Raw genomic sequence first — 60,948 nt, forward strand, 5'->3', positions numbered from 1 at the left:
CCAGGGTCCAACATCACCTACCAGCTTGTCTACAGCAGTTGGCCCTGCTATAAGAGAAAGGCGTGTGCAGCCCACACAGGGGACACCCCTGGAGCATGTGGCTCTGTGACCAGAGGACAATGTGCTGCTGGGCCCTATCAGTCATCTCCTATATAAGGCCACTTCTCTGAGACCCAGGAATGTAACAACCTGAACCTAATGAATAGAAATGCACAGAGAATTAGGAAACATAGGGAAATAGAGGAATATGTTACAAATGAAGTAACAAGACACAACATCAGAAAAAGAAGTGAATAAAACAGGGATAAGCATTCTACCTGATAAAAAAAAGTGTTCACAGTAATGATTATAAAGATGCTCACCCAAGTCAGGAGAAGAATAGATGGACATAGTGAGAATTTCAACAAAGAGTAATAACATGTCAAAAAGAACCAAACAGTGAACAATACAATAAAAGAGTTTAAAACACACACACACACACACGACAGAAGCCACATTATATTATATGATACAGAAGAACAGATGAGTGAAATGGAAAACAGAGTAGTGAAAATCACCCAAACTGAATAGCACAAAGAAAAAACAATTAAGACTATAGGTAAAGGGACCTCTGAGACAACATCAAGAATATTAACATGAGCATTACAGGGGCCCCAGAACAAGGAGAAGAAAGAAACGGGCAGAGAAATTATTAGAGGATATACTAACTGCTAACTTTCCTAACCTGGGGAAGGAAACACACATCCAGGTCCAGGAAACACAGAGTCCCAAACAAGATGAAGACAAACAGGTCCACAACAAGACAAACAAAGTGCCCAAAATTTAAAACTTTAAAAAATTAAAGAGGGATCACAGAAGCAGTGAAATAAAAGGGTCTAGTTATGTTCAAGGTACTCCCATAAGACTGTCAGATGACTTCTCAGCAGAATTTGCAGACTAGGAAGGAATGATAGGATATATTCAATGGGCTAAAAAGAAAAAGTCTACAACAGGAATACTCTACCAGCAAGATTATGATTCAGAATTGAAGAAGAGGGCTTCCCTGATGGCACAGTGGTTGAGAATCTGCCTGCCAATGCAGGGGACACGGGTTCGAGCCCTGATCCAGGAAGATCCCACATGCCAAAGAGCAACTAAGCCTGTGTGCCACAACTACGGAGCCTGTGCTCTAGAGCCCATGAGCCACAACTACTGAGCCTGTGAGCCACAACTACTGAAGCCTGAGCACCTAGAACCCATGTTTCACAACAAGAAGAGCCACCGCAATGAGAAGCCCGTGCACCACAACGAAGAGAAGCCTCCACTTGCCACAACTAGAGAAAAGCCCACGCACTGCAATAAAGACCTAACGCAGCCAAAAATAAATAAATAAATAAATAAATAAATAAATAAATAAATAAATTTATGGGGGAAAAAAACGAATTGAAGGAGAGATCAAGAGTTTCCCAGAGAGCCGGAGGAAGATGGCGGAAGAGTAAGACGCGGAGATCACCTTCCTCCCCACAGATACATCAGAAATTCATCTACACGTGGAACAACTCCAACAGAACACCTACTGAACGCTGACAGAAGACCTCAGACCCCCCAAAAGGCAAGAAACTCCCCACATACCTGGGTAGGTCAAAAGAAAAAAAGAATAAACAGAGACAATAGGATATGGACGGGACCTGCACCAGTGGGAGGGAGCCGTGAAGGAGGGAAGGTTTCTACACACTACAAGCCCCTTCGAGGGCGGAGACTGCAGGTGGCGGAGGGGGAAAGCTTCGGAGTAGCGGAGGAGAGCACAGCAACAGGGGTGTGGAGGGCAAAGCAGAGAGATTTTGGCACAGAGGATCGGTGCCCTCAGGCACACACCAGCCCGAGAGACTTGTCTGCTCGGCCGCCAGGGCGGGCGGGGCTGGGAGCTGAGGCTCGGGTATCGGCTTTCAGTCGGAGCGCAGGGAGAGGTCTGGGGCTGGCGGCAGGAAGAGACCCTGAAGGGGTTAGTGCTAGCCCGGAGGGAGTCCGGGGAAAGGGTCTGGAGCTACCGGAGAGGCAAGAGACTTTTTTCCCTTTTGTTGCCTGGTGCGCGAGGAGAGGGCATTCCCCTCCCTCCCCTCTGCCTGAGTGAGCCAGAGCCCCCGAATCAGCGGCTCCTTTAAACCCGTCCTGTCTGAGCGAAGAACGGACGCCCTCCGGCGACCTACGCGCAGAGGCGGGGCCAGGTCCAAGGCTGAGACCCGGGAGCTGTGAGAGCAGAGACAGGGAAATCTCTCTGTGCAGCCTCCGAGGCAGCGGATTAAAGCTCCACGGTCCATTTGATGTGCCCTGCGTCTGTGGAGTGCATGAATGGACAGCGAATCATCCCAAATTGAGGAAGTGGACCTTGAGGACAAGATTTAAGACTTTCCCCCCCTTTTTTTCCCTCTTTTTACAACGAATTATCCCAAATTAAGGAGGTGGACTTAGCAAGATTTCAGACTTTTCGCCCTTTTCCTCTTTTTACAACGAATTATCCCAAATCGAGGAGGTGGACTTGGAGAGCAAGATTTTTGATTTTTCCCCCTGCTCTCTTTTTGTGAATGTGTATGTGTAATCTTCTGTGTAAGATTCTCTCTGTATAGCTTTGCTTCCACCATATGTCCCAGGGTTCTTTCGGTCCGTGTTTTTTTTCAATAATTACTTTTTAATTTTAATAACGCTACTATATTTCATACTTTATTCTATTTTACTTTACCTGCTCTTTCTTTTTTTCCTCCCCTCCCTTCCTCCCTCCCTCCCTCCGCTCCTCCTTTCTTTTTCTTTCCTCCATCCCTCCCTCCCTCCCACCCTTCTTCTTTCCACTTTCTTTTTCTTTCCTTCCTCCCTCCCTCCCTCCCTCCTGTCTTTCTTTCTTTCTTTCCTTCGTCCCTCCCTCCCTCTCTTCTTCCATTCACTCTTCCTTTTGCTTTCATTCCTCCCTCCCTCCCTCCTTTCTTTCCTTTCTTTCCATCCTTCCTCCCTCCCTCCTTTCTTTCTTTCTTCCTTCCTTCCTTCCTTACTTCCCTTCTTCCTTTCTTTCAATCTCTCTTTCTTTCTTCTACTAATTATTTCTTTCTACTTTTTCTCACTGTTATTCTGAGCCGGGTGGATGAAAGGCTCTTGGTGCTGCAGCAAGGAGTTAGTGCTGTGCCTCTGAAGTGGGAGAGCCAACTTCAGGACACGGGTCCACAAGAGACCTCCCAGCTCCACATAATATCAAGCAGCGAAAATCTCCCAGGGATCTCCATCTCAACACCAGCACCCAGCTTCAGTCAACGAACAGCAAGCTACAGTGCTGGTCACCCTATGCCAAGCAACTAGCAAGGCAGGAACACAACCCCACCCATTAGCAGAGAGGATACCTAAAAACATAATAAGGCCACAGGCACCCCAAAACACACCACCAGACATGGACCTGTCCACCAGAAAGACAAGATCGAGCTTCAACCACCAGAACACAGGCATTAGTCCCCCCCACCAGGAAGCCTACACAACCTACTGAAACAACCTTAGCCACGGGGGACAGACACCAAAAACAACGGGAACTACGAATCTGCAGCCTGCAAAAAGGAGACCCCAAACACAGTAACATAAGCAAAATGAGAAAGCAGAAAAACACACAGCAGGTGAAGGAGCAAGATAAAAACCTACCAGACCTAACAAATGAAGAGGTAATAGGCAGTCTACCTGAAAAAGAATTCAGAATAATGATAGTAAAGCTGATCCAAGATTCTATTTCCCAGATCCAAAATCTTGGAAATAGAATAGACAATATGCAAGAAACAGTTAACAAGGACCTAGAAGAACTAAAGATGAATCAAGCATCGATTAAAAACACAATAAATGAAATGAAAAATACTCTAGATGGGATCAATAGCAGAATAACTGAGGCAGAAGAACGGATAAGTGAGGTGGAAGATAAAATAGTGGAAATAACTGATGCAGAGAAAAATAAAGAAAAAAGAATGAAAAGAACAGAGGACAGTCTCAGAGACCTCTGGGACAACATTAAACGCACCAACATTCGAATTATAGGGGTTCCAGAAGAAGAAGAGAAAAAGAAAGGGACTGAGAAAATATTTGAAGAGATTATAGTTGAAAACTTCCCTAATATGGGAAAGGAAATAGTTAATCAAGTCCAGGAGGCACAGAGAGTCCCATACAGAATAAATCCAAGAAGAAATACGCCAAGACACATATTAATCAAACTGTCAAAATTTAAACACAAAGAAATCATATTAAAAGCAGCAAGGGAAAAACAACAAATAACACACAAGGGAATCCCCATCAGGTTAACAGCTGATCTCTCAGCAGAAACTCTACAAGCCAGAAGGGAGTGGCAGGACATAATGAAAGTGATGAAGGAGAGAAACCTGCAACCAAGATTACTCTACCCAGCAAGGATCTCATTCAGATTTGATGGAGAAATTAAAACGTTTACAGACAAGCAAAAGCTGAGAGAGTTCAGCACCACCAAACCAGCTTTACAACAAATGCTAAAGGAACTTCTCTAGGCAAGAAACACAACAGAAGGACTATACCTACAATAACGAACCCAAAGCCATTAAGGAAATGGGAATAGGAACATACATATCAATAATTACCTTAAATGTAAATGGACTAAATGCTCCTACCAAAAGACACAGAGTGGCTGAATGGATACAAAAACAAGACCCATATATATGCTGTCTACAAGAGACCCACTTCAGACCTAGAGACACATACAGATTGAAAGTAAGGGGATGGAAAAAGATATTCCATGCAAATGGAAATCAAAAGAAAGCTGGAGTAGCAATTCTTATATCAGACAAAATAGACTTTAAAATAAAGACTATTAGAAGAGACAAAGAAGGACACTACATAACGATAAAGGGATCGATCCAAGAAGAAGATATAACAATTGTAAATATTTATGCACCCAACATAGGAGCACCTCAATACATAAGGCAAATACTAACAGCCATAAAAGGGGAAATCGACAGTAACACAATCATAGTAGGGGACTTTAACACCCCACTTTCACCAATGGACAGATCATCCAAAATGAAAATAAATAAGGAAACACAAGCTTTAAATGATACATTAAACAAGATGGACTTAATTGATATTTATAGGACATTCCACCCAAAAACAACAGAATACACATTTTTCTCAAGTGCTCATGGAACATTCTCCAGGATAGATCATATCTTGGGTCACAAATCAAGCCTTGGTAAATTTAAGAAAATTGAAATTGTATCAAGTATCTTTTCCGACCACAATGCTATGAGACTAGACATCAATTACAGGAAAAGAGCTGTAAAAAATACAAACACATGGAGGCTAAACAATACACTACTCAATAACGAAGTGATCACTGAAGAAATCAAAGAGGAAATTAAGAAATACTTAGGAACAAATGACAATGGAGACACGACGACCCAAAACCTATGGGACGCAGCAAAAGCAGTTCTAAGGGGGAAGTTTATAGCAATACAATCCCACCTTAAGAAACAGGAAACATTTCGAGTAAACAACCTGACCCTGCACCTAAAGCAATTAGAGAAAGAAGAACAAAAAACCCCCAAAGTTAGCAGAAGGAAAGAAATCATAAAGATCAGATCAGAAATAAATGAAAAAGAAATGAAGGAAACGATAGCAAAGATCAACCAAACTAAAAGCTGGTTCTTTGAGAAGATAAACAAAATTGACAAACCATTAGCCAGACTCATCAAGAAAAGAAGGGAGAAGACTCAAATCAGTAGAATTAGAAATGAAGAAGGAGAAGTAACAACTGACACTGCAGAAATACAAAAGATCATGAGAGATTACTATAAGCAACTCTATGCCAATAAAATGGACAACCTGGAAGAAATGGACAAATTCATGCACAACCTACCAAGACTGACTCAGGAAGAAATAGAAAATATGAATAGACCAATCACAAGCACTGAAATTGAAACTGTGATTAAAAATCTTCCATCAAACAAAAGCCCAGGACCAGATGGCTTCACAGGCGAATTCTATCAAACATTTAGAGAAGAGCTAACACCCATCCTTCTCAAACTCTTCCAAACAATATCAGAGGAAGGAACACTCCCAAACTCATTCTACGAGGCCACCATCACCTTGATACCAAAACCAGGCAAGGATGTCACAAAGAAAGAAAACTACAGGCCAATATCACTGATGAACATAGATGCAAAAATCCTCAACAAAATACTAGCAAACAGAATCCAACAGCACATTACAAGGATCATACACCATGATCAAGTGGGGTTTATTCCAGGAATGCAAGGATTCTTCAATATACGCAAATCAATCAATGTGATACACCATATTAACAAGTTGAAGGAGAAAAACCATATGATCATCTCAATAGATGCAGAGAAAGCTTTCGACAAAATTCAACACCCATTTATGATAAAAACCCTGCAGAAAGTAGGCATAGAGGGAACTTTCCTCAACATAATAAAGGCCATATATGACAAACCCACAGCCAACATTGTCCTCAATGGTGAAAAACTGAAACCATTTCCACTAAGATCAGGAACAAGACAAGGCTGCCCACTCTCACCACTCTTATTCAACATAGTTTTGGAAGTTTTAGCCACAGCAATCAGAGAAGAAAAGGAAATAAAAGGAATCCAAATTGGAAAAGAAGAAGTAAAGCTGTCACTGTTTGCAGATGACATGATACTATACATAGAGAATCCTAAAGATGCTACCGAAAAACTACTAGAGCTAATCAATGAATTTGGTAAAGTAGCAGGATACAAAATTAATGCACAGAAATCTCTGGCATTCCTGTACACTAATGATGAAAAATCTGAAAATGAAATCAAGAAAACACTCCCATTTACCATTGCAACAAAAAGAATAAAATATCTAGGAATAAACCTACCTAAGGAGACAAAAGACCTGTATGCAGAAAATTATAAGACACTGATGAAAGAAATTAAAGATGATACAAATAGATGGAGAGATATACCATGCTCCTGGATTGGAAGAATCAATATTGTGAAAATGACTCTACTACCCAAAGCAATCTACAGATTCAATGCAATCCGTATCAAACTACCACTGGCATTTTTCACAGAACTAGAACAAAAAATTTCAAAATTTGTTTGGAAAAACAAAAGACCCCGAATAGCCAAAGCAATCTTGAGAACGAAAAACGGAGCTGGAGGAATCAGGCTCCCTGACTTCAGACTATACTACAAAGCTACAGTAATTAAGACAGTGTGGTACTGGCATAAAAACAGAAAGATAGATCAGTGGATCAGGATAGAAAGCCCAGAGATAAACCCACGCACATATGGCCAACTTATCTTTGATAAAGGAGGCAGGAATGTACAGTGGAGAAAGGACAGCCTCTTCAATAAGTGGTGCTGGGAAAACTGGACAGGGACATGTAAAAGTATGAGATTAGATCATTCCCTAACACCATACACAAAAATAAGCTCAAAATGGATTAAAGACCTAAATGTAAGGCCAGAAACTATCAAACTCTTAGAGGAAAACATAGGTAGAACACTCTATGACATAAATCACAGCAAGATCCTTTTGGACCCACCTCCTAGAGAAATGGAAATAAAAACAAAGATAAACAAATGGGACCTAATGAAACTTCAAAGCTTTTGCACAGCAAAGGAAACCATAAACAAGACCAAAAGACAACCCTCAGAAAGGGAGAAAATATTTGCAAATGAAGCAACTGACAAAGGATTAATCTCCAAAATTTATAAACAGCTCATGCAGCTCAATAGCAAAAAAACAAACAACCCAATCCAAAAATGGGCAGAAGACTTAAATAGGCATTTCTCCAAAGAAGATATACAGACTGCCAACAAACACATGAAAGAATGCTCAACATCATTAATCATTAGAGAAATGCAAATCAAAACTACAATGAGATATCATCTCACACCAGTCAGAATGGCCATCATCAAGAAATCTAGAAACAATAAATGCTGGAGAGGGTGTGGAGAAAAGGGAACACTCTTGCACTGCTGGTGGGAATGTGAATTGGTACAGCCACTATGGAGAACAGTATGGAGGTTCCTTAAAAAACTAAAAATAGAACTACCATATGACCCAGCAATCCCACTACTAGGCATATACCCTGAGAAAACCATAATTCAAAAAGAGACATGTACCAAAATGTTCATTGCAGCTCTATTCACAATAGCCCGGAGCTGGAAACAACCTAAGTGTCCATCATCGGATGAATGGATAAAGAAGATGTGGCACATATATACAATGGAATATTACTCAGCCATAAAAAGAAACGAAACTGAGCTATTTGTAATGAGGTGGATAGACCTAGAGTCTGTCATACAGAGTGAAGTAAGTCAGAAAGAGAAAGACAAATACCGTATGCTAACACATATATATGGAATTAAAAAAAAAATGTCATGAAGAACCTAGGGGTAAAATGGGAATAAAGACACAGACCTATTTGAGAATGGACTTGAGGATATGGGGAAGGGGAAGGGTAAGCTGTGACAAAGGGAAAGAGAGGCATGGACATATATACACTACCAAACGTAAGGTAGATAGATAGTGGGAAGCAGCCGCAGAGCACAGGGAGATCAGCTCGGTGCTTTGTGACCGTCTGGAGGGGTGGGATGGGGAGGGTGGGAGGGAGGGAGATGCATGAGGGAGGGGATGTGGGAACAGATGTATATGTATGACTGATTCACTTTGTTATAAAGCAGAAACTAATAAAAAAAAAAAGAACAAAAAAAAAAAGTTTCCCAGACTAGCAAAAGCTAAAAGAGCTCATCACTAATAAACCAGCCTTATACGCAATGTTGAAGGAATTTACTTAAGCTTAAAAGTCTCACTAATTATTGATAGTAACAAGAAAACAAACAAAAGTAAAAATCTCACGGCAAAAATTATACACAGAGTAAGGGTAGTAGATCAAACATTTATTAAGCTTCTGTAAAGAATAAAAGACAATAGTAGTATGTTTTTTAAAAAAGAGAGGGCCCAAATAAATCAGAAATGAAATGGATGATGTTACAACAGACACCACAGAAATACAAAGTATCCTAACATACACACAGGGTAACTCAGGGCTCAGACTGGACAGAGCCCACTCTCCATTCCCCTGTACATGAGTTACAGGAGCCTCAGGAACTGAGGAGGGGATCCCTGAGAGGAGGCACAAGATAGAAGATGTTAGGCATTAACCTGACTGTATTTATGTTAAACGTGCCTGAACTACATTCACATGAGATGGTTTTGTCCTGTATGTACATCGGCACCTCTCGTCGGAACTGCAGATCTTTGGCTTCACCACCTCCACTTACAACATTAGCTTCACCTGCTGTGGACGGTCTCCTATAGGATTTCCAGAACCACAAAGCATCAAAGCTTCACAGGACCCAGAGTCTGTGAGACTCCACTCAGAGTCTCAGAGTCTCTACTCCACTCAGAGACGTAGAGTCACAACAGAGACTCCACTCGTGGAGGGCACACAACAGTAGTGTGCATATCAGGACCCAAGGGAAGGAGCAGTGACCCCATAGGAGACTGACCAGACCTACCTGCTAGTTTTAGTGGGTCTCCTGCAGAGGCGGGGGGTGACTGTGTCTCACTGTGGGGAGAAGGACACTGGCAGCAGAAGTTCTGGGAAGTCCTCCTTGGCATGAGCCCTCCCAGAGTCCACCATTAGCCCCACCAAAGAGCCAGGTAGGCTCCAGTGCTGGGTTGCCTCAGGCCGAACAACCAACAGAGAGGGAACTCAGCCCCATGCATCAGCAGACAAGCGGATTAAAGTTTTACTGAGCTCTGCCCACCAGAGCAACACCCAGCTCTACCCACCACCAGTCCCTCACGTCAGGAAGGTTGCACAAGCCTCTAAGATAGCCTCATCCACCAGAGGGCAGACAGAAGAAGCAAGAACTACAATTGTGCAGCCTATGGAAGGAAAACCACATTCAGAAAGACAGACAAAATGAAAAGGCAGAGGAATTTGTACCAGATGAAGGAACAAGATAAAACCCCAGAAAAACAACTAAATGAGGTGGAGATAGGCAACCTTCAAGAAAAAGAATTCAGAATAATGATAGTAAAGATGATCCAAGACCTTGGAAAAAGAATGGAGGCAAAGATCAAGAAGATGCAAGAAATGCTTAACAAAGACCTAGAAGAATTAAAGAATAAACAAACAGAGATGAACAACACAATAACTGAAATGAAAAATACACTAGAAGGAATCAATAGCAGAATAACTGAGGCAGAAGAACGAATAAGTGACCCAGAAGACAGAAAAGTGGAATTCACTGCTGCAGAACAGAATAAAGAAAAAAGAATGAAAAGAAATGAAGACAGCCTAAGAGACCTCTGGAATAACATTAAACACAACAACATTCGCATTATAGGGGTCCCAGAAGGAGAAGAGAGAGAGAAAGGACCCAAGAAAATATCTGAAGAGATTATAGTCGAAAACTTCCCTAGCATGGGAAAGGAAATAGCCACCCAAGTTCAGGAAGCCCAGAGAGTCTCAGGCAGGATAAACCCAAGGAGAAAAATGCCAAGACACATAGTAATCAAATTGACAAAAATTAAACACAAAGAAAAAATAATAAAAAGCAACAAGGGAAAAATGACAAATAACATACAAGGGAACTCCCATAAGGTTAACAGCTGATTTCTCAGCAGAAACTCTACAAACCAGAAGGGAATGGCATGATATATTTAAAGTGATGAAAGGGAAGAACCTACAACCAAGAGAACTGTAGCCAGCAAGGATCTCATTCAGATTCGATGGAGAAATCAAAAACTTTACAGACAAGTAAAAGCTAAGAGAACTCAGCACCACCAAACCAGCTCTACAACAAATGCTAAAGGAACCTCTCTAAGTGGGAAACACAAGAGAAGAAAAGGATCTACAAAACCAAACCCATAACAATTAAGAAAATAGTAATAGGAACATACATATCAATATTTACCTTAAAAGTGAATGGATTAAATGCTCCAACCAAAAGACACAGACTTGCTGAATGGATACAAAAACAAGATCCATATATATGCTGTCTACAAGAGACCCATTTCAGACCTAGGGACACATACAGACTGAAAGTGAGGGGATGGAAAAAGATATTCCATGCAAATGAAAATCAAAAGAAAGCTGGAGTAGCAATACTCATATCAGATAAAATAGACTTTAAAATAAAGAATTTTACAAAAGACAAGGAAGGACACTACATAATGATCAAGGGATCAATCCAAGAAGAAGATATAACAATTATAAATAGATATGTACCCAACATAGGAGCACCTCAATACATAAGGCAACTGCTAACAGCTGTAAAAGAGGAAATAGACAGTAACACAATAATAGCAGGGGACTTTAACACTTTACTTACACTAATGGAGATCATCCAGACAGAAAATTAATAAGGAAACACAAGCTTTAAATGACATAATAGACCAAATAGATTTAATTGATATTTATAGGACATTCCATCCAAAAACAGCAGATTATACATTCTTCTCAACTGCACACAGAACATTCTCCAGGATAGATCACATCTTGGGTCACAAATAAAGCCTCAGTAAATTTAAGAGAACTGACATCATATCAAGCAGCTGTTCCGACGACAAGGGTCTGAGATTAGAAATCAATTACAGTGAAAAAAACGTAAAAAACACAAACATATGGAGGCTTAACAATACGTTACTAAATAACCAAGAGATCACTGAAGAAATAAAGAGGAAATCAAAAACTACCTAGAGACAAATGACAACAAAAACGTGATGATCCAAAACCTATGGGATGCAGCAAAAGCAGTTCTAAGAGGGAAGTTTATAGCAATACAAGCCTACCTCAAGAAACAAGAAAAATCTCAATTAAACAATATAACCTTACACCTAAAGGAACTAGATAAAGAAGAACAAAACCCAAAGTTAGTAGATGGAAAGAAATCAAAAAGATCACAGCAGAAATAAATGAAATAGAAACAAAGAAAACAATAGCAAATATCAATAAAACTAAAAGCTGGTTCTTTGAGAAGATAAACAAAAATGATAAACCTTTAGCCAGACTCAAGAAAAAGAGGGAGAGGACTCAAATCCATAAAATTAGAAATGAAAAAGGAGAAGTTGCAACAGACACCACAGAAATACAAAGCACCCTAAGAGACTACTACAAGCAACTCTATGCCAATAAAATGGACAACCTGGAAGAAATGGACAAATTGTTAGAAAGGTATAACCTTCCAAGACTGAACCAGGAAGAAACAGAAAATATAAAAAGACCAATCACAAGTAATGAAATTGAAACTGTGATTTAAAATCTTCCAACAAACAAAAGTCTAGAACCAGATGGCATCAGAGGTGAATTCTATCAAACATTTAGACAAGAGCTAACACCAAACCTTCTCAAATTCTTCAAAAATTTTCAGGGGGAAGAACACTCCCAAATTCATTCTATGAGGCCACCATCACCCTGATACCAAAACCAAACAATGATACTACAAAAAAAGAAAATTATAGACCAATATCACTGATGAATATAGATGTAAAAATCCTCAACAAAATACCAGCAAACAGAATTGAACAACACATTAAAAGGATCATACAACATGATCAGGTGGGGTTTATCTCAGGGATGCAAGGATTCTTCAATATACACAAATCAATCAATGTGATACACCATATTAACAAGTTGTAGAATAAAAATATCATCTCAACAGATGCAGGAAAAGCTTTTGACAAAATTCAACACCCATTTATGATAAAAAGTCTCCAGAAAGTGGGCATAGAAGGAATCTACCTCAACATAATAAAAGGCATTTATGACAAACCCACAGCAAACATCATTCTCAATTGTGAAAAACTAAAAGCATTTCCTCTAAGATCAGGAAGAAGAGAAGGAAGTCCACTCTCACCACTATTATTCAACATAGTTTTGGAAGTCCTAGACACAGCAATCAGAGAAGAAAAAGAAAAGGAATACAAATTGGAAAAGAAGAAGTAAAACTGTCACTGTTTGCAAATGACACGATACTATACATAGTGAATCCAAAAGATGACACCAAAAAACTACTAGAGCTAATCAATGAATTTGGTAAAGTTGCAGGATACAAAATTAATGCACAGAAATCTCTTGCATTCCTATACACTAACAATGAAAGATCAGAAAGAGAAATTAAGGAAACAATCCCATTCACCATTGCAACAAAAAGAATAAAATATGTAGGAATGAACCTACCTAAGGAGGTAAAAGACCTGTACTCAGAAAACTATAAGACACTGCTGAAAGAAATCAAAGATGATATAAACAGATGGAGGTACAAACCATGTTCTTGGGTTAGAAGAATCAATATTGTGAAAATGACTATACTACCCAAAGCAATCTACAGATTCAATGCAATCCCTATCAAATTACCAGTGTCATTTTCTACAGAACTAGAACAAAAAAATCTTAAAATTTGTATGGAGACACAAAAGACCCCAAATAGCCAAAGCAGTCTTGAGGGAAATTAAAAGAGCTGGAGGAATCAGACTTCCTGACTTCAGACTATACTACAAAGCTACAGTAATCAAGACTATATGGTACTGGCACAAAAACAGAAATATAGATCAATGGAAGAGGATAGAAAGCCCAGAGATAAACCTACATACGTATGGCTACCTCATCTATGATAAAGGAGGCAAGGATATACAATGGACAAAAGACAGTCTCTTCAGTAAGTGGTGCTGGGAAAACTGGACAGCTACATGTAAAAGAATGAAATTAGAACACTCCATAACACCATACACAAAAATAAGCTCAAAATGGATTAGAGACCTAAATGTAAGACCAGACACTATAAAACTCTTAGAGGAGAACATAGGCAGAACACTCTATGACACAAATAACAGCAAGATCCTTTTTGACCCCCTCCTAGAGAAATGGAAATAAAAACAAAAATAAACAAATGGGACCTAATGAAACTTAAAAGCTTTTGCACAGCAAAGGAAAACATAAGCAAGACGAAAAGACAACCCACAGAATGGGAGAAAATATTTTTAAATGACAAAGGATTAATCTCCAAAATTTACAAGCAGCTCATGTAGCTCAATATCACAAAAACAAACAACCCAATACAAACATGGGCAGAAGACCTAAATAGACATTTCTCCAAAGAAGATATACAGGTTGCCAACAAACACATGAAAGGATGCTGAACATCACTAATCATTAGAGAAATGCAAATCAAAACTACAGTGAGGTATCACCTCACAGCAGTCAGAATGGCAATCATCAAAAAATCTACAAACAGTAAATCCTGGAGAGGCATTTATTGGAGAAAAGGGAACCCTCTTGCACTGTTGGTGGGAATGTAAATTGATATAGCCACTAGGGAGGACCGTATGGACGTTTCTTAAAAAACTAAAAATAGAAGTACCATACGACCCAACAATCCAACAACTGGGTATTTTCCCTGAGAAAACCATAATTCAAAAAGAATTATGTACAAAAATGTTCATTGCAGCTCTATTTACAATAGCCAGGACATGGAAGCAACCTAAGTGTCCATCAACAGATGAATGGATAAAGAAGATGTGGCACATATATACAATGGAATATTACTCTGCCATGAAAAGAAATGAAATTGAGTTATTTGTTGTGAGGTGGATGGACCTAGAGTCTGTCATACAGAGTGAAGTAAGTCAGAAAGAGAAAAATACCATATGCTAACACAGATATATGGAATCTAAAGAAAAAAATAGTTTATGAAGAACCTAGGGGCAGGACAGAATTAAGGACACAGACATCGAGAAAGGACTTGAGGACACGGGGAGGGGGAAGGGTAAGCTGGGACGAAGTGAGAGAGTGGCATGGACATATACACATTACCAAAGGTAACATTGATAGCTACTGGGAAGCAGCCACATAGCACAGGGAGATCAGCTCAGTGCTTTGTGACCACCTAAAGGGGTGGGATACACAGGGTGGGAGGGAGATGCAAGAGGGAGGGGATATGGTGATATATGTATATGTATAGCTGATTCACTTTGTTATACAGCAGAAACTAACATACCATTGTAAAGCAATTATACTCCAATAAAGGTGTAAAAGGAAAAAAAAAGCCCAGAGATAAACCTACACACCTACTGTCAACTAATCTATGACAAAGGAGGCAAGACTATACTATACAATGGAGAAAAGACAGTCTCTTCAATCAGTAGTGCTGGGAAAAATGGACAGCTACATGTAAAAGAATGAATTAGAACACTCCCTAACACCATACACAAAAATAAATTCAAAATGGATTAGAGACCTTAATGTAAGACCAGACAGTATAAAACTCTTAGAGGAAAACTTAGGAAGAATAGTCTGACATAAATCACAGCAAGATCTTTTTTGATCCACCTCCTAGAGTAATGCAATAAAAAAGAAAAAGAAACAAATGGGACCTGAGGAAACGTAAAAGCTTTTGCAAAGCAAAGGAAACTACAAACAAGATGAAAAGACAACCCTCAGAATGGGAGAAAACGTCGGAAGCCATCCTGGAGCCATTGCACCATGACAAAGTCATGAAGCAACGGAAGGTGAAACTGCAAGGCAGCGCCATGCCAGGAGGGTGGACTACAGCTCTGTTGTTATGTTTTATGATAATAAATTTACATATAGGGGCAATTTGGGGGGGATGTTGCTCCACGTGAAAGAAAAATTCCTCTAAGGACTCCCCCTCCTGAAACTACCACAGAATGGGAAGTACCCACTAAAGTCTCAGGGAAATGGGTAAAGAATTAAGAGCCTGGAACTAAGGGGACGTTTTTATGAAAAACACCCTCTAGTATGGAGTTATGGCCATGGACCAGAGTTCCTGATGACATAGGAAATTTATGGTTCTATTATAAAGGAAGATTAATTATAGAAAAGCAAATGACTAGAGCAGAATTGGTTGCTAGGATAGGGAGAAAACACTGTCTCGGAGGAAACAACAAGAAAGGGCATGCAGGGTATACTGTAAATATTTTTGTGGAACCATTGTAAAAGGTTGCCCATGCAAGAAGAGAAATAGGAACAAGTAGCTCCAACTTCTACAATTAAAATAATTATATAACTGCTTGGCTTGATTACTAAGAAATAACCTGTGATTAATGGGAACTTGGGGAAATATTTTAATAGGACATCTAGAAACTAGGGGATATTTTTTTAAAAAAATATTTATAGAACATTTTGAGGTTTGATTGTGCTAAGATTGTTTGCTCACATACCTGGTAATGTAATCAACTACAATATATAAACCTGTGATTGTAAACAATGAAGGAGAGAGAGAGAGAAACATGCAATGCTGATACTTTAAGAAGTGCAATAGATTTATTTCCTTCGCCGACGCTATCCATCCCTTGGGTATCCCTGGACTCGCTGGAGCTGGACTCCGGCAAGAAAATATTTGCAAATGAATCAACAGACAAAGGATTAATCTCCAATATATATAAACAGCTCATGCAGCTCAATATTAAAAAAACAAACAACCCAATTTTAAAAAATGGGCAGAAGATCTAAATAGACATTTCTTCCAAGAAGACATAGAGATGGCCAAGACGCACATGAAAAGCTGCTCAACATCACTAATTATTAGAGAAATGCAAATCAAAACTACAATGAGGTATCACCTCACACCTGTTAGAATGGGCATCATCAGAAAATCTACAAACAACAAATGCTGGGGAGGGTGTGGAGAAAAGGAACCCTCTTCCACTACTGGTAGGAATGTAAATTGATACAGTCACTATGGAGAACAGTATGGAGGTTCCTTAAAAAATTAAAAATACAATTACCATATGACCCAGCAATCCCACTACTGGGCATATACCCAGAGAAAACCATAAATCAAAAAGACACATTCACCACAATGTTCATTGCAGCACTATTTACAATAGCCAGGTAATGGAAGCAACCTAAATGCCCACAGACAGATGAATGGATAAAGATGTGGTACATATATAAAATGGAATATTACTCAGCCATAAAAAGGAATGAAATTGGGTCATTTGTAGAGACGTCGATGGATCTAGAGACTGTCATACAGAGTGAAGTAAGTCAGAAAGAGAAAAACAAATATTGTATATTAATGCATATATGTAGAACCAAGAAAAATGGTACGGAAGAACTGGTTTGCAGGGCAGAAATAGAGACACAGATGTAGAGAACAAACGTATGGACACCAAGGGGGGAAAGCCGTGGGTGGTGGTGGTGGGATGAATTGGGAGATTGGGATTGACATGTATACACTTATATGTATAAAATAGATAACCAGTAAGAACCTGCTGTATAAAAAATAAATTAAATTAAATTAAAATTTTTTTAAATAAATAAAATTAAAAAAATAAAACAGAAAAAAGTTCTTCCCTTCCCATAGATGTATTTATATGAATTAATTATTTCCACGCTTATATCTATAAATATAAAAAAGAGGAATAAAACGTACCTTGAACCAAAAAAAGAAAAAAAAACAGAACCCACCAGTTATACAGAGGAAAACCCTATCAGGGCACTTGCTCCAGTGGTAAACAATTCTGAAGTTGGTCAGAGGTGGGGAATCGTCTCCCATGCAGCCAGCAGCCCCCGCCGCAAGGAGCGTCCTCATTGCAAAGCTGGGGGACCGTGCAGAGGCATCTGTGAGTAAACGTGAGCTGAGCCCCAGGCTAGCTGCTGCTGAACTGTTCCCACCCTTCCCAGGTAAAACACCTGAATGTGTACAAGGACTTGAAAGCCTAGAAGAAGGGCCATGGAGCCAAACCAGCAACAGCACGGAGGCCAACTTGGTGCCTGCAGGCCAGCCAGGATGGTCCTGGCCCCGGGTGCTCTTCTGGAAGCTTTCCATTTCCCTGCCTGAGGTACCCCTCCTGTCCGGGCCCCCACTGCTTTTTTCCTTCCTCACCTCTGCCCGGGGAGAAATTCCAGCAGCAGGTATGGGTGACACATCCTCTTCTTTAGCAGGTGGCAGCCTCTCAACTCCTGCAGAAAGCCCAGCAGAGCCCCACTCACACCGGGCCACCCACAAAGCCGTGGCCCCTCACTCCCTCCCACCAGCACAGCCCCGAGACTGCTGACGGGGCAGAGAATATGGCGTCAGGCACAGCTGCAGGGGCTTTTGCTGCCTGGGCGGTGTTTATATTGACCTCAACCCAGGCACACCTGGGGAGGGCTGGTCGGCAGGGTCAGGCTGCCAAGGTCAGCCAATCCTCACCCCTCAGGGGCTCACACTTGCAGAAAATGGACCTTGCTGAAACGACCAGGTCCAAGGAACAGGTGTGGGCTCCTGAGAGTCAGGATAGACAAGGGGCTGCAGCTCCGGCTTGTTTTCTAATCAGCTTGTTTTTTAATCATTTTATCTGGCCCATGAGTGGGAGACAACTTCAATAAGACCCTCTCCTAATGAGAGGAGCCCAGGAGTCAGGAAGAGGAGGGGTGGTGGGTGGAGACAGAGGCCTGGTGCCCCGGCTGCAGTGGAAGTCTCTAGAAGACCAGGCAGAGGGAGGCTGCACAGATTGATGCCCAGGGTCACAGACCTGTTGGAGCTGCTGTTTGTTAGTTCAAGTCCTGCTCTGAGGTGCTCTGGGTCAGCTCTGACCGCCAGGTGGGCTGGGGGTGCTCTGCAATGAGGGCTATGTGCACTGTTCCTCTGTGCCCAGGCTTGCTGGGTGCCTGCCCAGGTGAGCTCCATATCCTGGGAGGGGTCTGACCACGAGAGCCCTGTGGGCTGCTGGGTACCTGCCCAGGTGAGCTCCATATCCTGGGAGGGGTCTGACCATGAGAGCCCTGTGGGCTGCTGGGTACCTGCCCAGGTGAGCTCCATATCCTGGGAGGGGTCTGACCACGAGAGCCCCGTAGGCTACTGGGTACCTGGTAAAGGACGTCAGGACAGTCAGTGAAGCCACCGAGGATATACATCCAGTAGTTCCTAATTCCGACACCCTGCTGGTCATTCTACCATCCACCAGGACATGGTATTCTGTATTAGACTTAGATGATGCCTTCTTCTGTATTCCATTAGTCCCAGAGTCACAAGAAATTTTGGCTTGTGATTGGCAGGACTCAACATACAATGAAGACAATACTGCTGGGGCCGTCCTGCCCCAACGGTTCAAAAATTCCCACACCACCTTTGGGGAAACTTAACTAAAACCTAAAAGATCTACCTCTGGAGAAGGGAACCCACCTTCAATATGCAGACAACATTCTGATTGCCTGCCCTACCAAGGGGGCCTCTGAACTACCTAGTCAATAAAGGATAGAAGGTGTCCAAGAAAAAGGCTCAAATATCACAGACTAAAGTGATCTGCCCGGACTTCATTCTCACAGAAGGTCGGAGAAGCCCATCCCAGGAAAGGGAAGAAGCCATTTGCAGCCTTACCCCTTCTAAAACTAGAAGACAGCTTATGGGTTCCTGGGGAGGTCGGGGTTTGCTGCATCTAGATCCCTAACTACAGTCTAATAGCTGGGCCTCTATATGAAACACTGAAAGGAAAAGATGATGATCCTTTCGAACAGAATCCAGAAGCGGTCTTTCAAGAATGGAAAGAGCAGGTAATTCAGACCCTTGCCCTGGACCTCCCTAATTTAGCTAAACCCTTTGACCTTTACATTCCCGGTAGAAGGTGAATCGCCCTTGGAGTATTAGTGCAAAAACTGGGACCACTTGAACTGGAACAACTCAAGTATGCCGCCCAGGTAGGAGAAGCTACAGTCACCAAGGGCTTGGCCTGCCGCCCCATCCGGCCAGGATACTGGGGTATCTAAAAACCTGGAAATCAGCAGCCCGCAAGGCCAGCTCCCTCCTAAGGGAAAAGGACCCCACGTGGTGATCCTAACCACCCACCATGCCCTGAAGTTGCAGGGGTCACTCCGTGGGCACACAGACCTCGGGAGAGGAGGCCCTCCAACTCCAACCTCCAAAGAGACAACCAGGGGCAGTGGGCTCCCATGACGACTCGTGTGACCATCACTTGACCTGGAGCTTCTCTCAGAAAACAACAAGAGTGTGCCCCAAAAGAGCAGACTACTGCTTGCAGGACTTACTGCACCCAGAGAGGAGCTAATAAGCTTGGCAGGGGAACCATAGATAATGCTGTCACCAAAGAAAAGCCTACAGACACCGCGGTGATGGCGGCCAATAAGACCGGCTGGACTCCTGGCTACTTCAAAAGGCCGTTGACTCAGTGGCCGTCATGGTCCTGGATCACCACCGACCCTGGACTGTCTGGGAGTTGAGCAGGCAGGGCTCTGACACCTGGTGATGTTTGTATATTAATTCAGGGGCCTGATTGAAGAAAGTGCAGACTACTGGTCAGAGCATCTAGGCTGGCAGAAACCATCAGCCTAAGGTGGCCAAACAAATGTGGGGCGGGGTAAAACTAGTCCCTCCAGTGTCTCTGCGCATCTCTTTCCTGAACCCTTAAAGGTCATTAGAATCTATAACACTTCCAATGCTGGTGCTCAGGCAAACGAGCAGTGAGGCAGGAGGCCTGGGGACAATCAACCTCACCTGGAGGATGCTGGGGAGAAGTTCTGCCCCTCCCCCCCGGGTATGAGGACTCCCAACTCAGCACGAAGCATTTACAGAAGAGGGGTCTGCACCCTCAGCGCCCCAAGAATGAGGAACGGGACAAAAGGTAGAGGAGGGGTTTGTCACCGGCAAAGCCCATGAAAAATTCCTGGGAGATAAAAATAGAATCTGGGCAATAAAATAAGGTCTAACCTTTTTTTCCTTTGTGCTTTTTCTAATTTCACTTGCTCCTAGGATTCCACATGCAGAGGTCCCACAACCGGCACTTCAGACCCGATTTCCTAGTGCAAAATGGCTGGGCCGACACCTCAGCTCGCGGGGCCCTGTGCAGACTCCGCGACACACAGCCTGAGCTCCAGCCAACCCGGCCCTCAAGAGCTCCGCCCCCTCCATCCCGCTGACGCTGACGGGATCCCTACACAGCCGCCCCGCCCGCAGCCCGCGGGGGAGCGCACGCTCTCACCTCTCCATTCTCTGATCAAAATACAAAGTTTTCCTTTGCTTCTGAACCAAACTCAGTCTCGTTCTGTTGGCTCCAATGACACTGGGCAGGGGACCCTTGTTGGGGCCCATTCTGTAGGATCAGTAACAGAATTTGAGAACATTGTAACTTCAGTGAACAGATGTGTGAAGCAAACTGTAACGAACATAGAGCAGTGTATAAGGCTCATGTAAAATAAGATGTTTCTAACACTTCCATTTGATATTTCCATCACTTGATTATAAGCAAGTTCAGTGGAGGGTTTTTGTCTTATTTGTCAGGTCAAGTTTAGAGAAATTAAGTGATTGTTTTCCAAGGATGTACATCTAATGATCTTGGCTGAAGCTTCAATCTTGTTTTAAATGCTTTTCCATTGAAAATTATACCATTCTTTCAGCTCCCCCATTTCTGAGGAATATAAAATCTTGTAACTTATTGTTACCAAAGGGGAAAGGTGCGGGGAGGGATAATTTAAGATTTTGGGATTAACACATATATAATGCTATGTATAAAAGGGATAATCAACAAGGGCCTACTGTATAGCACAGGGAACTACACTCAATATTTTGTAATAATCTATATGGGGAAAGAATCTGAAAAAATAGATATGTATATCTACATCATCTACCAAGGCCCGATAAAATGTAACTTAAGGGAGGCTGATGGTGACCGCTTCTGACCCTCAATCATCTAAAGCTTGGACTCTGCCTACTGCCCAAGGCCCTTCATGAACATACATGCATGTACCCGTAGCTTAAAACTTCCCCAGTTTGGGGGTTCTGGGAGACACTGATTTGGAAAGATCCCTGGTGTTCCCCTTACTTGCAGGGGACCCTTCCTACTGCTGAAACACGCCTGTCACACCCAGAGTATGGTACACCATCTGATCAGGAAGAGTTTGGAAAAGGCACCTCATCTCCTCATCTCCAGGTGCTCGGGTTCCCCCCACCAGCCTCTTTCCGAACAATCTCCCCACTTAACGAAGTCAGCACCTTCAACATCCAGTTTTGCACAGTTTGGAATTTGTCCGGAGGATGAAGGGGAAGGGGGAGAATCATGAGAGACAAGCCCTAGGTGTCTGGACAGGAAAATGCCACTTTAATTTCCACTTAGTAAGAGGAATTAACCAAAGGTTCACCTTGCCCCCAGAACCAGAATAGGGCTTGAAGCAATGCTGCTGTTTTGTTGCTAGATCTCAAAGAAACAAGTTGAAAAATGGAGGTCAGGAGCACTGCAATTCACAAACCTGCAGGGTTTAAAATAATACCTATCATCGAAAAATGTCGAGGTAAGTCAAGGAAAAGGATTTTAACGAAAGGCACAATTGCAGGAAAGGATTTTCAAGAGGTAGATTGAACTAGCCGTTAAAGCACATGAAAAAGTGGCTGAACTTCACCAATTATGCAGTTGTCCAAAAAGGGCGTATGCGTTTTTCCTGAATATATTCAGGAAAAACGCATACGCCCTTTTTGGCCAACAAAACAGGCTGGCAATGCAAATCAACACTACAAAGAGGTATCAATTCGAATCAGTCAGAAGGGCTATCCTCACAAAATGTAAAAACCAGAAATGCAGGACAGGGCTTGGAGAAAATGGAACCCTGCTACGCTGATGGTGGGAATGTAAATTGCCAACGGCCAGGCTGCAGAAGTGTATTGTGTTTCCTAAAAAATTTAAAAAACAGAGATACAGAGCATACCACACTTGCACTCATGGGTGTATATCCTGTGAAAACCAAAACTCTACAGGACACAAGCACCCCAAAGTTTAGTGCTTCTCTGTTTACAAGAGCCTCGAATTGGATACAACATAAATGTCCTTGGGGGAAAAAATGGATAAAGAAGATGTGGTACTTACAGACAATGGAATATACCTCAGCCATGAAATCAATGAAATAAGGCCAGTTGGAGCAACTCGTGTGGACTTAGATACTATCATTCTAAGTGACATAAGTCAGACAGAAAAAGAGACTTATCATGAGATATCACTTATAGGTGGAATCTAAAAATGGCTACACATGAACTAAATTACAAAACAGAAACAGAGTCACACATTTAGAAACCACACTTATGGCTACTAAAGGTGAAAGGTGGGGTGGGGTAAGGCATAAACCATGAGGTTGAAATTAGCACAGATACGGTTCCAAACCAAATAGCTAATCAACAAGACCTACTCTATAGCTCAAAGAACTGGACTCACAATACTCTTGTCACCAGAAGAGAATATATACGACTGGTAAGGATCTAAAAAATAATTTATTGAGGTCTATCTGTAAGTGAATCAAGAAGATGTACAGCAGCAAGAAACACAACATTGAAAACCAGCTGTACCCCATTATAAAAATAAATTACAAAAAAAAGACAGTGAGAGAGAGAGAAATTCCTACAGAATTCCTTCAGGGTCTCTGATGCAACCTGGATTGACCACATCTAGACCCACAGATAGATGGGACTTAAGGATGGACACTCGTGGAATGAGAAAATTGGCGAGGATGGGCCAGCAAATGCAGCACCTTTAGAATAATACTGCCTGGCCCCATTCCAAGGGTGCCAAATCTCCAGGTGCAGGGGAACCTTCCTAGAGCTAAAATATGCACGGGACACACAGAGGATGGTACACCGTCTGATCGGGAAGAGTTTGGAGAAGGCACCTCCTCTCCTAATCTCCTGGTGCTCGGGTCCCAACTCCAGGCTCTTTTCTAACAATCTACTCACTAGGGGAAGTCAGCACCTTCAACATCCTGTTTCGCACAGTTTGGAATCTTTCTGGAGGATGAAGGGGAAGAGGGGGAACAATGAGAGACGAGCCCGGGGTGTCTGAACAGGGACACGCCACTCTAATTTCCAATCAGGAAGAGGAATTGACCAAAGGCTCAACTTGCCACAGAAACCAGAATAGGGTTGGAAGCAATCCTGGAAAAATGCCTTGAGGTAAGTCACGAAAAAGGACAAGAAAACAAGGCAGGATTGCAAGAAGGGGTTTTCAAGAGGTAGATTGGACTCGCCATGAAAGCAAATGGAAAAGGATAGAACTTCTTCAACGATGCCATTGGCCAAAAAGGGCGTATGCGTTTTTCCTGAACATATTCAGGAAAAACGCATATGTGCCTTTTCGCCAACCAAAGAGGCGCAGAGTGCAAATCAACACTACAAAGAGATATCACTTCACATCATTCCGAAGGCCATCCTCACAAAGTGTAAAAACCAGAAATGCAGCATAGGGCATGGAGAAAAGGGAGCCCTTTTACGGTGATTCTGGGAAGGTAAATTGCCAATGGCCCTCTGGAGAAGTGTACTGTGTTTCCCAAAAAAATCTCAGAAACAAAGCTACAGAGCATACGGCACTTCCACTCATGGGTGTATATCCTGGGAAAAGCAACACTCGACAGGACACAGGCACCACAACGTTTAGTGCTGGTCTGTTTACAAGAGCCTTGACTTGGATACAACATAAATCTCCTTGGAAGGAAAACATGGATAAAGAAGATGTGATACTTATGTACAATGGAATATAACTCAGCCATGAAATCAAATGAAATAAGGCCAGTTGCAGCAACTCAGGTGTACTTAGGTACAATCATTCTCAGTGACATAAGTCAGGCAGAAAAAGAGACTTATCATAAGATATCAGTTATATGTGGAATATCAACATTGCTACACATGAACTAAATGACAAAAGAGACACAGAATCACACATTTAGAAAACACACTTATGATTGCTAGAGTGCAAAGGTCAATTGAGGTGAGGCATAAACCAGGAGTTTGAAATGAGCAGATACCGTTCCATAGACCAAATAGGGAATCAACAAGACTTATTCTAAAGCTCAAAGGACTGGACTCAGAACAATCTACACACCAGAAAAGATTATATATGATGGGTAAGAATCTGAAAAAAGAATTTATCAATGTCTCTCTGTAAGTGAATCAAGTGGATGTACAGCAGCAAGAAACACAGCACTGAAAATCAGCTACACCCCCTTATAAAAATAAATTTAAAAAAAAGACACTGAGTAAGAGATAAATTCCTACAGAATTCTTTCATGGGCTGGGATGCAAGCTGGATTGAGCATATCTAAACACACAGCTGGATGGGACCTAAGGCTGGACACTCGTGGGGCTGAGAGGCTGGGTGAGCATGAGTCAGCTAATGCAGCTCCTTTAGAATAATACTGCCTGGTCCTGATTCCATGGGTCCCAAATCTCCAGATGCAGGCCACCCTTCGTACAGCTAAAATATGCATGGGACACCCAGAGGATGGTACACCATTGGATAGGGAAGAGTTTGAGAAAACCACCTCATCTCCTCATCTCCTAGTGCTCGGGTTCCCACCTCCACCCTCTTTCCTAGCAATTGCCCCACTTGGGGAAGTCAGCACCTGCAACACCCTCTTTCGCACACTTTGGAATTTGTTCGGAGGATGAACTGGAACAGGGGGAACAATGAGAGACAACGCCTAGGTGTTTGGACAGGCACATGCCACTCTAATTTCCAATGAGGAAGAGGAATTGACCAAAGGCTCAGCTTGCCCTTGGAACCAGAATAGGGCTTGAAGCAATCCTGCTGTTTGGTGGCCAATTCCCAAAGAAACAAGTTGAAAAGTGGAGCTCAGGGGCACTGCAATTCACAATCCTCCAGCATTGTAAAAGATACCTAACGTGGAAAAATGCTTGAAGTAAGTCACGAAAAAGGACTTGAAAGCAAGGCAGAATTGCAGGAACGGGATTTCGAGAGGGAGATTGGTCTCGCCTCGAAAGCACATGGAAAGGGGCAGAACTCCTTCAATGACTTGGATACAACAGAAATCTCCTTGGAAGGAAAACATGGATAAAGAAGATGTGATACTTATGTACAATGGAATATAACTCAGCCATGAAATCAATGAAATAACGCCAGTTGCAGCAACTCGGGTGTACTTAGGTACGATCATTCTCAGTGACATAAGTCAGACAGAAAAATGAGACTTATCATCAGATATCAGTTATAGGTGGAATATCAAAATTGCGACACATGAACTAAATGTCAAAAGAGACACAGAATCACACATTTAGAAAACACACTTATGACTGCTAGAGTGCAAAGGTCAGTTGAGGTGAGGCATAAGCCAGGAGTTTGAAATGAGCACAGATACCGTTCCATAGACCAAATAGGCAATCAACAAGGCTTACTCTAAAGCTCAAAGGACTGGACTCAGCACACTACACACCGGAAAAGATTATATACGACTGGTCAGAATCAGAAAAAGAATTTATTGATGTCTCTCTGTAAGTGAATCAAGTGGATGTACAGCAGCAAGAAACATAGCACTGAAAATCACCTACACCCCATTATAAAAATAAATTCCAAAAAACAAAACAAAACAAAAAAAACAAAGACAGTGAGTGAGAGAGAAATTCTTACAGAATTCGTTCAGGGGCTGTGATGCAACCTCAATTGAACACATCTAGACCCAGAGTCGGATGGGACCTAAGGCTGGACACTCGTATGGCTGAGAGGCTTGGTGAGGATGGGTTAGCAAATGCAGCCCCTTTACAGTAATATGCTTGTTCCCCCTTTCATAGGTCCCAAATCTCCAGGGGCAGGGGACTCATCCTACAGCTAAAAGATGCATTGGACACCCAGAGTATGGTACACTGTGTGACCGGGAAGAGTTTGGAAAAGTACCTCATATCCTCATCTCTTGGTGGTCGGCTTCCCGCCTAGAGCCTCTTTCCTAACAATCTCCCCACTTGGGGAAATTAGCACCTTCAACATCCTGTTTCGCACAGTTTGGAATTTGTCTGGAGAATGAAGCCGAATGGGGGGATCCAATAAGAGACAAGCCCTAGGTTTTTCAACAGGCACATGCCACTCTAATTTCCAATAAGGAAGAGGATTTGACCAAAGGCTCACCTTGCCCCAGGAATCAGAATAGGGTTTTAAGCAATGCTGCTGTTTTGTGGCCTGTTCCCCACAAAATATGAAAAATCCACCTCAGGGCCCTGCAATTTTCAAACCTTCAGGGTTGTAAAGGATATCTATCATCGAAAAATGTCGTGAGGTAAGTCATCGAAAAGGACTTGAAAGCAAGGCAGAATTGCACAGAGGGATTTCAAGAGGTAGATTGGACTCGCAGTTAAAGCACATGAAAAGTGGCTGAACTATGCCAATGATCCATTTGGCCAAAAAGGGCGTATGCGTTTTTTCTGAATATATTCAGGAAAAATGTATACTCCCTTTTTTGCCAACCAAACAGGCGGGCAATGAATATCAACACTTCGCATCAGTCAGATCGGCCATCATCACAAAGTGTAAAAACCAGAAAAGCAGGACAGGGCGTGGAGAAAAGGGAGCCCTGTTTCGCTGATGCTAGGAACGTAAACTGCCAATGGCAACTCTGGAGAAATGTATTGTGTTTCCTAAAAAATCTAAAAAGCAGAGCTACAGAGCATAAGGCACTTCCACTCATGGGCGTATGTCTTGGGAAAACAAAATTCGACAGGACACAGAGAACCCAACTTTTAGTGCATCTCTGTTTACAAGAGCTTCGACTTGGATACAACCTAAATGTACTTGGAAGGAAAAATGGATAAAGAAGATGTGGTACTTATGTACAGTGGAATGTTAATCAGCCATGAAATCAATGAAATAAGGCCAGTTGCAGCAACTCGGGTGGACTTAGGGACAATCATTCTAAGTGACAGAAGTCAGACAGAAAAAGAGACTTATCATAAGATATCACTTAGAGGTGGAATCTAAAAATGGCTATACATGAACTAATTAAAGAAGAGAAACGGAGTCACACATTTAGGGCCTCCCTGGTGGTGCAGTGGTTAAGAATTCACCAGCCAATCACGGGAAACAGGTTCGAGCCCTGGTCTGAAAAGATCCCACATGCCGCAGAGCCACTACGCCCGTGCGCCAAAAATACTGAGCCAGCATTCTCAAGCTGGCAAGCCACAACTACTGAGCCCACGTGCCACAACTACTGAAGCCGGCACACCAGCGCCCGTGTTCTGCAACAAGAGAAGCCACCCAATGAGTAGCCTGCGCACCACAACCAAGACCCAACGTAGCCAATTAATTAATTAATTAATTAATTTTTTTAAAAAGTTGCCATCTGACAGTGCCTGGTGAGGGACAAATTTCTGGTTCATAATGTAGGTCTTCTGGTTCTGCAATTAAATGATGTAATGGGCATAAGATCTTTTGTGTGCTACATTTATTAGGTCACTAATCCCATATTTGAGGTCTCTGGCCTCATGACCTAATCACCTCCCCAAAGCCCCACCTCCTAATACCATCAACAAGGGAGCTGGATTTCAAAATTTGAAAACTAGAGGCACAAAAAGTTTATACCATAACAGGGACCACACGGTTAATTTATTTTTCCTTTCATGTTAAAGGTTTTGCACATATATATTTATTATATAATCCTGAAACCCTTGTTTTTTTTTAAAGATTATTTTCCCATATAGGCCAGTATAGAGCACTGAGTAGAGTTCCCTGTGCTATACAGCAGGTCCATACCAATACTTATCTTAAATTTTATATATTTTATATATAGTACTGTGTATATGTCAGTCCCATTCTCCCAATTTATCCCTCCCCCACTTATCCTCTGGTAACCATAAGTTTATTTTCTATATCCATGACTCTATTTCTGTTTTGTAAATAAGTTCTTTTCTACCGTTTTTTTTTAGATTCCGCATGTAAGCAATATCATATGATATCTGTCTTTCTGTGTCTGACTTGCTTCACTCAGTATAACAACCTCTAAGTCCATCCATGTTGCTGAGAAACCCTTAATCATTAAGGATAACCCTCAATTTTTCCCAGTGTCATCAGCAATTATTTCTGGCAGACATGTGATAACACTTTTTAAACAGGGATATTGAGACCAAGGCTCCTGACCTGCAAACAAAAAAAAACATCATTCATATAGTGAAAACTTTGCACATCGAAGGATGACAGCACTTGGTCTCTATCGTTTTGCACCCACTGCTGACAGAGGGCAGAGGAGTTTGACTCACTAACCTTCCTTACGTGCACTTCTTCCTAATGGGGTATTCCACCTAAAACTTATAAGAAGCGGGACTGCATCATGGAACACATCAGTCACTACTACAGATTCTGAAGCAGCAAAAGAAATAAAAATAAAAACATGATGAATCATCCAAAGGGTTCTCTCTACATTGTTACATTAGTTTCCCTCCCACTGTGAACCCTTTTCAAACCCCGTCACTTGAACCTGTTTTTATTTTTTTCAACAAAAATAATGTTAATCTGCAGTCACATGCTCCAGTAATACTACACTATCCCTTGTGCAAGGATGTAGGGATTTGAGGAGCTATGGGAGGCTATCATGAGAGGTTCCCTAGAGTAATTAGGACATTTCATTTAATGTTGGCTCTTCTCCCTAAGATGTCTGCTGTCCTCTTCTTTTTGTAGCTACTAGCATTGAGAAAGTGACCAAGATAAGGCCCTTCTCTTTTCCTGCCCATGAATGCACCCGTGATGAACCCCACAGACCTTAGTGCTTCCAGAATCCCCTGAAGCTCCTGACCTTCCATGCATGGCATCACATAGAAAAAGATGGTGACGTGTATATTTGTATAAAACATGCTATAAAATTTTCGACTCTTCCCTTCCTCATAATTCCAAAGAATAGATTTCTCTGGATTTCTGCTTAATGCTGCTGGAGTTGGTACATAAGTTGAGGGAGGTATCAGGGCACACCAAAAGAGAGGGTAACTGCACAGAAAATACAAGCAGGTACATTTCTGTGTAGTTTCAAGCAGCTTATTTCCTGTATCAACCACGGTGATATGTTGACCCTTCCTCTTTCTACTAGTAGTACAACAAACAAATATAAAGGATATTTAGGCTGCTTGTTTTATCCTCACCTCTCACAATTGATCTGCATTCACATATAGGACAATGAGGGGCCCTTACTATCATCTTACCCAATACTGGAGAACTAGAGAATGTCCAAATTTTTCGAGGGATTATTTTCATATTCTCCAATCAGGTCTATGAAGGAATCTCACCTATTCTGTTCAATGAAGTCATATCTCACGTGGCGCCCATCATCACCAATACTGGAAAGAAATTTGAAGGGTCTTAGATTTTACCATATTTGAAATTCCAATATTTTAGCCTGACACGTTTTTTGATTTAACAAAAAAATATTTTAAATGAGACAAAAAATCATTTTTATGACACAGACAGCAATAGTTTTATATTTTTATCTGTTCCACTTGCACACAAAAGTCTCATGGGGTTATGTAAAGCAGTCCTGTTGGGTGCTGTGCAAGGTGCAAGTATGGATTAAAGCTTAGGAATCTTAAGCTTCGGTCACCTGAAACTTTTAAAGTAGGATGCAAACAATACTGTCCAACATTTGAACAGAGAAAGACACTGTCTTTATTTTATTTGTCAGGTAATTAATCTGTCTTTTGCCCCAGGGAGAGAAACAACTGGCATCTTCCATCAATGTACTGTACAAAAATCTTTGAACAGAGAGTGCAAGCAGAGGCTGAAAAAAGATGTGGAAAAAAAAATGAGAGACCCTTGTGGCATTTTCTCCTAACTTATTGCAATCTCCCATTTAAAATGTGGTAATAATCAATCTTCTGAGGAAAAAGGCCCAAGGAAGGTTTTTGCTTTTGTGGAATAATGGGATTGCTAAAGATTTCAGGGGGTAAGAAGAATTGGTGAGAATGACCATGAGACATCAGAGAAAAGTCAGATCCATGGATGAAGTGATGTTTACCTCTGTGAACCAATGAGAGGTATTAGCAAATGAAAAGAAAGTTTAATACAACATTTTATGAATAAATGTAACCTTTCGGCTGTCCTAGAAAAAATTAATTTTCACTATGATACAACATATTTAGTTTAGAAAGTTAACTTATATTTAAAGCTTAATAATTAGATTTATTGAGGAAACAAAAACATCTTTGCGGTTTAGAATAAATAATGTGCTCTACTACAAATAAGAGGACTATATAAATAAATAGAAATATGACTAAATAAGTAAATAAAGAGGAAAAAAACAAATTAGATGTTGTTAACATTAAAAACTGACAATCATCTAAAGAAAGAAAAGGAGTGACAGAAAGAGAGAAGAACTCATATCAGGCATATATAAAAAACTCCTAAATAAGAAGTCTCCAGATGTTTAAAAAAAACAAAGTCTTCAATAAGAAAATAATGTAATAGCAAAAATGGGGAAAATATACCAAAAGATGTTTCAGAAAAGAGAGTACAGAATGTTAAGTAAACATATCAAAAGATGCTTGGCTTCATAGTAGTCAATTAAATAAAACAAAAGAAATCCTTGGAATTATCACTCACGAACCACAAAGTTCAAATGAAAATGACAGGTATTATCAAGTTTGACAAGAATGTGTGTAATCGTCGAATCTCATTCACTGCTGCTGAGCATGAAAATTCATACAGATGTTTTGAAAATATTTAGAAGTATCTAAAAAGATAAACATATGAAAGCTATGACTCAAAAATTTTACTACTACATGTATACTGAACAATAATTTATACACATACCACCAAAGCTCAAGTTCTAGAATTTATATACCAGTGCTATTCTCAACAGACACAAACTAAAAATCACTCATATTTTAATACACATTGGAATAAATTACTTAGTAGTTAAATGTTTACACTATGGAATCCTATGCAACAGTGTCAATACATGATCACAACAGGCAACCATATAGGTATATTCACAAACAACATAAGGAATAAAAAAGCCCTGTCCAAAAGTGGTTATACTGTGTCATAACATTTATATAAAATACAAAATACAGGTAAAGTGATCTTTTTGTTACATACCAGAACAATAGTAAACCTTAAGGGGAGCCACTAGAATGGGATCAGGGGGCCTCTGAGTGTCTGTAAATTTTCTGTGTCTCTATATAGAAACTAGGTATAGAGTGTATTCAGATTCTGAATTTTCTGAAATTTGTCATTTTCATACAAACCGTGCATGTTTTTAGCTGTTTTTTATACATAACAAAAAGTAAAAAATATAGACTAGGGAAGGTAATTATATTAGCACTTTAATATCCATGCTTTTCAAGGTGGAAGTGAAAGATATTAAACACTTGACATTGTGATTACTTCTTAAAAGTATGCTGAAAATTTGAGATTAATAAATAAGATATACTTCATATATAATACTCAAAGAGGAGGGATAGAAAGGAGTATTATTTTTTTAATTTAATACAGAATAGTTAAGATAGAAAATAAAGAAAACAGACTAGGTTTAAAAAGGAGCACACTGGACTTCCTTGGTGGCACAGTGGATAAGAATTTGCCTGCCAATGCAGGGGACAGGGGTTCAAACCCTGGTCTGGGAAGATCCCACATGCCACAGAGCAACTAAGCCCGTGTGCCACAACTACTGACCCTGTGCTCTAGAGCCTGTAAGCCACAACTATTGAGCCTGCATGACACAACTACTGAAGCCTATGCACCTAGAGCCCATACTCCACAAGAAGAGAAACCACCGCAAGGAGAAGCCTGTGTACCACAACAATGAATAGCCCCCGCTCGACACAACTAGAGAAAGCCCTGTGCAGCAACAAAGGCCCAACACAATCAAAAATAAATAAAATTAAATCTTTTGACTTATGAGATGACTTACTAATGTGGCTGCAGTTGGAGGCCTCAGTTTCTTGCCACATGGATCTCTCCTTAGGGCTGCTTGAGTGTCCTCATGACATGGCAGCTGGCTTACCCCAGGATGAGTGATCTAGCAGAAAACAAATCAGAAGCTGCAATGTCTTTTATGACCCACCTTTGGTAGCTGCACTTTGTCATTTCTGCAATATCTTAATAGTTAAACACTCAACCCTTTTCAAGTGTGAGGGCCCACACAGGTGCAGGAAGATTGGGAGATAATAAGGGGATGATTAGGGCCATCTTGGAGGCTGGCTGCCAAAGTGACTGACTAGCTGAAGACTGAATTTTGTTTTCTTCACATCTGGAGAGAAAATGGCCAGTGAATCCCATTGGTGGTCTTTGAGATGTACGAAAATTACCTCTTGCTCTCACCTCCAGCCATGTGGATGAAGGATCTTGGTGCTCCAGCTGGGTATCAGGCCTGTGCCTCTGAGATGGGAGAGCCAAGTTCAGGACATTGGTGTACCAGAGACTTCCGGCGCCATGAAATATCAAAAGGTGAAAGCTCTCCCAGAGATCTCCATCTCAATGCAAAAATCCAGCTCCCCTCAAAGACCAGCAAGCTCCTGTGGTGGACACCCTATGGCAAACAACTAGCAAGACAGGAACACAGCCCCACTCATTATCAGAGAGGCTGCCTAAAATCATAATAAGGTCACAGACACCCCAAAACACACAACTGGATGTGGACCTGCCCACCAGAAAGACAAGATCCAGCCCAACCCACCAGAACACAGGCACTAGTACCCTCCACCAGGAAGCCTACACAACCCACTGAACCAAACTTTGCCACTGGGGGCAGGCACCAAAAACAATGGGACACTACGAACCAGCAGCCTGCAAAAAGGAGGCCCCAGACACAGTAAGTTAAGCAAAATGGGAAGACAGAGAAACACACAGCAGATGAAGAAGCAAGGTAAAAACCCACCATACCAAACAAATGAAGAGAAAATAGGCAGTCTACCTGAAAAAGAATTCAGAGTAATGATAGTAAAGATGATCCCAAATCTTGGAACTAGAGTGGAGAAGATACAAGAAACGTTTAACAAGGACCTAGAAGAACGAAAGAGTGAACAATGGTGAACAACACAATAAGTGGAATTAAAAATTTTCCAGAAGGAAACAATACCAGAATAACTGAGGCAGAAGAATGGATAAATGACCCGGAAGATAAAATAGTGGAAATAACTATCACAGAGCAGAATGAAGAAAAAAGAATGAAAAGAATTGAGGGCAATCTGAGACACCTCTGGGACAACATTAAATGCAACAACATTTGAATTATAGGGGTCCCAGAAGAAGAAGAGAAAAAGAAAGGGACTGAGAAAGTATTTGAAGAGATTATAGTTCAAAACTTCCCTAATATGGGAAAGGAAAGAGTTAATCAAATCCAGGAAACTCAGAGAGTCCCATACAGGATAAATCCAAGGAGAAATATGCCAAGACACATATTAGTCAAACTATCAAAAATTAAATATAAAGAAAAAATATTAAAAGCAGCAAGGGAAAAACACCAAATAACACACAAGGGAATCCCCATAAGGCTAACAGCTGATCTTTCAGCAGAAACTCTGCAAGCCAGAAGGGACTGGTGGGACATATTTAAAGTGATGAAAGGGAAAAACCTACAACCAGGATTACTCTACCAAGCAAGGATCTCATTCAGATTTGACAGAGAAATTAAAACCTTTACAGGCAAGCAAAAGCTAAGAGAATTCAGCACCAACAAACCAGTTATACAACAAATACTAGAGGAACTTCTCTAGGAAGAAAACACAAGAGAAGGAAAATACCTACAATAACAAACCCAAATAATTAAGAAAATGATAATAGGAACATACATATCGATAATTACCTTAAATGTAAATGGATTAAATGCTCTTGACAAAAAGCTTTTGACAAAATTAAACACCCATTTATGATAAAAACCCTCCAAAAGCAGTCATAGAGGGAACTGTCCTCAACACAATACAGGCCACATATGACAAACCCACAGACAACATCGTTCTCAATGGTGAAAACCTGAAACCATTTCCACCAAGATCAGGAACAAGACAAGGTTGCCCACTCTCACCACTATTATTCAACACAGATTTGGAAGTTTTAGCCACAGGAATCAGAGAAGAAAAAGAAATAGAAGGAATCCAAATCAGAAAAGAAGAAGTTAAGCTCTCACTGTTTGCAGATGACATGATACTATACATATAGAATCCTAAAGAGGCTACCAGAAAACTACTAGAGCTAATCAATGAATTTGGTAAAGTAGCAGGATACAACATTAATGCACAGATATTTCTTTCATTCCTATACACTAAAGAAGAAAAATTTGAAACAGAAATTATGGAAACACTCCCACTTACCACTGCAATAAAAATAATAAAATCCTAGGAATAAACCTACCTAAGGAGACAAAAGACCTGTACTCAGAAAACTATAAAACACTGATGGAAGAAATCAAAGATGACACAAAAAACTGGAGAGAAATACCATGTTCTTGGATTGGAAGAATCAACATTGTGAAAATGACTATACTACCCAAAGCAATCTACAGATTCAATGCAATCCCTATGAAACAACCAATGGCATTTTTCAGAGAAATAGAACAAAAAAATTTCACAATTTGTATGGAAACACAGAAGACCCCAAATAGACAGAACAATCTTGAGAAGAAAAACAGAGCTGGAGGAATCAGGCTCCCTGACTTCAGACTATACTACAAAGCTACAGTAATCAAGACAGTACGGTACTGGCACAAAAACAGAAATATAGATGAATGGAACAGGAGAGAAAGCCCAGAGATAAACCCACGAACATATGGTCACCTTATTTTTGATAAGGGAGGCAAGAATATACAATGGAGAATTAACAGCCTCTTCAATAAGTGGTACTGGGAAAACTGGGCAGCTACAAAAAGAATGAAATTAGAAGATGCCCTAACACCATACACTAATATACTCAAAATGGACTAAAACCTAAATGTAAGGCCAGACACTATAAAAGTCTTAGAGGAAAATAAGCAGAACACTCTATGACATCAATCACAGCAAGATCCTTTTTGACCCACCTCCTAGAGAAATGGAAATAAAAACAAAATTAAAACATGGGATCTAATGAAACTTAAAAGCTTTTGCACAGCAAAAGGAAAACATAAACAAGACAAATAGACAACACTCAGAATAGGAGAAATTATTTGCCAATGAAGCAACTGACAAAGGATTAATCTCCAAATTTTACAAGCAGCTCATGCAGCTCAATATCAAAAAAAAAAACCAACTCAATCCATAAATGGGCAGAAGAACTAAATAGACGTTTCTCCAAAGAAGATATACAGATTGCCAGCAAACACATGAAAGAATGCTCAACATCACTAATCATTAGAGAAATGCAAATCAAAACAACAATGAGGTATCACCTCACACAGATAAGAATTGCCATCATCAAAAAAATCTACAAACTATAAATGCTGCAGAGGTGTGGAGAAAAGGGAACCCTCTTGCACTGTTGGTGGGAATGGAAATTGATACAGCCACTATGGAGAACAGTATGGAGGTTCCCTAAAATCTAAAAATAGAACTACCATATGACCCAGCAATCCCACTACTGGGCATATACATTGAGAAACCATAATTCAAAAAGAGTCATATTCCACAATGTTCATTGCTGCTCTATTTACAATAGCCCAGACATGGAAGTTACCTAAGTGTCCATCAACTGATGAATGGATAAAGAAGATGTTGCACATCTTCAATATACAATGGAACATTACTTAGCCATAAAAAGAAATGAAATCGAGTTATTTGTAGTGAGGTGGATTGACCTAGAGTCTGTCATACAGAATGAAGTAAGTCAGAAAGAGAAAAACAAATACTGTATGCTAACACATATATATGGAATCTAAAAAAAATGAAAAGAAAATGGTTGTGAAGAACCTAGGGGCAGGACAGGAATAAAGACACAGACGTAGAGAATGGACTTGAGGACACGGGGAGGAGGAAGGGTAAGCTGGGATGAAGTGAGAGAGTGGCATGGACTTATATATACTACCAAATGTAAAACAGATAGCTAGTGGAAAACAGCCACATAGCACAGGGAGATCAGCTTGGTGCTTTGTCACCACCTAGAGACGTGGGACAGGGAGGGTGGGAGGGAGATGCAAGAGGGAAGAGATATGAGTATATATGTATATGTATAGTTGATTCACTTTATTATAAAGCAGAAACTAACGCACCATTGTAAATCAATTACAGTCCAATAAAGATATTAAAAATAGATAAATAAATAATTTATTTTTAAAAACAAAATTAAATCGTTTTTAAAAATAAATAAATAAAAGAGAGCACACAATAACATGGTAACTCTAAACCTTAGTATTTTCAGTACTATACTAAATGTAAATGGATTAATATCTCCTGTTAAAGTGTAATTTTTTATATTATGTGCAACTAAATTGTTTTTAACAATATACAGGTAAAATAAAAGAACTAAATTAAAAAGGAGAATACATTCAATGGATTTAAAAACAATAAAACAATTAGCATATAGTATGCATCTTAGACAAAGTAGTCTTTAAGTTCAGAAGAGTTTGTCATTATTATAATTAGTATTATTATCCCAATTTCTTAAATGATATGTCAATACTTTTTCTATATGTAAAAATATTTTAATACTTTTTTCTTTGCTTTCTTGTGGTCTGATACATGGCAAATATTTAGGTGCTAACATAATCTAAAAATGTATGTTGGTTTTTTACAGCCGACAAAAACTGAATCAAGAAGAAATAGATAACTTGAACAGACTGATCACTAAAAGTGAAATAGAATCTGTAATTTTAAAAAACTCCCTACCAACAAAAGTCCAGGATCAGATGGTTTCACAGGCAAATTCTACCAAATATACAAAGGAGAACTTACACTGATTCTTCTCAAACTCTTCCAAAAGATTGAAGAGTAAGGAATACTTCCAAAGACATTCTATGAAGTCACCATCACCCTGCTATCAAAACCATATGGGGGGGGGGACTTCCCTGATGGCACAGTGGTTAAGAATCCGCCTGCCAATGCCGAATACACGTGTTCGAGCCCTGGTCCATGAAGATCCCATATGCTGGTTAGCAACTAAGCCTGTGCGCCACAACTACTGAGCCCATGCTCTTGAGCTCGGGAGCCACAACTACTGAGCCTGAGAGCCACAACTTCTGAAGCCTGTGTGCCAAGAGCCCATGCTCTGCAACAAGAGAAGCAACCAAAATGAGAAGCCCGTGTACCACAACGAAGAGTAGCCCTCGCTCACCACAACTAGAGAAAGCCTGCGCACAGCAACGAACACCCAATGCAGCCAAAAATAAATAAATAAATAAATTTATTAAAAAAAAACAAACAAAAAAGACAGATGGGGACTTTTCTGGCAGTCCAGCAGTTAAGATTTCGCCTTCCAGTGCAGGGGTTGTGGGTTCAATCCCTGGTCTGGGAGCTAAGATCCCATATACCTCACAAACAAGAATCCAAAACATAAAACAGAAGCAATATTGTAACAAATCTAATAAAGACTTTAAAAAAACACAGAGAAAGACACTTACAGGCCAATATCTTTGATAAATATAGATGCAAAAATTCTCAACAGAATATTAGAAAACCGAATCTGACAACACATAACAAGATCATACACCATGAGCAAATTTGATTCACCCCAGGGTCACAAAGTTGTTTCAACATATGCAAATCAATCAACGTGACACACCCCATCAACAAAGGAAAAACAAAAAACAAATGATCATCTCAATAGATGCCGAAAAAAGCATTTGAAAAACTTCGACAGCTACTCATGGTAAAAAATGCTTACCAAAGGGGGTATAGAGGGAACATATCTCAACATAATAAAAGCTATTTATGACAAACCCACAGCCAATATAATACTCAATGTTCATAAGCTGAAAGCCTTCCTGCTAAAATCTGGAACAAGACAAGGATGCCCACTCCCACCTCTTCTCTTCAACATAGTATTGGAAGTCCTAGCCACAACAGTCAGACAAGAAAAAGAAATAAATTCTAACCAAATTGAAAGGCAAGAGATAAAATTGACACTATATGCAGATGACATGATAATACATATAAAGGTAACCCTAAGAATTCCACACAAAAACAACTAGAACTGATAAACAAATTCAGCAAAGTAGCAGGATACAAGATTAACATACATAAATTGGTTGCATTTCTTTCTTTTTTTAAAAATGTATTTTGGCTGCATTGGGTCTTCATTGCTGCGCACGGGCTTTCTCTAGTTGTGGCCAGTGGGGGTTACTCTTCCTTGCGGTGTGCAGGCTTCTCATTGCAGTGGCTTCTCTTGTTGCAGAGCACAGGCTCTAGGCAGGTGGGCTTCAGTAGTTGTGGCACACGGGTTCAGTATTTGTGGCTCACGGGCTCTAGAGTGCAGGCTAAGTAGTTGTGGAGCACAGATTTAGTTGCTCCACAGCATGTGGGATCTTCCTGGACCAGGGCTCGAACCCATGTCCCCTGTACTGGCAGACAGATTCTCAACCATGGAGCCACAGGGGAAGTCCCTGGTTGAATTTATTTATGCTAACAATGAAATATCAGGAAGCGAATGTAAACAAGCAATCCCTTTTAAAATGGCATCAAAAAAATAAAATACTTAGGAGTAAACCTCACCAAGGAGGTGAAAGACTTATATGCTGAGAATTACAAAACATTAGTAAAGGAAATTGAAGATGATTCAAAGAAATCCCACGTTCTTGGATGGCAAGATATAATAGTGTTAAAATGGCCATACTACCCAGGGCAATCTGCAGGTTTAATGTGATCCTTATCAAATTACCCATGACATTTTCCCCAGAATTAGAACAAATAATCCTAAAATGTATATGGAACCATAAAAAGCCAGAATTGTCAACACAATCCTGAGGAAAAAGAACAAAGCAGGGGCTTCCCTGGTGGCGCAGTGGTTGAGAGTCCGCCTGCCGATGCAGGGGACACGGGTTCGTGCCCCGGTCTGGGAAGATCCCACATGCCGCAGAGCGGCTGGGCCCATGAGCCATGGCCGCTGAGCCTGCGCGTCCGGAGCCCGTGCTCCGCAATGGGAGAGGCCACAACAGTGAGAGGCCCACGTACTGAAAAAAAAAAAAAAGAACAAAGCAGGAGGCATAAGCCTCCCTGACTTCAGACAATACTACAAAGTTACAGTAAGCAAAACTGCAAGGTATTGGCACAGAAGGAGATATATGGATCAATGGACTAGAATAGAGAGCCCAGAAATAAAACCACACACCTATGGTCAATTAACCTTCGACAAAGGAGGCAAGAATATACAATGGGGAAAAGACAGTCTCTTCAGCAAGTGGTGTTTTGAAAGTTGGACAGCCATATGCAAATCAGTGAAGTCAGAACATACCCTCACACCATACACAACAATAAACTCAAAACGGTTTATATGCTTAAATATAAGATAGGAAACCTTAAAACTCCTAGAAGAGAACATAAGCTAAACATTCTCTGACATAAATCATACCAAAGTTTTCCTAGGTAGATCTCCTAGGGCAGTACAAATACAGTAAGTCACCTATATATGAACCTTCAAGTTGCAAACTTTCAAAGATGCAAACGTCCATTCGCATGTCCAATCATGTAAGTTAGCTCACGTGTCTGGCTGGCATACATTGTCATGTGTGTGCATCCTCTATAAGTGGTTGTGCTTTTGTGTAGTTTACAGGACTGTGTAGAGTACAGTAGTACAGTACCTTTATTTCAAGCCCAAGATGTCTGGAAGCAAGCATAAAAGCAGCGGTGATGTAGCTGGTACTGCTAAGAAGCACCACGTGATAATGATGGAAACAAAAGTGAAAATAATTGAAAGAGTGGAGCGAGACAAAAAGATGTTAGACATCGCTCATTCTTAAAACATGAATCATTCAACCATTGGTATGATTCTAAAGAACAAGGACAAGATCATGGAACATGTGAAGTCTGCCGTGCCGATGTTGACAAAATATCGAAGAAGCATGGAAAAGTGATGGAGATGCAGAAACTTCTCTGAGTATGGATGTAGGATCAACATCCTGCTCAGCTTAATGCTGATTCAAGAGAAAGCTAAAAAGCCTTCATGAAGACTTGAAGAATAAACACGGCCAAGAATCAGAGGGCACATCTTTTAATGCCAGCCATGGTTGGTTTCATCGGTTCAAGGCTAGAGCCAACCTTCACAATGTAAAAGTAAGTGGAGAGGCAGCAAGTGCAGATAGGGTAGCTGTCCAGGAACTTCATGAAACACTTTGAGAAATTATTGATGATGGTGTGTATTTACCGAAGCAGGGGTATTTTTTGTTTGTTTTTTTTTGCGGTACGTGGGCCTCTCACTGCTGTGGCCTCTCCCGTTGCGGAGCACAGGCTCCGGACGCGCAGGCTCAGCGGCCATGGCTCATGGGCCCAGCCGCTCCGCGGCATGTGGGATCTTCCCAGACTGGGGCACGAACCCGTGTCCCCTGCATCAGCAGGCGGACTCTCAGCCACTATGCCACCAGGGAAGCCCCCCGAAGCAGATTTTTAATGTCGATGAGACACAACTGTACTGGAAGAGGATGCCAGACCGAAGTTACATCAGTAAGGAGGAAAAGTTGATGCTGGGCTATAAAGCAGCAAAGGATAGGCTAACTGTTGTTTTGTGGCAATGCTTCTGGTGATATGAAGCTGAAGCCTCTCTTAGTTTATCATTCAGAGAACCCAAGAACCCTTAAAAACATAGCCAAGGGCTCTCTTCCTGTTGTGTGGAAGCGTAACCCCAAAGCCTGGAATACACAGGCCATTTCCCAGGAATGGTTTCTCCACCATTTTACCCCAGAGGTAGAGAAATACTGCTTGGAGAAGGACGTCCCAGCGAAACATTCTTTTGCTGCTCGACAATGCTCTGGGCCACACCCCATTCAAGGATGACTTTCATCCCAATGACAAAGTAGTGCATCTGCCACCGACTACTCCGTTGCTCATGCAACCTATGGACCAGGGAGTTACAGCGACTTTCAAGAAATATTATTTATGTCACAGTTTTTGTCAGGCAGTAAAAGTAAGTGACAAATCAGGAACAACCTAGGGACAATTTTGGAAGAACTATAACATCTACAAGGCCATAAAAAACATTGACTTTGCTTGGTGAGAGGGTATGGCGGTCACCATGAATGGGGTTTGGAAGAACTTTGCCCACAGTTTGTTCATGATTTTTATGGATTTGAGAAGGTAAATGAGAAGTCCAAAGAGGTCTTCCCCAACACAGAGACCCTCAGTGAGAAGCTGGAGTTAAATCTGCAAGAGGACCATTTCATTGAACTTGCTGTGCAACATGAGGAGCTTACTAATGAAGACATGATGGAATTGGAGGCCCAGAGAAAGGATGAAGAGGGACAGGAGAAAGAAGAAGAAGTAACTGAAGAACTGAAGAGATTCACGACACTGAACAGAGGAGGCACTGTTAGTTTTTGAGGTAAAGGACCCGAACCTAGAATGGTACCCAAAGTTGCAGCAGCCACTCAGAATGCAATCCAGTGCTACCTTGCCATCTATGATGAGAAAAAAAGAGCTACTACCCAGACATCAATGGATCATTTTTTCAAGAGGGTAGATAGAATTAAATCCAGCAAGGAACCAGAACCTGTGCCATCAGTGTCAGGTATGAGTGAAATGGCATCTTGCCCTCTGTCTCCTACTGCTGATAATCCTTCACCTCTACCTTCTCCCGCCTCCTCTCCCTCCTCCAATCAGTAATTCTTCTTGCCTGTTCCCTCGATGCCAGTCCAAGTATCCCAGCTGTTGTACTGTATTACTGTACTTTTCAAGTTACTGTACTGTAAGATTAAAAATGTTTTCTTTATTTTTGTGTTTGTTTTTTATGTATTGTTTGTGTGAAGAGTATTATGAACCTATTACGGTACAGTAACATATAGCCGACTGTGTAAGTTGGGTACCTAAGCTAACTTTATTGGACTTACAAACAAATTGGACTTACAAACGCACTGTTGGAACAGAACTTGTTCGTATGTAGGGGACTTACTGTAAAAGCAAAAAAGAAACAGGAGCTAATAAAACTTATAAGATTTTCACAGCAAAGGAAACCATACACAAAATGCAAATAAAACCTATGGATTGGGAGAAAATATTAGCAAATGATGAGACTGACAAGGGCTTAATTTCCAAAATATACAAACAGCTCATACAACTCAATAACAAAATAACAAATAACTCAATGGAAAAATGGGTAGAAAACCTAAATAAACATTTCTCCAAAGAAGACATACAGATAGCCAACAGGCACATGAAAAGATGCTCATTATCACTAATTATTAGAGAAATGTAAATCCAAATTACAAAGAGGTACCACTTCACACTGATCAGAATGGCCATCATTTAAAAAATCTACAATTAACAAATGCTGAAGGGGGTGTGGAGAAAAGGGAACCCTCCTGCACTGTTGATGGGAATGTAAACTGACACAACCACTATGGAGAACAGTATGGGGGTTCCTTAAAAACTACAAATAGAACTACCATATGACACAGAAATCCCACTACTGGGCATATACCCTGAGAAAACCATAATTCAAAAAGATACATGTACCACAATGTTCACTGTAGCACTATTTACAATAGCCAGGACATAGAAGCAACCTAAATGTCCACCAACAGATGAATATATAAAGAAGATGTGGCACATATATACAATGGAGTATTACTCAGCCATAAAAAGGAACAAAATTGAGTTATTTGTAGTGAGGTGGTTGGACCTAGAGTCTGTCATACAGAGTGAAGTAAGTCAGAAAGAGAAAAACAAATACCGTACGCTAACACATACATATGGAACCTAGAAAAATGGTACTGACGAACTTAGTGACAGGGCAGGACTAAAGACACAGATGTAGAAAACGGACTTAAGGACATGGGGGGCAAGGGGAGATGGGGACGTAGTGAGAGAGTAGCACTGACATATATACACTACCAAATGTAAAATAGCTAGTGGTAAGCTGCCGCATAGCACAGGGAGATCAGCTCGGTGCTTTGTGTCCCCCTAAGGGGGGTGGGATAAGGAAGGTGGAAGGAGGCTCAAGAGCGGGGGATATGGGGAATATATGTATACATAGAGCTGATTCACTTTGTTTTAAAGCAAAAAATAACACAATGTTATAAAGCAATTATACTCCAATGAACATGTATTTAAAAAACCCACAACATTGTAAATCAACTACACTTGAAAATATTTTTTAAATGCAAACATTTTTAATTTTATTGTGTGTGTGTACCACAGGTTCAATATATAAATTATGTCAAATTGATTACATTGTTTTTCAAAATAAAGAATTTTTGATATTTTACATCAGCTTCATAATATAAATGCAGAAAAACTGTATTTTTTTTCATAAAGTTCAGAAGTAGCCATTTTGCTCATTCTGTATACTATAAACCACTAACTTTATTAAAAATGGATTCGTGACCTCTTCCTTCCAAAGAAATATTTCTCCACTCACACAGGTTTAATAGAAGTTTCCGCCATGAACTGGCTTGCCACCTTAGAGACACGAGATTTGCATCCTGAAATCTCTTTCTTGCAAAAATGTCCAATTAGCATCCTAGCATTACAGAAAAGAAATGCTTTTTTACAGATCTCAAATTCCAGGCAACTTTACTCAAGACATCATGTATTTTTAAATTATCAACACTCACCTGAGGTCTTTAAAAATCAACAAAAACATAATTTTGTGCTCCCTTTCATTTATTCTGGTCCTAAGTGGTCATTCTAAATGAAAGTATTTGAGTATGTTAATGTCACCATATAACATCATATTTCAAATGACTACCATCTCTCCAAAGATGAAATAGAGGAACTTATAATTATAACTCATAATCTCATAATTATAAACTCATAATCTCAACGTCTCCCAGGGCAGCCACCCCTCCCTACCCCACCCCCCTACTCCCTTCACCCTTCCTCCCTCCATTGTTGGGTCCCCAGGGACAGCATTTCTTAAGCTGGAGAGCTCAGGCACCATCTCTGCAGTCTGGATTCTTCCTGGAGCCTGGAAAGTTCTGGGACAGGAAGCCAGGTCTGCAAGGCCGCTGGGGTGCAGTCGGACCTGGAGGCCTGGAGGGGAACTGGAGCCCTGAAGCCCACCCATGTCCTTGAAGCCGAGGGAGGAACACATCCTCCTAACAGTACTTCTCAAGGCTCAGTGTGCTCCCCAACCGACGGTGATCCATACTCACTTGAGGCAGCAAGGACTGCCTCTAACTGGCCCCCTCGATTCCGCCTTAAGGGTCCTCGCACATGTGTGATAACGCAGGCCCTGTATCTCTTTAGTCAGCTGAACCCAGTGCTGCTGGGGTCCCTCCAGTCCCATCCCCCAGACACTCCCTCTAGGACTGCATCTAATAGAAGAAAGAGCCCAGAGGAATTGGCTGAATCAAGGGAACTGGGAGCCTGGGTATGAGTTTGAAGACCGAGAACCTAAGGCGCAATTACATATTATTGGAAACTCTTGTGGGGTGTGTGGGGGGAGGTGAGGAGGCTAAGAGGCTGAGTCGACCTGGTGAGTCCAGTCCCAGGACACCATATGGCCCCGCCCCCCCTTCCCTGCCATCAGACAAGGGGTGCCGCAACTCCAGCGGGGACTCTGCAATTCCCCTCCCATTCTCCTCCAGAAGAGCAGATGGCCCCCCACTGAGGGCAGTGGCAGGACAACGGACCAAGTCCCCCTGCACTAAGGCACTACTGGAAGCTCTTCCTGAACAGCAGTGCTGGCTTGGAGCGAACCCGTGCACCGCCAAAGTTGGTCTCGTCCTGCAGCTGAGGGACGCAGGGTTTAAGTCAGCTGCCCTAGCTTTAAATCAATCAGCCCCCCCTTTAAGTCAGGTGACCCGACTTTAAATCACTGTGTGCCCCTCAAGCCTGCCACTTCAAAAGTTGGGAACTTCACTTTGATCCCAGCACATTAATGTTTCTATAGTGGAATAATCTTTTCTACAAGAAAAATGTACACTACACTATCTGAAATAAATTAAAACCCCTCTCTACAAAGTACTATATCAGACTTCCCTGGTGGCGCAGTGGTTAAGAATCTGCCTGCCAACGCAGAGGACATGGGGCCGAGCCCTGGTCAGGGAAGATCCCACATGCCGCGGAGCAGCTATGCCCATGCGCCAAAACTACTGAGCCTGCAGGCCACAACTACTGAAGCCCGTGCACCTAGAGCCGGTGCTCCACAACAAGTGAAGCAAGAGAAACCACCGCAATGAGAAGCCCGCACACCGCAACAAAGCGTAGCCCCCGCTCGCCGCAACTAGAGAAAGCCCGCGCATAGCGACGAAGACCCAACGCAGCCAAAAATTAATTAATTAAAATTTTTAAGTACTATATCCTTCTATACAACTTCTCTGGGACGAACAGAGAGATGGCATGGGGGAGTGAGAAAGACCCATATTTAGTGCACATCTCTCATGCAGGTGCTCTGCTGGCTCAGATACATTTATCCCCACTATACAAAGGAGGAAATAAGCTCAGAGAGGTTTAGTAATTTTCCCAAAGCCAAACAGCTATTGAGTGGCAGAACCAAGATCTGAACCAAGTCTGTTACCTTCAAAGCCTAAGTCCTCATCATAACAAAACTCAATTAATATTTACATTTATCAAATTACATTGCAACTGGGGAGTTCTTGGCACAATCCTCAATAAGAGTGAGAAAGAAAGAAATAGCATTGTTCCTACAGTCAACCAAAATTTTTGGAGCAGCTGCTAGATACCTGGCCCTTTTTGGGGTTCAGCAGTGATCACGACAGAAAGAGTCCTGCTTTCATGAACCATGTAGTGGGGAAGAGAGACAGGTGCAACTTGGGTGAGGGATTTCACCTTGCTGGGCCTCTGTTTTCTCATCTGGAAAATGGGACATGTGTTCTTCATTTTCTTGGATTGTCCAGCCCTCACATTCTCTGATTCCATAAGAAGCATTTGTTTTCCTGTTTCTTTAAAATTCATTCAGGCTGTGAGCCGTGATGAATGTTGTTAACTGCTCCCCAAATCACTCTATTCCCACACCTTTCCTGTGATCAGGTCTTTCCCGAAACATGACTCACAATCAGTCAAGTCACAGAACCTAAGGGGCACCCAGCAGAAAAATTCCAACCCTTGCTTCTCAGGAGCTCTGCGGTCTACTTGCCAGGTAAACTTAACTCACCTGGCACAAGGTGGCCATTCCTGGTTTCAAATCAACATGATCTCAGGCACAAACCTCCTTGTTTTTCCATTTTGTCTTTAAGTTACTTGTTGAAACAACTGTACAAATATGAAAAAGATATAAAATCAGGCATCTTCTGCCCCCAGTGCCTACTAATAAATGATTTTCTGCCACTTTAATGATAAAGATAGAACATTTCAACATTCTGCTGCCCTTATTATTTGTCATTTTTGTTGATATTTCTATTGAATACATCTTTCAATATTTTAACAATGCAACATTTATTTAGGTTGATCCAGACACAGCCTTTAGTGGTAAAGGTTTTGTTGTTATATTTCTATTATGTTTCCTTTAAAAATCATTATCCTATTTAAATGGATTTGGTCAATTCTATAGGCATTTATCTTATGATATTGATGAAATTAATACGTAGAGGGCAGTAGTACCAGTTGATTGGACATGAGAACCTCTATTAGCACACTTAAGTATAAATAGTATCTATATGTAAACCAAAGTACATGCTGAGCGAGATTCTCTGAAACTTTTTCACTGTCTGCCCCTCAAGCCTGTAAGAAATGGAATATTCCTTGCCATCTCAGTAAACAAAGGATGTCACAGTCATCAGCACTTGCAGCCCTCCAGTGTGAGCCACAGGCCCTGAGGAACTCAGGATATACAAATACAGAATGCAGGCCCCAGAGAGCTGAGGTGCATACAAGAAGGAATTCAGTGCGCCCAGACTCTGGCATCTTCGCATACGAAGAATAGCGCTCCATTCCTCACGTTGGGAGAGCTGGTTTTCCTTAGTTAACAATCAACTGTTGATGGTCCCCATTACCTGCGCCAGTCCCCTGCCCTGTCCCCTCCCCCTGGTACTTTAGCTCAGGGAGGAAGGAGCGCAGAGGGATTCGTCTATATAAGGGGACTGCGAGCCTCGGGAGGAGTTTTCAGCCGCTTTCCCCGCAGTCGGGAGGAGGGGCGCTGACGCTGCAGCCGGACCCTGCGCCTCGCTTGCCCCGCTTCCCCTCAGGACGCTCAGGCCGACCCCCTCCCCACGCCCCCCAGGCCCCGCGAGCCAGGCCGAGGGCAGGGGCGAGAGGAGGGACCGAAATTCCCCGGGACCACACGCTGGGGGCCGCTCTTTATAAACAGCAGCGGCGGGTGGCAGCGAACCCCTGCCCCTCAGAAGCTGGTCTTGCCCTGCCGCCAGGGCACCGGACCAGGCGGAGGGTCGGCACCCACTTACCCGGCCCACCGTCCCCACGACTGTCGCGGCTTCGGCCGCCGGGGCCCCTCCAGAGCCGGCAGCCTCAGTGAGGCCGCTCTCCCCTCGGGCTCCGGGGCACTTCCGTGACGACGGAGGGAAGAGACCCCGAGCCGGGAGTTCCAGCTCTGCGGAAACACGGGCTCCGTTCTGGGCGCAGTGGGTGGGACCGCTCTGCCCCGAGGCCTTCCGGGAGGGAGGGGGGCTCCGGGGGAGGGAGCCGCCAGGAGCGCAGGGCCCCAACGGGGGTCCTGGAGGGGCGGCCCGGCCTGGGGGCCCCGCCCACTGTGACCGCAGCCCAGGCCTTTTTCTTGGAATCCTACACTAAAAAGTTAGAAAGATACACGGTCTACAGTAAATATTCACAAATGATTGTTGCTGCTGTGCTTAATATCCTATTAAAGGTGTAAAATACATAAAACACTTTAAGTTCAAAATTAAATATGAATTTTTACCTTTCTAATTATGTCTTTGCTATTCACAATTGTCGTTAATGAATCAGAGACTGTGGCATCACTAGTTAAAAATGAGTTTGTTAAAAAAAATAGAACTCAGGCCCACCGGACCTACTGATTCACAATCTGAACTTCTAAAAATCTCCCCAGTGTACTTGTGTACCCATGAATAGTTGAAAGGTACATTCCTACCTCGACGTGTCTTTTCTGTCTGAGAAATACACACATTTTATCCAATTTGATATAAATAAACACTCAAAAATGCATATGCCTGTGTTGAAACCATCATTTTATCATTTCTTTTCCAGATAAGTATAGTCTCTATACTGGTTTTGTGGATCACATGCCACACTCTTTTCTTGTAGTTAGAAATAAGGTAGAGAAAGTTACTTTGTTAAAAAAAAAAAATATATATATATATATATATATATTAGTGGGTAATTGAAGACACTCTTCTAAATTAAAACCAGTTCTATTAACTTGCTCTTTTCTTCTTGGGTCACATTATGAACTCTTCCTGTGGCCACATGGTATGTGTACTTTTAATTTCAGGGACTGCTGAAGTTCCAGGTTATGGCCATAGATTTCTCTCAAGAGGAGTGAGAATGCCTGGACCAAGATCAGTGGGAATTGTACAGGGATGTGATGTTAGAGAAGTATAGGAACCTGCTCTCCTTGGGTGAGGATACCTTCCTTCCAGAATTCCTTATCCAACCACAGGGTTTAGAGTCCTTCATTTGTAGAATGTCTCCTGGAATCTTCTGCTTCCTACAATAGGGTTTCAGATTGCAATGTTTCAGGAAATATTGGGAGTTTGTGGGTATAATTTATCTTATTCTTTTAAAATTGCAGTCTCCATCAGCCACATAGCACAGGGAGAGCAGCTCGGTGCTTTGTGACCACCTAGAGGGGTGGGATAGGGAGGGACATGCAAGAAGGAATAAATATGGGAACATATGCATATGTATAACTGATTCTTTTTGTTATAAAGCAGAAAATAACACATCATTGTAAAGCAATTACACTCCAATAAAGATGTTAAGAAAATAATAAAAAAATAAAATTGCAGCCTCCCTTTTAATATACTTTGTAACTGCTTGGGATGTGTCTATATGAACTGTGTACTATATGCTTCTGTTATAGTCCTTACAATATTTTATTGTCTTATTTTCTGTAACAATTTTCCAAGGATTCTTTAGGCTTAAGGTATATTAAAAGGGAGACTGCGATTCTGGGACTTCCCTGGTGATGCAGTGGTTAAGAATTCACCTGCCAATGCAGGGGACACGGGTTCGATCCCTGATCCGGGAAGATGCCACTTGCCACGGAGCAACTAAGCCAGTGGGCCACAACTACTGAGCCTGTATGCCACAACTACTGAAGCTGGTGTGCCTTGAGCCCATGCACCATTTACTTTTTGGAGAATCAAACCACCTCTGAGTGATTAAAATTTAGACTAGCTAGTCAAAATGCTTTATCACCTGTTCTTCTAAAACACTGATCAACGGAACAAGTTTTACTAGGGATAACAGTGTAATTGTATTCTGGAGTTCATATCGGCAATATGGTTTATGACCTTGATGCTGGATCATGACATTTCAATGGTATAACTGCTATTAATTGTCTGTTCAATGATTAAAGTCTCACGTGATCTGAGTTCAGACTGGAGTCATCCTGCTTGGTTTCTATCTATTGCAGATTTCTCCCAGTATGAAAGGACAAGAGTAATACGGCTTACTCTACAAAATGTCTTCAAACTAAATGATGATATAACCTACATTCAATTAATTTATACATACCCTACTGTAGAACCGGATTTGTTATGCTGGCAGATCCCGGTAATTATGTAAAACTGAAACCTTTATCTGCACTGGTTCAAGTCCTCTTCCTAAGAATATGTTTATAATCAACATTCTTTCACAAATGACCCAATTTAATTCACCATAGCATTCCTCATATTAACTAAATGGAAAATCCTAGGCTATATGCAAATCCAGAAAGGGCCAAAAATCATCAGCCCCAATAGATGCCTACAACCCATTGCTGAGGCATTCAAATTACTTATTAAAGAACCACTATGTCCATCAACATCATCAATTTATATAATATTGCCCCAATGCTAGCCTTAACCCTGGCTCTCACAACATGAATTCCCCTTCCCGTACCTTATCCACTAATTAATATAAATGTAGGCATATTATTTATATTAGCCATATCACACCTAGCCATTTTTTCCATCCTCAGATCTGGATGAGCTTCACATTCAAAATATTCACTCACTGGAGCTCTAGGGACAGTAGCACACACAATCTCATATGAAGTAATGTAGCAGTTATTCTATTCTCAGTCTTACTGATAAATGGATCATTTACACTTTCAACAGTAATTATTACACGAGAACATTTATGACTAATTTTCTCCTGACCCCTACCCAGAATTTGATTATCTCCACAGTAGCAGAAATCCAATGAAGCCCCACTTGATTTAACAGAAGTAGAATCAAAACCTGTATATGTCTTCAATGTAGAAAATGTAGCAGGCCCATTCACCCCATCCTTCCTAGAGAATATGTCAATTTCCTTATAATAAACGTTTCCACAACAATCTATTTTTAGGAGCATTCGACAATCGCTAGGTGCCAGAATTATAGATTCTTTCATCTTGTGAATATAGTTTCTTTAAAAAAATAATTTTTATAGTTTTACTACCTTTAAACAAAATGTACTCCATTGCTGTGGAATATTCCTTCATAGAAGCGTGCATGGTTCATTTCTTCATCAGCTTGTGATGGCCTTCAGGTTCTTTCAGGTTTGGCTCCTGTGGCTGCAGAGTCCATGTCCGTGTGTCCTGGTGCAGGGCTGGGGGAGTTGTGTTCAGCTGGGAGGAACACTGTGGGTCTGTGTGCACGGACTTCGCTCTCTGAGGCCCGATTGTTTCAGAAGTGGTTGCACCCCACACTGCGCACCAGGCTTTCCATTGCTCCACATCCTGCTGATATTTGATACTGTGTCTTCATGTCTGCCATTCTGGTAGGTGTGTGCACAGTAGTTTTCGTATGGTTTTAATCCCTCGGTTGTTAGTGAAGTTGTGCATCTTGTGGTATTCATGGATTACTTCCTGTTGTTTTCCTTAAAAAGTTTGAAAAATTGTGGTCAAATACACAAAACATAAACTTTACTATCGTAACCTTTTTTTTTTTTTTTTACGTAACTTACTTTTTATTGAAAGTATCTTGCATTCGTGACTGATGCTTTCTGGGTAATGCCATACATTTTAACATTAAAAGTTAAATTATTTTTTACATGCAAGTAGTGTTTATGGTTTTCCCCACATAGGATTACTGATTATAAAAAGATGACACACCACATGGGTTAAGTGTCTCTTTTAATAGAAAAGCCAGCGAACTGTCTAATTCTGTTTCCTCCCAAACCACAAACTGAGTAGTAAATGAGCCTCTAGCCAACATATTCAAAGCTGAGAGGATTAAAAATGCAAAAACAAGTCCTCAGATCCAATTAAGGGAGCCCTGCTACATACAGGCTAATCAATACCAGTGGACTCCAGGAAGCTGGAAGACATTCTGATAACCCCACTCTGATAACATTTACCTCAATCAGCCTTTTTCCAGTTTCCAACTCATGAATAAAGATAATACGTTGTTAATTCTATTTCAGAAAATTTTTTGCAAGTTGTTTTATTTACAATGCCAACTTTTAAAAGTCACTAAACTAAAGTTAACTGGACAATAAACTAGGCATAAATTGCTTTACAAAAAGAGGGAAAGCCCAAAATGCCACTTTCTATAGAGAACCCACAGTTCAATTTTATTCAGAGCAAAGAAAAAAGAACTTTTTATCATACTAGAAGAAACTGAGCCGTAAGTTTGGAATCTGTACTGAAACTACACATGCAATGAGGACAACATTCTGCTAATACAACTGATTTGCTGCTGCATTTGTGGACTGTTTTTCTAATATTAACAATTATAAACAAAGCAGTGCAACTAGTATTTGGAACAATCCTTACAGTGTTACAGCATCAGACACAAAATTTCACTTCTCCTCACACCACTGGTTCTCTTTGCGTACCTGGGCTTCCTCTTCTTCAGTAAAATCATTTTTGATATTGAATGTCTTTCGAATCTCCTCAGGAGTTTTCCCCTTGATCATATTGGCAACAGTCTTGCAGGTAACATCAAGTAGACCTTTGATGTCTAAGTAGTTTGCTGCCAGTATAAGCTCAAAAAGTGTTCCTTGGTCAACTTTCAGGAATTCTTGATCCCAAACAGGGATATCATCTGTTCGCTTTTCTTTGTTCTCATCATCCTCAGGAGGAGGAGGATCATCCTTGTGGTGGGTGCACCACTGAATGACCTTTTTAAATATTGCTGCATTAACATTTGGCAAGGGGACTGGATCATCATCTCCTTCATCATCCATTCCCAAATCTTCCAACATGGTCTTAATAGTCACAGATTGTTTCGCAATTTCAACATCAACTTCAAATATCTCTCCATCAGAACTCTGCAACTTAATTGAAGGCATAGTGTTAGGATTCAAGGAGATGGCGGGCCAGAGGCTGATGAGAGCAGGGCGAGGTCTGCAAAAAAAAAAAAAAACACAGAAAAGCGGAGAACAAGGCCAACCTCTTAACCATTTTTAAGTGCACATTTCAGGGTAAAGAAGTAATTCACACTGTTGTGCAAACCTGACCGTTATCGTCCTCCAGAACTTTTTCATCTTGCAAAATTGAAACAGTCCCCATTAAACACTCAGTCCCCATTGTCCCTCCCTCAGCCCCTGGCACTCAACATCCTACTTTCTGTCTCTATGTTTCTGACTGCTCTAGGGGCCTTGTATGAGTGGATCAAGCACTGTTTGTTTTTTTGTGTCTAGCTTACAACACTGAGCATTAATGCCCTCCAGGTTCATCCCTGCTTCAGCCTGTGTCAGAATTGCCTTCCTTTTTAGGCTGAATAACATTCCCTTGTATTGATGGACCATGTTTTTCTTCTCCATTCATCCATTAGTGGACACATGTAATATCTACATTCATTTCTCCTGTCATAATATTTGTGGAATAACGTCAGAAAGTCCTATGAATCAAAAGTCATTTGCCATTAGCTTTTTTCTTAAACTTTTTTATTGTGAAAAACATCAAAGCTAAGAAAAGGGAAAAATACATGTCAACTTCACTTGTGTTCAGGACTTAATGCTTTACGGATTCACTTTATGGATTCACTTTATTCCCTGTGTGTGTGCTATGTACATGCGTTTGCATGTGCCTGTTTGCATACATATGCTGTGCACGTGCATAGGTATGTGCACTTGCACACGTTAGTGTGCACTTGCTCACGTTAGTGTGTGCATGGGCATATGCGTGCATGTGTGTTCATATGCTGGTGTGTGAATATATTTGTGCTGTGCACCTGCATATGTTTGTGTGTGTGCTGTGCCCGCCTGTGTGCACAACTGTGTGTTTGCTGGAACCACTTGCAGATATATCCACATGCAGCTGCTCTAACAATCCTGCGTAGCCACGTAAAGGTCACAGATCTCAGGGATTTAAATGGATGGAGCAGGATGTCCTGACACAGAGTCTGTCTTCCAATGACTGTCACTGTCTCAGTAACATCCTTCACACCTTCTTTAAGCCCCATTCAGGGTCCAGTTTAGACCCCCATTACATTCAGTCACCTACCCCAGGTCCCCTAAAGCTACAGTGTCACAGTTGGAGAGCCCGGCCAAGGCTGGGGGTGCCCCTCCTGTTGGCCTGGCCTCCAGGCTCTGCACTTGGCTCCTGTGTTCCCATCTCTCAGCCAGGCCCCGACTTGGATGGGGCCGCCACCTCTTTCCTCAAAGGGTCCCATCGCCCAGTCAAGGGGGTTCATTCTCCCAAACTCAGCATCAGGAGTTGGGGCGTGAGAGTCCCCACGGGGTTTTCTTCATGTGAGACCTTGTGCTTCTGAAAGAGCAGGCGCCCTGCCCTCGGGGGCGGGGGCTGGGGGGTGACATGCGGCCCACGATGGGCAGGTGGGTCACCAGGTGGGGCGAGCCAGTGTGCAAGGAGTTCCGCGGTGGGTTCTCCTCTCCAATGGCTTCTGTGCCCTTACCTCTCCCCGTGCCTCCCCTCGAAGACAGCGTGGTGCCCGGGACCGGAGCCATGGGAGCCGTCAGCCACTGTCCCCTCTACACACACAAACACACACACACACACGTGCAGGGCTCTCAGCGGCCCTGAGCGCCCCACCCGGAATCGGCCAGCGGAATGGACAGACCGGATCTCCCAGCCCGGACCATGCAGGGCTGTCCTGCCTGGTCTTCCAGTGCGGCCGCCTCCTTCTGGAAGCCTGGGAGGCTGGAATCAGGCCACTTCTTGTCTGGCCTGGCAGCAGACTGGGCTGCACTCTCAGAAGTTCGTGGCTCACCTGTGGATCCTGACCATCAGGTGGCCAGAGATATTGGTAACATTTCTGTTTTGCCTGTTGAAATGTTTTGTTCAGTTTCCTGATGTGGGTGTCCAAAGATGAGAGACCCATGTGTGTGATCTGTACCTCCTATGAGATCAGCCCTAAGCTAGTTTAAACATGATCAAGTTCTGTCTGCACGGTAGATTTAGACCTCTGTATGTCCTGTCTACTGATTATGTTTAGAGCTGACCATGTGTTGTCTATAATAAGAAGATTTAGACCTGACCATGTTCTGTGTACGCTAGGACTATGGGAACCCGGGTAGAAACCCGGCCTGGCCTCAGGACTGGGAAGCTCCGTGCCTGCATCTGAAGGTCAGTGTTTAGATGTCTGGGGTCTGGAGCTGAGGTGGGCTTGTCTAAGTAACAGCCTCTCTTCTGAGTGTGGTTGCCTGGTCCTCCCAAGGGTCAGTGCTATGGTCGGGGCCTTAGTCTTAATCCCTGCAAGGTTCACCTTCCCTGGGGCTCGTGGAGAATCCGCAGGAGGGCTACCTGGCAATAATTCCAATTCACCAGCACGTGCATGGTGCGTAGGGAGGCAGGTTTAGCTGGTGAATTGATTTCAGGGCACGCAGATCGGGCAAAAGGCCGATGGGTAACAGCTGAGGCTGCTGCTGAGCTCTCCTTCCAGTCTACCGTCCCTACTCAGAAGCGTCCAGAGCTGCCCCTCAGCTTTCAGCCCCGCTGTCCTGTGAGTTATCTCAACAAGTATGTGAGACAAGAAAGGACTGAGCCTGCCAGAACCAAGTAGTGTGTTCAACTCTAGCATGAAAGCTTTAAAAACAGGTAAAATCAACATAACCAAAGAGAAAAGAGGAGGACATCTCTGGGATAAGTGTGGGGAGAGGAGACCCACCTGCCACTTTTTCCCATCCCAGGAGTTCCCAGGAACACAGCTTGTTTCCACATGAGGGGAGCCACCAGCAGAGCCATGGTGTCCTGACCAAGGGGACAATTCACCCCAGGTGCAGGGTCTGGGGAGGTGAGGTCACCCTGGAGACTGTGCACGTGTGACCCCAGTTGGGGGAGTCTGGGGAGGCAGTTCACCCTGGGACTGTGGACATGTGACTCAGGTGGAGGGGTTTCGGTAGGAGGGGTCACCTGTTGAGAGAGAAAGTGTGACTTTAGATGCAGGGTCTGGGGAGGTGGGGTCACCGTGGTGAGTGTGGACGTGTGACCCCAGGTAAAGGATGTGGGGAATGTGTGGGTCTCACCACATCTGCATGGGTCAGGATCACATGTACGGGGAGACCCCATATGTGCTCTTTGCCTGCAGTGTGTCTTTTCCCCTTTGAGATTTCCAACCTCTGCATTAAGGGTGTTGCCCTGATTAACCTGTGGTACCTTTTCTTCTCTTAATCTTCTCACATTCATATGAGGTCAGGCATGTTTGAGTGGGTTGCTGCTCTGTGTTCTGGTGAGTGACAACACTTGGTAGTATCATATTAATAACATATCATATCATATGTCTAATCTATGGGGGTCACCACTGCCTGGGTCCCCCTGGACAGAGGTCAGGTGAGCACAGACTAGCCCCCGCCAAGAATGGTCTCCCATGTGCCGTGTGAGGGTACCACGATGGCCCCTAAGGTAGGGGACTGTGTCTGGGCCTCCGACATTTGTGATGAAGGGGAGTCGAAATGGAATCTCAATTAACAAGACATTATTTTAAGAATTTATTTTAAGTGAAATAAAACACACGTCACATACCCTTTACCATCATCACCATTTTAAGTGCACGTTTCTGAGGCATCAGATCTATTCACTTTCTCGTGGAGCCATCACCACCATTCCTAGAACTTTTCACCTTGCGAAACCAAAATTCCACAACCATGAAAGTCTCTCTCCCCATTCCCTCCCACTGCCCCTGGCACCGATATCCACTTCAGTCCCTGAGTTGTCAACTCCAGGGCACCCACTGGAGTGGAATCCTGCCGTGTTTGCTGACGGGTCACTTTGGAAGAGCTGACTTTCAGTCTGAAGCTCTGCCTGTTTGCATCTGAAGAATCTGCATTTAAGGAGAGGGTGTATGAGGAAGGGGGTGTATGAGGGACAAAGGTGTCCGGCGTGCAGATGAGCCAGGACCTGACCAGCTGCCTTTTGGGTCCTCTGGTTCCATCTCTTGGTCTGTGCCTCATCTGCATCATCACTGTCCCCGCTGGCACCCCTGGGGTGTTGTTGTCTGAGTGAGATTCCCCTGGTGCCCCTGCTCTCCTTCCCTCCTCCTGCTGGTTGGGGAGGAAACTGCTTGCCGTGTGGTCTCTACTCCTGAGACAGGAAGGACCTTGCAGCGTGGACCTGCAGAGTGTGGGTGTGGTCCCAAGAGCATGGGACCCACATAGGACACAGCATTTGGGCATGACAAGTGCTAGGGCTGCCTCATCACTGACAGGGAATGTTGCCAAGATCCTGCTCGGGAGGGCATGGTGGGTGGCCTGAAGCCCCATTCCTATCCTGGAGCTTGGAGAGTGCATCCCCATGGGCTCCAGATTCACCCCATAACTCAGCCATATCCCTCTGTCCTGTCTTTGAACTCAGGAAAACGACTTCTACTGATCATTGTCCACAACATAGGCCTGGTCCTGTTGGTATTAAGATTCTTTAATTTAGGTGCCCTGGGATAGCAGCTCTTTTTAGGCCTAAGAAGGAATAGCTCAGGAGTGTACAACAATTTCAGATGAAACTAATATTCAATGACTATCTCTATACTGCTAGGTTGTTGACTTCTATTAATCATTATTCTCCTGGTTTTAGCTCTGATGTGGGGATTACAGAGGAGTCAACATTTAAATCTTCATAATCTGTGTATTTGTAGCATCAGTATCGTTACTGACCCATAGTTTTTATGGTTTGGGAAGAGTTATTGATTTCATGTATCATGTAAAGGTTTCACAATGATGATAGGGCAATTAAGATTGCAATAATGGCTGGTAAATTGTTCAAATGTTCTCTACCTGTGCATCTATTACACGCATATGGGTTAGTTTAGTTGTCAATATTAGTGAAATAATATAGAGGACTAGAGAACTTCTTTTAAAAATCACTATTAATGTGTGTGATGAAAATGTAAAAGTTCTTCCATAATCGGTGATGTTGTATCTTGAGAGCCTAAATGAAATTGATATGCCTTCGTGATATACACTATTTTAGCCTATAATTTAACTTTGAAAAATTTACATCACTTTTTACTTTTATCTCATTTATTGAGAAAGACATAATTGTTATGCTGTTGGCTTCAAACTGCTTGAAAAGGACTTGAGTCCTTCCTTATTTTACATTTACATAGGTAGGATCTTCAAATATAGGATATGGTGGGGGACATCCGTGCAACCATTCTAGGTTAGGAGTAGCCGTTTCCACTGCTGAGACTTCTCGTTTGGACACAAATGTTTTTCACAATATGAAGATTATTAGCATTACTGCTGTTACTGAGATGAATGAGCCTCAAGACAAAATATTTCATGTTGTGTGTGCCTCAGAGGAATGTAGTAACCTCCCTGAGAGGCCAAGAAAGTGCTGCAGGAAGTCATATTTACTACTACAAATATACCTGTGAAGTGAGTTTTGCTACTGCTGAGTTAACTGTGTAACCTGAGAATAGTGGGAATCAGTGTAGGAAGCCTCCTATAATAGTGAAGACTGCTCCCATGGACACTACGTCATGGAAGTGTGCTACTACATAGTATGTATCCTGGAGGACAGTGTCTGGGGATGAGTTGGCTAAGATGATTCCTGTCAAACCACCTACTGTAAAAAGGAAAATAAAGCCTAAAACTCATAATAGAGTGGGATCTTATATAATATTACCTCCGCGAAGAGTTGCTAATCAGGGACTTCCCTGGTGATGCAGTGGTAAAGAATTGGCCTGCCAAAACAGGGGAAACAGGTTCAATCCCAGGTCCGGGAAGATTCCACATGCCACGGAGCAAAAAGCCCGTGTGCTACAACTACTGAGCCTGCCCTCTAGAGCCCGTGAGCCACAACTACTGAGCCCACGTGCCAGAGCCCGTGCTGTGCAACAAGAGAAGCCACTGCAATGAAAAGGCCGCACACCACAACGAAGAGTAGCTGCCGCTCACCACAACCATAGAAAGCCCACGTGCAGCAACCAAGACCCAACACAACCAAAAGAAAAAAAAAGAAATATTAAAGAAAGAGTTGCTATCCCTATGGTAAACATATGATGGGCCCAGAAGAGAAATCCTAAAAAGCCAGTAGACATGACTCATACTATACCCAAATAGCTGAAAGGCACTTTTTGCCCTAAATAGTATGTAATGATATGTGAGTTTATAACAAACCCTGGTAGGCCATGAATACAGACTTCAGGGTGACCAAAGAATCAAAATAGGTGTTGGTATAGGATTCGGTCTCCTCCTGCAGGGTCAAAGAAAGTAGTGTTGAGGTTTCTATCTCTTAACAGTATGGCAATTCTGGCTTCTCGGACTGACATTGGTAATTATAATAATATGGCTATAGTTGGGGAAGATTAAACAAATAATGGTGTTTGGTATTGGGATATGACTGCTGGTTTTGTATGAAAGACTATAATGATAAAATTAATAGCACCTAGAATTGAAGAGACACCTGCTAAATGTAAGGAGGAAATGGTTAGGTTGACAGAGGCTCCTGCATGGGCCAGATTGCAGGCTAGAGCTGAATACACGGTTCCACTGGTACCAGAACCAGCTTCTACTGTTGGTGATATGAGTAGGAGTAAGAATCATGGAGGAAATAATCAAAAGTTTATATGATTTATTCGGGAAAATGCAACCTCTGGTTTCCTATTTATTAGTGGCCCAAGTCAGTTTTCAAACCCTGCAGTATAATGGGTACAACTATAAAGAAAATTATTACAAGTGCAGGGACTGTTATGACTACCTTACAGATCTGGGCATCTCCAAGTAGTGCTCCAGGTTAGCATATCTCAGCCTGGATTAATATACTTAAGGTGCTGCCTGCTACTCCAGCTCAAACACCAAATAGTAAATATAAAATGTCGATATGTTTGTGATTTGTTGAAAATAATCAGCAGTGTACAAACAGAGGTAAAATGACTGAGCTAGCTTTAGACTGTAAATGTAAAGACAGAGATTGAGCGCTCTTTCTCGCAAACCCTGTGGTGAATCACCAAATTGAACTGTAATTTCAGAGAAACAGCTTCAATTCTGCCAGAGATTTTCCTGCCTTTTTTCTCTTTTTTTCTTTCTCAAATGAAGGAGGAGCAGATTGAAGCCAGTTGACTAGAGGATTTGCCTGTTAACTAAAGTTTACTGAGGTTAAAACTCATCAATCTCCTAAAGATTTGGCTGAATTACAATGTTTGCTTTACATTCAGTTGATGTAGGATGAAGTCTTGCAATCCTTATTTTTAGGAATTAAGTAAATTTTACTTGTTTAGGGTTATGAAAGCTCTTGGTCTGAACTGACCTAAATTCCTAGTCCAGCACTGATAGAATGGGTTTATGTGTAGTAATCGTGTGGATATTATGATTGGTAATGATAGGAAGGTTATTTCATTGTATGTTCAAATTGTTTTATTTTTCTGTTGTTTAATGAAGGGAACATAGTTACTGATGTGGAGTATGTTAGCTGCAAGTAGAAATATATGTTGAGGACTGCTATGATGGCTATCAGTGTTGGTAGAATGATGTTATCATTTTTGTTATCTCTTGGATAATTATTCATTTGGGTAAAAACCCTGATAGTGATGGGTGATGTCCTAATGATACTATAATGGTGAGGAAAAGGATTGTGAAGGGAGATGTTTTATCTCACGTGTGTGATAATGATACTCTTGTAGTACATGATCTGGGCATAAATAAGAAGAAGAGAGTGTTGTTATGATATAAATTAGTATGTTTAGGATTGTTA

General features: G+C 41.9%; 1 protein-coding gene across 1 annotated transcript; it reads right to left on the reverse strand.

Moving 5' to 3' along the window:
* Nucleotides 1–52,399: 52,399 nt before the first annotated feature.
* Nucleotides 52,400–53,150, reverse strand: LOC307049770 (S-phase kinase-associated protein 1-like; the record flags this gene model as incomplete). The annotated part of the gene is made up of 1 exon (XM_079699368.1): nt 52,400–53,150. The coding sequence occupies one exon, from the start codon at nt 53,148–53,150 to the stop codon at nt 52,659–52,661; it is 492 nt and encodes a 163-aa protein (XP_079555494.1). The 3' UTR covers nt 52,400–52,658.
* Nucleotides 53,151–60,948: the final 7,798 nt, after the last annotated feature.

This window comes from Hyperoodon ampullatus (assembly GCF_949752795.1).
Source record: "Hyperoodon ampullatus genome assembly, chromosome: 3".
Classification (NCBI taxonomy): domain Eukaryota; kingdom Metazoa; phylum Chordata; class Mammalia; order Artiodactyla; family Ziphiidae; genus Hyperoodon; species Hyperoodon ampullatus.